This window comes from Rhinoderma darwinii, chromosome 11, assembly GCF_050947455.1.
Source record: "Rhinoderma darwinii isolate aRhiDar2 chromosome 11, aRhiDar2.hap1, whole genome shotgun sequence".
Lineage (NCBI taxonomy): Eukaryota > Metazoa > Chordata > Amphibia > Anura > Rhinodermatidae > Rhinoderma > Rhinoderma darwinii.
The window spans coordinates 79,426,701-79,498,789 of record NC_134697.1 but is presented as its reverse complement, the minus strand read 5'-3'; positions in this window follow the sequence as shown (position 1 = coordinate 79,498,789).

Below are 72,089 nucleotides of genomic sequence, written 5' to 3'. Positions count from 1 at the left end.
AAAATCTGCAGCATGTCAATATATCTTGCAATTCCATCTCAGAATTGTATCTGTCAAGTTTTAAAAATAACTGCACTAAAATCTGCATCGCATATTCCACACCTGTTTCCGCATCAAAATGTAAAATCTGCATAAAAAAACACAATATTAGGTGCAAATTTTACCTGCAGAATTATCTGTGTTTCAGATATGTATTTTCCGCACCAATTTCTGCAACATGTGCATGTAGCACATGCTGCTGATTGATCCGCACCGCAAGTCAATTTCCAAACATGTTTTCTGCAAGTTTTTTCCCTTAGCATTTGGATGAGATTTCTTAAAACGTATTAGGGTATGTTCACACTGAGTTTTTTCAGGCGTATTTCGGGGCATTTACGCCTCGATAAAAAGGCTGAAAAAAACAGAAGCAGAACGCCTCCAAACATCTGCCCATTGATTTCAATGGGAAATACGGCGTTCTGTTCTGACGGGGCGTTTTTTTACGCCTCGTTTTCAAAAACGGCACGTAAAAAGATGCCCGCGAAAACAAAGTGCGTGTCACTTCTTGGGACGTTTTTGGAGCAGTTTTTAATTTATTCTATAGAAAAACAGCTCCAAAACGGCCGTAAAAAACCCAGCGAAAATCGCGAGTGGCTTAAAAAACATCTGAAAATCAGGAGCTGTTTTCCCTTGAAAACGGCTCCGTATTTTCAGCCGTTTTTGATTTTGTGTGTGTACATACCCTTAAAGTTTCATCACATGTGCCTGTTGTCTTATTTAGGCCTCATGCACACGACCGTAGCCATGTGCACGGCTGTGATTTTCAAGTCGGACAGCCGCGGAGTGTCACATGCGGGCCGTGCACATGGCCGCGTGCATTCATTTCTATGAGCCTGGACTGCAAAACACAGCCGTAATAAGAAATGTCCGTTCTTTTTGTGGTCCAGGCTCCTGGGCCATGCACGGACCATGGAAACCACGGTCGTGTGCATGGGCCCATTGAAATGAATGGGGCGGCAATTCACCCGCAGATTTGCGGGTGAATTGCGGCCGCAAAAATACGCTCGTGTGCATGGGGCCTTATATTTATTTCTCCCCCCGCTTTTCCCACAGAAGCTATCAATTTAGGTTGAAGTTACACGCAGCAGATTTTGTTTTAGAAATGTCTGCGACTGAAAATTCACCCTTGTGCCGGGTTCCCACAAAGGGGTCACATCTGATGAAAAGTCACCACTGGGGGGCAACCTAGACACCAAGCAGCCAGAAGAGCAGGAAACCGGTTCTATGGCAGCGCCACAAGAGGGGAGTATAGGCTATATTTATTTTTTTAACCTGCGAAATATGCAGTGTAATCGCATCAAATTTCGCAAACAATGGAATTTTTTGCAGAATTTGACAGTTCCTGTTAAACTCAAGGGGGAAATTCTGCAACAAATGCGCAGCGAATATGCATTTGTTTAAAATCTCATCCACTTTACTGCTACTGTAATAAGCTGTGGATTTTTCGCCCACAAATCTGGATGGAAAATTCACACAGTATACACTTACGTGTGAACATACCCGACGGGTGCAGTCGGAGGTGGCAGATTTTGTTACTGAAATTTCTGCAACTAAAAATTTGTTTGATTCTTCAGAATGGAACTTGCAGAAATCCATGCACCTGCTATAGAAACCCCATTTAGATGAATCGAACAGATTTTTAGTCGCAGAAATTACTGCAACAAAATCTGCCAAAGCATTTACAGTAGCAGCAAAGCAGATGAGATTTAGAAAATATCATGCTCACGATGCGGGAAAAACCTGCAGCGTAAACGTTAATAAATTGATCTGCGGTGCGGAATTTAAATCTGCAGCATGTCAATTTATGCTGCGTTTTCGTTGATTTTCTGTTGCAGGTTTTCCCTATTGAATTCAATAGGGATGCAATCCCACAATAAAAAGTCAAGTGTTGCAACTTTTGTGGCGGAATTGCAGCGATTCCGCCGCAAGAATCACAACTCAGGAAAAAATAAAATCATACTTACCCAGAACTCTCTCCCCTTCCTGCAGTCCGGCCTCCTGGGATGATGTTTCATCCCATATGACTGCTGCAGCCAATCACAGGCTGCAGCGTCACATGGCCTGCAACATCATCTTAGAAGGCTGGACTAGCGCAGAAAAGAGGGAGGGGGTAAATATGAACGTTTCTTCCCCCTCCTCCAGCGCTGCATTTCCCCCCAGCAGAAATTCTGTTCGAATGGAAGGTGCTGTGGGTTATAGGTCGGATACCATGCACAGTTTTTATGTAGCGAATGCGACCCGTGGGAACCCGGGCTAAGGGATGGAACACACAGGGTGGATACGCTGCGTAAAAGTACACGGCATATCGGTCCTGGAAACAGCATGGAATTCCGCCCGAGAAACAGGACCAAATTGTGGTGCAGTTTTTCTGGCGAAAATTCTGCAGGAAAAAAACCTAAAAGTTTATACTTAACACCTGGGCGTTGTCATGGCGACGAGTCCCTTTGTTCTGAGCGCAGCCCGGCCTCCTGGGATTATGCTGTAGTCCATGTGACATCATCCCACGAGGCCGGGTTTTGCTCAGAACAGAAGTTCGAGTCGCCATGACAACGGTTAAGGGTAAGTATAAGCTTTATTTAAAAAAGTATTTTTTTCTCATTTGCGATTTTTGCGATGGAATCGTGTTTCTGCCGAAAAAGTCGCATCACATGGCTCATTGTTTTACCTTCCCATTGAATTAAATGGAGAAAACCCGCAACACAAGAGCAGCGATTCCGCAGAGTAAATTGACATATTGCAGATTACAAAAAATGAACCGCAGATCAATTTATGAACCGTTTCTTGGCTGTTTGCTTTTCTGCTGTGTGTGGATGAAATTTATTCAAATCTCATCCACACTGCTGCTATTGTACTACTCTGTGGATTTTCCACAATAAAATCCGTTGCGGAAAAATCACAGGGTATACGCGGTGTGTGTTCCTATCCTTAGGGTATGTTCCCACAGGTCGGATATGCTGCGTAAAAATACGTATCTGACCTAATATCTGCAGGGAATTCCGGCCGAAAAACCGCACCAAATTGTGATGCAAATTTATGGCCAGAATCGTCCATACTTACCACACTTGCGTGTACACAGCGACGTGTCCCTCTATTTCCCGTGCAGCCCGACCCTCTGTGATGACATTGCAGCCGCTGAAACTGCTGCGCCCGCTGATTGACCGCAGCAGTCACATGGAATGAAACGTCATCCTAGGAGGCCGGCCTGCACGGAGAACAGCTGGGAAGAAAAGGAGCCGTCACTTTGACAACGCCAGCGTGTGGGGGAGATTTGTTCAAATCTCATTCACTTTGTTGCTACTATAAATGGTGCTGAATTTCTGCGCAGAATTCCGTTCCGGAAATTCCAGAGCGTTAATTTACGCTACGTGGAAACCCAGATTTATTCTGCCTGGAGAATAGGTTGCGGTAGAGTGATTGCTATTGCTAATGACGGGCATTAAAACTTATGTAGTGGTTCAGAGCGCACAAGATTCGGTAGGTGCACGAATAGGGTCCCAACCCAATTACGTAGTAAAGAAATATTCGGCACACAAGGTGATGATTTTAGCAAATCTTTCGGTTTTATTTTATCAAAAATTGATGCCAGAGGTTTAGTGCGACGTTTCGGTCGTATATTAGACCTTCATCAGGCACTTGTACCTCCTGGTGTCTGGTTCATCCAGTCGTTGGTGCTACGTATATTAGTAGCGGTTTACCGTTTTGTTGTAGCGCTGGCTGGCCAGCACCATAACAAAGCGGTAAACCGCTACTAAAATACGCAGCACAATGACTGGATGAACCAGACACCAGGAGGTACAAGTGCCTGATGAAGGTCTAATATACGACCGAAACGTCGCACTAAACCTCTGGCATCAATTTTTGATAAAATAAAACCGATGGCCATTAAAACTTGTCAGCGGAGTCCAGTTTGGGAGGCCTGATTTTACCACTAATTTTGCTGACTAATTAATATCAAATCTGCTGTTGCTTTCTTTCAAGTTCTATATAATAAGAGATATATTTAATTCGTTTGTCACCACAATTGTCTTCTATCTGCCTACTATGTCACATTGTATAGTCGTTAAAGGCTTATTGTGAATTGTGCGTCAATCTATATTAGTCTCCCGGTTGTCCCTGGAGAGGCGGTCGCTTGTCTAAAACAGTCTTGTAATTTAGTGCAGCCTGTAAAATGCTTCAGACCAGCCAGAAGTCCAACCACCAGATTTCTGGAGAAATCAAACCAGCAAAGTGTGCTGCGTAATTTTCTAATAATGACTCTGTACTCCCTGCATTGCGATCTCTTTCTTTTCTATCATTGCTCAGGGGACTAATAATAGCACATCGTGAATGCTGCCATCACTGGAGGCTTCTTAAAAAAGATAATATTTAAATATAACACAAAAAAAGCAATGAAAGAACCAATCTCCACATTAAAGGCCCTGTTACTCCGGCCGAGACAGCTCGTTAATCGGCGCTGGTTCGAACCTGTCACAAGGGGGTATGTTTGGGGACGAGCGCTCGTTACTCCGATCGCTCGTCCCCATCCATTATTATCATGACGGCAGCGCGTCTCCCTGTTTACAAAGGGGATGTGCTGCCGACAACGATAATATTTAACTTTTTTAAAACGATACGATCAGCCGATGAAGGAGCGTTTGCTCGTTCATCTGCTGATCGTTCCCCTGTTTACACAGGCCAATTATGAACGCTTGTCTGCCCGATAATTGCCCAGTGTAAAACCCCCTTTAGGCTACATGCACCCGTTTCGTATTTTGCTTATGAAAATACGTACCAAAACCGCAGCGGTACGCAAGTAATTCGTAGATCGCAGGTTTTTTGATGAGCTTTTCAGGGGGATTTTTACGTTTTGCTGCGTAAATTGGCGCGTTTTCATGCTGCGTGTTTTGGTGCGATTTTCTTCAGCACCAGGCAGATACAATTCGCAAGCTGAAACGCAAGATAAATTGACGTGCTGCAGATTTTAATATTCGCAACGCAGGTCCATTTCCGTCCCGAAAAATACTGCAGCGTGTGCATGAGATTTCCTGGAATCTCATTGACTATGCTGGTACTGTATTGCGCTGCAGATTTGCGACACGTAAATACGCGAGGCAAAGCCGCACGTAAAATGCATTGTGTGCATTGAGCCTAAAAGGAATTAATGTGTAGAAAAAACAATGCTTAATAAATTATTGCACTCTGGTGTCTGCGGATTTCTCGAGGTTACAAAGGGTGTTAGTTTAATGGCGTCCAGTAGATGTCACCACTCACAAAACTATCACCAACAAATACAGTACATTGTACATATATGCCATACATACTGCACCATTATATTTGTATACACACAAATATAAACATCTAGAAAGATAGATAGATAGATAGATAGATAGATAGATAGATAGATAGATAGATAGATAGATAGATAGGAGAAATTTAAAGTATATTTTTTGTTTTCCCTTAAACTTATGTTTTTATATTTAATATATATTCGTATGTTAACGGTTCTATAAATGCAGATTTGAGTTACGTTTGTGACATTTTATATTATTTTGGGTTGTTTCTGTTCTTTCACTCTGCTTTTTTTGCCAATCCATTCGCCCGTTTGGCTGGAAATGACCCGCAAGGAAATGTGTTGCTGGCCACGGAGTCAAGGAAGGGTTAATTAATTTCAGGAGCAGATGGAGATATGCTATTATCAGCAAGATGCTGATGTATCAGAGGTACTTGAAGCTGCTACATCACGTACAATGAAATGCAGCACATCGTATATTACAATCAATTTATAGATTGGATTGCCAAGAACACGCACAGCTCCTGATGCTGTTCCATTGTAGGAGAGAAATCTTGGCGCCTGCTATTTCGTGATTGCTTCTCTATACGTGTTTGTTTTCCTTGGAGACGCCAAACATGTGGCTGTCTCATCTGCTTCTCCCTGTTATTCCTTAACTTCTTCCTAGCTGGATACAGGGTTTATTCAACCGCCACCAGATAATGTCTCTTTTTACCACTATTATTAGTGTCATGTTTATTAGAGTGCTTTGGAGAAATGTCTGGCGGAAAAAAGGTTAACAATTAACATTAGAACATCCCCATTTCACCATAATACTAGTGATTATATCCATCGCCAAGCTGCTTTGCTCAGTGGATACATAAACACAATTCCTCCAGAATGCAAAATTAGACACTAGGTATTACTTTATTATCTGTATGTTTACTGCATAAACCTTTAATTTTTCTGTTGTTCAGTAATGCAAAATATACTGGTCCTTTAAAACTAGTAATTACAAATTGTAAGCACTGAAATGTTAAGGAAAAAAATAAGCAACCATGAAAAATAAACATGAGTCAGTTTAGGGCCCCCTATAATTCTCCATATGCTAGATACCCTTAATCTGGCCCTTCGTTGCCGATAATTGCCCTGTGTAAACGCTCCATCTGCTGATCGTATCGATGATTAAAAAAGCACTGAAATATTATCGTTGTCGGCAGCACATCTCCCTGTGTATATAGGGAGACACACTGCAGACATTACAATAATGTATGGGGACGAGCGATCGGAGTAACGAGCGCTCGTCCCCATACGTAGCTCCTTGTGACAGGAGCAAACGAGTGCCGATCAATGAGCTGTTTTTTTGACGGATAGCACACTAACCCATTCATTTCTATAGGGCCATGCACACTTCCGTTATTAGTCGCGGATCCATGTGTCCGTTGCGCAAATTATAGAACAGGTCCTATTCATGTCCGTTTTTGCGGATCAGCCTCGGACATTCTATTCATTGGTTCGTTATAACTACGGACTGCACACGGAAGCCATTCTTTCACATAGGGTTCGTGGATCCACAGGGCCGTACCGCCTTGGCGGTATAGCAGCTGGCCAACAGGACGCAGGTCAGAGTCTATAGTTCATATAGGGTACCTGTGGCAGCTCGGACAGTAGCAAGGCAGGCTTGGCTGGGACAAGGCAGCATGTAGACGTCAGGCGTGGAGTAGCAGGACAGGTGTGGTATACAGCACAACATGGCTACAGCTCAGCACGGCACTAGATCAGGATACAGGATACAGAAACAGGGAACACTGGGAGCAGGAAACATTAGGGGGCTATTTGCAAGACAAACTTAGGATACAACAACAACGCTCAGGCATGGGAGGATGGGGCTGGAATCTTCTTTTAGCCCAGGGTGCTCTGGGAGCAATCAGCTCAATCTCCCACATGCGTGCGCTTTGGCTTCTTAAGTCTGGACTGAGCTCGCGAGCGCACCCTGGTGGTCACTGTGGAACAGGACAGCCGTATGTGCAGACATCTCTGGAGAGAAGGGCGTCGACTGATGGAAGGAGTTCGTGGTCAGCGACCACGGACGTTACACATTCGTCTAAGGTCCGTGTTTTGTGATCCGTGATTTGTGATCATATAAAGGGCCACTGCTGGAGGCCTTAAACTGACTATAATTGGTGGCGACAGTCTGTGATACAGTCATGATCCGCAGACAGTCGAATGTGAATACAGGCAGACTGAATGTTCCCCAATGTCTGCTGTCAGGTAAAAACAAGAATTATGGCCTTTTGGATTTCACCATGCCATATATTTTACAACTCCTCCCTTCTTTCTTAAAATGTACTAAAACGGAAGACAAGGTCCTCTTTAAGGGTATGTGCACACACAAAATAAAAAAACGTCTGAAAATACAGAGCTGTTTTCAAGGGAAAACAGCTCCTGATTTTCAGCAGTTTTTTAAACAAAGTCGTGTTTATCACTGCGTTTTTAGAGCTGTTTTTCTATAGAGTCTATAAAAAATATCACCAATAGCAGCTGAAGAAGTGACATGCCCTTCTTCTTCGCGGCCATTTTTAAAAAAACGTCCCGTCGGAACAGAACGCCATTTTCCCCATTCTGCTTCCAATTTTTCAGCCGTTTTTCTGGATGTTTACGGCCCCAAAAACGGCTGAACATACTCCGTGTGAACATACCCTGAGTTTAAAGAATTGTCTTTAACCCCTTCCCGACCGCAGCCATTTTCAGATTTTCATTTTTTCCCCCCTCCTTCCAAAAGCCATAACTTTTTTATTTTTCCGTCGATATAGCCCTATAAGGACTTCATTTTTGTGGGACGAGTTGTAGTTTTTCATGGCATCATTTATTGTACCATATAATGTACTAGGAAAAGTGGGAAAAAAATATTTGTGGGGTAGAAAATAAAAAAAAAACAGCGATTCCTCCATATTTTTTTTGTGCTTCCTCTTTACGGAATTCACTGGGCAATTAAAACGATTACGGCGATACAAAATTGATATAGTTTTTTCTATAAAAACTAACTGTGAAATATAAAATTCGGAGAGCCATAACTTTTTTCTTTTTTTCGTTGATTAAGCAGCATGAGGGATTATTTTTTCCCGGGAGAAGTTGTAGTTTTTAATGGTACCATTTCGGGGAACATGAAAGGTTTTGATCACTTTTTTATTCAGTTTTAACCGTGTGGGTTAAGTATTGATATATTGTAATAGTTCAGACTTTTACGGACATGGCAATACCAATTATCTTTGTTTATTTGTTTTTACAATGGTTTAGGGGAATATAGAAAAAGGTTTGTTTTTTTTTAACTTTGAGTTTTTTTTATTAAGGTTTCCTAAGGATGCAGATGCAGTTGAAACTGGGACCAGCGGCGGTCACATGGGATCGAGGAGGCCGGCCTGGATGATGTTACAGGGCCGACCTCCTGGGATGACGTTTCATCCCATGTGACCACCGCTGCAGCCAATGAAACGTCATCCCAGGAGGTCTGCTCAGCAGTTTTCCGTAGCGGACATTCCGGGCAAAAAACTGCACCACAGTTTGGTGTGGTTTTTTGCCTGAAATTCCAGATACCAGATACCGCGGCCCGTTACCAAATGATCCGCGGCCCTGCATTGGGGATCACTGGTTGGGGATCATTGCGCTAGACTACACACAGAAATCTCAATAGTCTGGTAATGAGCACGTGCAAGGGCCAGACGTCAAGGGTATGTTCACACGACCTATTTTCAGATGTAATTCGGGCGTTTTATGCCTCGAATTACACCTGAAAAGACGGCTCAAATACGTCGGCAAACATCTGCCCATTGCTTGCAATGGGTCTTACGATGTTCTGTTCAGACGAGGTGTAATTTTATGCGTCACTGTCAAAAGAAAGCGCGTAAAAAGACGCCCGCCTCAAAGAAGTGCAGGACACTACTTAGGACGTAATTGGAGCAGTTTTTCATTGACTTCATTGAAAAACAGCTCCAATTACGTCCGTAATGGACGCCGCGAAAAACGCGTGCACTTGAAAAACGCCTGAAAACAGCTCCGTAATTTCAGACGTATTTTGTTAAGACGTGTGAACATACCCTTATAGTAAGCCAAAAGGGTGAGATCAATCAACTAATCAAGGCAAGGAATCCACAGAGACAGAAATCAAAAGAAACTGGACAATAGATTCAAAACCTTGTGGCATCATACCCAAGAAAACAGGAGGCGGTGATCACTGCCAAAGGTGCTTCAACTAAGTACTGAGTAAAGGGTCTGAATACTTATGTCAATGCAATATTTCAGTTTTCCATTTTTAATAAATTTGCAAATATTTCTAAAATTCGGTTTTCACTTTGTCATTATGGGGTATTGAATGCAGAATGATGTGGAAAAACGTTTTTTTTTTTTAAATTTTAGCACAAGGCCTCAACATAACAAAATGTGCAAAATGTGAAAGGGCCTGAAGACTTTCCGAATGCATTGTATGTTGTCTTAGAATCGAATTAACCCCTTAATGACCGGGCCATTTTGCACGTTAATGACCAAGGATTATTTTTTGTTTTTTCATGGTCGCATTCCAAGAGTCGTAACTCTTTTTTTATTTCGTCGACATAGCCGTATAAGGGCTTGTTTTTTGCGGGACGAGTTGTATTTTGTAATTGTACCATTTTTAGATGCTTATAACATATTGATTAACTTTTATTAACTTTATTTTAGGAGAGAATTGAAAATAAGCAGCTATTCCAGCATTAATTTTCACGTTATAAATTTACGCCGTTTACTGTGCAGCGTAAATAACATGTTAACTTTATTCTATGGGTTGGCACGATTACGGGGATACCAAATATGTAAAGGTTTTATATGCTTTTTCTACGTTTGCACAATAAAAAGCCTTTTAGAAAAAAATTACTTGTTTTTGCATCGCCGCATTTCAAGAGCCGTCATTTTTTTATTTTTCCGTCTATGTGGCCGTATGTGGGCTTGATTTTTGCGGGACAATGTGTAGTTTTCATTAGTACAATTTTGGGGTACATGGGACTTATAGATTAACTTTTATTTTATTTTTTATGGGGGGAATGGGAGAAAAGAGAGAATTTTGCCGTTGTTTTTTGCGTTTTTTTTGGACGCCGTTCATCCGGCGGTTTAATTAATATGTTAATTTTATTGGTCAAGTTGTTATGATTGCGGGGATACCATATATGTGTATGTGTGATTTGTTTTGACCGTTTTACTAAATAAAACCACTTTTTGTGCCCAAAAAGTAGTTTTATTTGACTTTGACTGTAATTTTTTTTTTTTTTTCCACAAACTTTATTTAACTGTTTTACATTTATTTTTTTTGTCCCACCAGGGGACTTCACTATGCGATGTGACGATCGCATATATAATGCTTTGGTATACTTCGTATACCAAAGCATTATTGCCTGTCAGTGTAAGGGGGGATTCACACAAGCGTGTATTCGGTCCGTGCGGGCCGCGTGGTTTTCACGCGGCACGCATGGACCAATACAAGTCTATGGGGCAGTACAGACAGTCCGTGCTTTTTGCGCAGCGTTTGTCTGCTGCGCAAAAAGCGCGACAGGTTCAATAACTCTGCGTATTTCGCGCATCACGCACCCATTGAAGTCAATGGGTGCGTGAAAATCACGCGCACCACACGGAAGCACTTCCGTGGGACGAACGTGATTCGCGCAACAGCAGTGAAAAGGATGAATGAAAACCGAAAAGCACCACGTGCTTTTCTGTTTCCGAACATCCAAACGGAGTGTCTTTGCGATGAGCGAAGCCGGACAAGCGTACCGAACTTCACCGGGTTCGGCCAAACTCGTTTTGGCCGATCCCGGCAAAAAAATTATCGGTACGCGACGTCAGGAGATAGTCACTGTCCATGGTGCTGAAAGAGTTAAACTGTTTCAGCACCATGGACAGTGACTTACGATCCCAAAATACATTAACCTGTAAAAAAACCCGAAGTTTTAACTTACCGATTACTCCTGTCTCCTTCCTGCAGTCCGACCTCCCGGAATGACACTTCAGTTCAAGTGACAGCTCCAGCCAATCACAGGCCAAGCACAGGCTGCAGCGGTCACTTGGACTGCTGCGTCATCCAGGGAGGTGGGGCCCGTTGTCAAGAGAGGCGCGTCACCAAGGACGCGTCACCAAGGACGCGTCACCAAGGCAACGGCCGGGAAGTTCTCGGTAAGTAGGAACTTTATCTTTTTTTTTTACAGGTTTTTCGCTGTTGTGTTCGGCATTCACTGTCGAGGGTGCTGAAAGATTTAGCTCTTTCAGCACCTTGGACAGTGACGGGCGTTGACAAGCCTCATCTCTATGATGCCGGCTGCGCGAAAATCACGCAGCCGCGCATCAGACACGCATGACACACGCAGCTGTCAAATGGTTTTTGCGCTCGCAAAACGCTGCGTTGTTTGCGCGCGCAAAAACGCAACGTTCGTGTGAATCTGCCCTAAAACTGACAGGCAACCTATTAGGTCATGCCTCTGGCATCGCCTAACAGGCAGGTGCTGAAGACAGACCTGGGGGTCTTTGTTAGACCCCCGGCTGTCATGGAAACCCGACGGCGACCCGCGATTTGTTTGCGGGGGCGCCGATCGGGTGACAGAGGGAGCTCCCCCCTCTGTCAAACACATTAAATGCCGCTGTCACTATTGACAGCGGCATTTAATGGGTTAAACTGCCGGAATCGGCGCGCGCTTCGATTCCGGCAGTTGCAGCAGGAGCCAGGCTGTGTATAACAGCCGTGCTCCTGCCGCTGATCGCGTGGGTACAGTGTCAGTGCACCGCGCGATCACAGGACGGATATATCCGTCCTCCTGCGCGAACTAGCAGCTGCTGAGGACGGATATATCCGTCCTTCGGCGTTAAGGAGTTAATATGATATATTCAATATTACTCTGGTGTTTCTTGCTATATCAACTAATAAAATAATCTTTACATTTATAATGCTAAGAAATGAATAATAAACCTAGTAAAAGGTCAGAAGTCTAGACCAACCTGGTTTGTAGAGTACTGTACAAAATGAATCATGATAAATGCATAATTTCTTACAGGAAAGAAAGAGGTTAAACTCTTCAGACACAAAAATTTATTAGCAACCTCTGTTTTTTTTTTCCGAGTTGGTTTGTGGCACTGATGGGAGCCAAATATGTCACACAGTTTGCTCTTAAAGTACAGTTATGAGCTGTTTGTAGAAGAGGGTTACCCTATGTTACAGCAATATATTTTTTTTTATATACAATCTGTCTTCCTCACGTCATGGTGCTAATACTTAATGTTTCACATAGAGTACAGCAGAACTTGTGACTTGTTGGTGTGCTGAGAGCATCTATATAAACAAGACTGCACTTATTTTTAAGGTAGCAGTAGACCCCCTTGCCTGCTGGCCCCTGTGCTACTGTGCAGGTCACCTGTCGGGGAATTAGTACTTGAGCAATTCCCTAGAGTGAAAGTTGATGGAATTGCTATACGAGCAAATCCCCGAAGGAAGCTGGAGACTGTCTGGATCAAGCATACAAGTAAATCAGCTACCTCAAATCCGTCACCACTCTGTTCAGCAGAGTCTAAGGCTACTCTATGGTATACAACAGAGCCCGTCGCAAGGCAGGTTGGATTTGGCCGCATAGAACCCAGGTTGTTTTTACAGAATAAGGTGTTGGACAGGAGATGCACTTGCAGTCAATACCAGAACAGGTAACCAGAAAGCCAGAGGGGTGATCAAGCAGAGTTCAAACCAGGAGAGACTAAAAGTCAAAATTGCAAAACAGAAGAATACCAGGAGTTGCTGAGGTCGAAACCAGATGTCAGCAGAATATCCAAATCGGTGAGCAGAGAGTAAATCCAAAGACAAAGCCAAAGTCCAGTTCAAAGTGTCCAAGTAGTCAAGGTGATTCAGGATGTAACCAGGAGCTTGATCAGACACATGCATTCACGAGAAAATGACAAGCAACAATGAAAAAACTGAACAGACTCAAATACTCCACCCTTGGTCCTGATAGGTTGCAGACAGAGTAATAAGATTGGCTCTGCACCTCAAACCAGGGCCACCCAGAAGCTTGGCTAGTAATCATAACATCCTAAGGGTATGTTCACACGAGGGCGTCCGTAACGGCTGAAATTACGGGGATGTTTCAGCCTGAAAACATCCCCGTAATTTCAGCCGTAACGGCATGTGTAGGCGCTTGAACGCTGCGTCAATTACGGCCGTAATTAGCGCTGCTATTCATTGGAGTCAATGAATAACGGCTCCAATTACGGCCAAAGAAGTGACAGGTCACTTCTTTGACGCGGGCGTCTATTTACGCGCCGTCTTTTGACAGCGGCGCGTAAATATACGCCTCGTGTGAACAGACAAACGTCTGCCCATTGCTTTCAATGGGCAGATGTTTGTCAGCGCTATTGAGGCGCTATTTTCGGACGTAATTCGGGGCAAAAACGCCCGATTTACGTCCGTAAATAGGCCGTGTGAACATACCCTTAAAGTGAAAGACGTTTCCTAACATCACCCATATGTTATGTCCACCCTTGCACACATGCAGGACTTGGGTGTTTGTGTAGCATAGCCTTTCTGGTTAACAATATTCATTATTATTACATACCTATACAGTTATATCGTTTTATCAAATAGGGATGTTTAGCCTGTACTATGTTGCGCTCTATGTTTCACAAGCTGATAATTTAATGCCACTAGAAAGAGCGATGTGTTTTTCTATCAGGAGATCATTTTTCTTTCATATTCCAGGGACCAAATGTACAATTTATAAAAGAGAATGTCGTGGCTTTAAGTGTTTCTGTTTAATTTTCTAGATTTGTGCTTGCTAAGAGATAAGTTTTACATTTGCTTTTTTTGTTCTTGCTTTTCTTTGTATCACTACGCATCCCCTCTTAGCTTTGTTTCTTTGTGATATGGTCGATTGGGAAATCATGAGACATGATGCACAGCAAGACTGCTAAGAAGAGCTTAGGCAGAAGGACAGCGGAGGACACAAAATTCTAACAGGTTGTACTTACATTGTACAATTCTACAGCTCCCAAAAAGAAGATGGCTGAAAGTATTATCTAATATGAGAAATAACCCATTACCAATCAAGTTATCTAAAGGTCAGATAAAGATTTTTGGTAATGGGGCACCGCAAAATATCTTTACTGCTAGTTCTCCCTTCACATTCATCAGGATTTTAGACTGAGTTCACACAGTGCAGTTTTGGTGCATTGCTTTATTGTAGCCAAAAATGGCATTGGATTTTAAAAGAGCAGTCATTGCTTTATACCCCTCTAATGTTTAGGATCCACTCCTGGTTGTGACAAAAATTACAATTATAGTTTCTTACAAACACTTTATCTATCTATATTTATTTAGGCCTAAGCGAGTGCAGTCTCATCGTTCTTATGAAGAACCAACATTTTGCTACTACTCTTCAGAATACTCACTTACTAGTACATCAATTGTGAACTGATTATAAATAATTATAACGCAAATGGCACCAGTACCGCATGGCCAAGATAATTATTATTGTGATTAGTCCATACATGAAAGATGCTCCGTTTTTACACGTCAGAGGGTCGTCCTCCCATACAGTTGGCACAGAATGAGAAATGTCGATTTGAAGGGCCACTTTTTATTCAAAAAAAGGTTTTGCAGCGGCTGAGAAGTTTAATACAAGTATAATATAATAGTTTTATAATATAATATTTATGTGACCTTCAGCTTGTATATGGTTACAGTACTCCTTGATGAATATTATTCTTAAAATATACAATTCAAGGTATATTCAGTCATAATATTAAAACCTCCTGCCGAATATTGTGTAAGTACCTCTCGTGCTGCCAAAACAGTTGATCCGTCGAGGTATGGACTCCACAAGACCTCTGAAGGTGTCCTGTGGTATCTGGCACTAAGAGATTAGCGCAGATATTGAGATCTGGGGAATTTGGAGGCCAAGTAAACACCTTGAACTCTTTGTCATTCCTGAACAATATTAGTAGTGCGGTAGGGCGCATTATCCTGCTGAAAGAGGCCACTGCCATTAGGGAATACTGTTCCTATAAAGAGGTGTACTTATTCTGCAACAATGTTTAGGTAGGTAGTAAGTGTCAAAGTAACATCTCCATAAATGAGTGGACCTAGTAAAACTTTGCCCAGAGCATACACTGCCTCCGTCAACTTGTGTTTTGGTGCCATCTCTTTGTAAGGTCCACTTCATGTATGAGAAAACATGATCCATCAGACCAGGCCACCTTCTTCCGTTGCGCCACAGTGCAGTTCTGTTGCTCACATGCCGAATGTAGGTGCTCAGCATGGGCACTCTGACCGGCTACGCAGCCCCAAACACAGCAAGCAGCGATGCACTGTGTTTTCTAACACCTTTCTATTAACCCATTGCCTCTTTGGCCACTTTTGACCTTCGTGACAGAGCCTCATTTTTAAAATCTGATATGTTTCACTTTATTTGGTAATAACTTGGCAATGCTTTTACCTATCCAAGCAATTCTGAGATTGTTTTCTCGTGACATATTGGCCATATTTAGGCACCATGTGAGGCTTGAAGGGCTCTTGCGGTGCCAAAACAGTGGAAATCCCCAAACGTGTCCCAATTTGGGAAACTAGACCCCTTAAGGAAATTATCTAGTGGTATAGTGAGCATTTTGAACCCACAGGTTTATTGCAGAAATTATTGGAAGTAGGCCGTGAAAATTAAACTCTACATTCTTTCTAAGAAAATGTAGGTTTAGCTATTTTTTTCTCATTTTCACAAGGACTAAAGGAGAAAAAGCATGCAAAATTTGTAAAGCAATTTCTCCCGAGTAAAACAATACCCCATATGTGGTCATAAACGGCTGTCTGGACACACAGCAGGGCTTAGAAGGGAAAGAGCGCCATTTGGCTTTTGGAGCTCAAATTTAGCAGGAATGGTTTGTGGAGGCCATGTCGCATTTTCCCCATAAGGACCAAAACAGAGAAAACGGCAAAAAAAGTACCTCCATTTAGGAAACTACACCCCTTGAAGAATTCACCGAGGGGTGTAGTGAGCATTTTGACCCCATAGATTTTATTAGAATTGGGCAGTGAAAATCAAATCAGTCTTTTTTCCTTTAATAAGACGTAGCTTTAGCTAAAAAAAACTCATTTCTCAACAAATAAAGGAAAAAAAAGAACCCCAACATTTGTAAAGAAGCTTCTCTGGAGTACGGAAGTATCCCATATGTGGTCAGAAACTGCTGTTTGGGCACACAGCAAGGATCAGAAGAGAAGGAGCGGCATTTGGCTTTTGGAGCACAGATTTTGCTGGATTGGTTTCTTGACACTATGTCGCGTTTGCAAAGCCCCTAAGGAACCAGTACAGTGGAAACTCCCCAAAAGTGACTCCATTCACGAAGCTACACCCCTTGAAAAATTCACTCAGGTTTGTAGGGAGCATTTTGACCCCACAGGTGTTTCATAGATTTTATTAGAATTGGGCAGTGAAAATAAAAAAAAACCTTTTTCTTCAATAAGACGTAGCTTTAGCTCCAAATTTTTCATTTTCTCAACAAATAAAGGAAAACAGGACCCCAACATTTGTGAAGCAATTTCTCCCGAGTACGGCAATACCCCATATGTGGTCATAAACTGCTGTTTGGGCACACAGTAAGGGGTGATTCACACGAGCGTGTATTCGGTCCGTGCGGGCCGCGTGGTTTTCACGCGCCACGCACAGACCAATACAAGTCTATGGGGCAGTACAGACAGTCCGTGCTTTTTGCGCAGCGTTTGTCAGCTGCGCAAAAAGCGCGACAGGTTCAATATCTCCGCGTATTTCGCGCATCACGCACCCATTGAAGTCAATGGGTGCGTGAAAACCACGCAGGTCGCACGGAAGCACTTCCGTGCGAACCGACTGAAACAGCGCACCAGCTGTCAAAAGGATGAATGTAACCAGAAAAGCACCACGTGCTTTTCTGTTTCCAAACATCCAAATGGAGTGTCTTTGAGATGAGCGAACCCGGACAATCGAACCGAACTTCACCGGGTTCGGCCGAACTCGTTTTGGCCGAACCCGGCAAAAAATTTTCCGGTACGCGACGTTCGGAGATAGTCACTGTCCAGGGTGCTGAAAGAGTTAAACATGGACAGTGACTACCGATCCCAATAAACATGAACCTGTAAAAAAAAAAGAAGTTCTGACTTACCGATAACTCCAGACTTCTTCCTCCAGTCTGACCTCCCGGGATGACAATTCAGTCCAAGTGACAGCTCCAGCCAATCACAGGCCAAGCACAGGCTGCAGCGGTCACATGGACTGCCGCGTCATCCAGGGAGGTGGGGCCCGATGTCAAGAGAGGCGCGTCACCAAGGACGCGTCACCAAGGCAACGGCCGGGAAGTTCTCGGTAAGTACGAACTTTTTCTTTTTTTTGAACAGGTTGCTGTATATTGTGTTCGGCATTCACTATCGAGGGTGCTGAAAGAGTTACTGCCGATCAGTTAGCTCTTTCAGCACCTTGGACAGTGACGGGCGTCGACTAGCCTCATCTCTATGATGGTGGCTGCGTGAAAATCACGCAGCCGCGCATCATACACGGATGACACACGCAGCTGTCAAAAATGCAACGTCCGTCTGTATCTGCCCTAAGGCTCAGAAGGGAAGGAGAGACATTTGGCTTTTGGCGTGTAGATTTTGCTGGATTAGTTTCTGGGCGTTATGTCACATTTGCAAAGCCCCTGTGGGACCAAAACAGTAGAAACCCCTATAAGTGACCCCCATTTTGGAAACGACACCACTCAAGGTATTCACCTAGGGCCGTAGTGAGCATGTTAACCCCGCAGGTGTTCTGCAGAAATTATTGTGCACTCAATGTTGCAGAGTGATTTCTTCCATAGGTATGCCAATATATGGTGCCCAGCTTGTGCCACCATAACAAGACAGCTCTCTAATTATTATGCTGTGTTTCCCTACATGTGGCCCTAATATTATGCCTGGACATTCAACCAGGCTCAGGAGTGAAAGAGTACCATGCGAAGTTGAGGTCTAATTCTGCGGGATGAGCGGTGGTTATTATTGGTACCATTTTGGGGTACATGTGACTTTTTGATCACTTTTTATCCTTTTTTTTTGGAAGGCAAGGTGACCAAAAAACAGCAATCCTGGCATAGTTTTTTAGTTCTTTTTATATAGCGTTCATCACGCATAATAAACTACATGTTAACTTTTTTCTGTGAGTCAGTACGATTCCGGCGATATCTAATATATAGTACTTTTTTATGTTTTACAACGTTTTGCACAATAAAATTACTTTTGTAAAAATAATTTATTTTTTCGCCAAGTTGGAAGAGCCATAACGTTTTAATTTTTAGTCGACGGAGCTGTATGAGGGCATATTTTTTGCGAGACGAGCTATAGTTTTTATTGTTACCATTTTTGGATAAATGCGACTTTTTGATCACTTTTTATTTCAATTTTTGGAAGACAAAGTGACCAAAAAACAGCAATTCTGGCAGAATTTTTATTTTTTTTGTAAATGTTTTTATTTGGTTTCAGCAAATTTTAAGTATGACAACAGGAGGGAAGGGGGAAGGGGAACAGAGAAGGAGGGAAGACACAAATCAACATTGGTATTGTACATCTACATATCCAATACATAGTCGGACATCACATGCAGTAATACCAGCAGATTCGTAAGGCCCAAATATAAGCAGTACAATAGTTAAATCAGAAATATACATAGATGCGTTCAACATATGCAACCTAGAAATGAGATCTGTGAGTCATTAAGGTAGATATAAACAACGGGGAGAGAGGGAGAGGGACTTACCTTATGGAGGAAGATGCGCGAGTCACTTATAGTCAGACGAAATGCTCAATTATTAGAGTAGTATAGTGTAGGCAATTACACAACCGTTCAACAAAGGGTAATTGGTGGAGCACCAGCTACCGACTGTTAAAGATACCATGTGATATACTGGAAGCAGGTGTTAAGTTTCTGTTTTATCCTGGGTGGAAGCGTGTCAATAAAGGTTTCCCATAAGGGAAAACATTTTTTTAACTCTCGCTTCTTTGTGCAGTGTAGCCTCCACCCAGTCCATCCAGAAAATATGAGAAAGCTTTTCCAAAAACATTTTCAGGCGAAAGCCATTCCTGTAGGAGTCTCTTACGGGCTGCGCTAGAAACTATAAATAGTAATTTTTTTTTCGTTTGAAGCGCACGGAGGAGCGTCTGGCAGTATTTTTTAGTTTCTTTTTACGACGTTCACTGCGTGGGATAAATATTATAATATTTTTATAGTTCAAGTCGTTATGGTTGCAACGATACCAAATATGTATGGTTTTATTATTTTTTACAATAATAAATGACTTGATAAGGGAAAAAGGGCGATTGTGTTTTATTACTTGAAACTTTTATCGTATTTTTTAAAATGTATTATTTTTTTGTACACTTTTTTGTTACACTTTTCTTTAGTCCCACTATGGGACTTGAAGCTCCAACTGTTTGATTGAGGTTCTAATACATTGCACTACCAATGCAATGTAATAGAATGGTCAGTTGTTCACGGACAGCAAGCCGTTCAGGCTCCGCCTCGGGACGGGGCCTAATTGGCTTCTGTAATGGTAGACAGGAGGCCATTGTTAGGCTTCCTGTTGCCATAGTAGCAGTCAGCAGCCTTGCCGATTTGCTACAAACCACTAAGATGCCACGATCGCTTCATCTAAGGGGTTAATGGCAGGAATCGGAGCTAGCTCCGGTTCCTGTCGTTAAAGCGGGGTGTCTGCTGTAACATACAGCGGACACCAACTGCTGATGACGTCGGCTCAGCTTCTGAACCGGAAGCTGAGGCAGCGCCATCTTGCCGATGATACCGGAAGCCTTCTGGCCCCGCCTAAAATCACGTTGCTGGGGTGCCAGTGGCTAAAAACCCCTCACATGCTGCGATCTCTATTGAACACAGCATCTGAGGGGTTAATCGACCGGATAGGAGGCTAGCTCCGGTCCTGGCCGTTACATCAGGGTGCCAGCTGTAACATACAGCTGGCACCCTGCGGTAATGGTGCGGGCTCAGCTTCTGAGCTAGCTCCATCACTATCACGTACAGTTACGTGGGGATGCGCTAAAACTCTAGTGCCCATCACGTAACTGTACATGATTTTGTGGGAAGGGGTAAAAGGGCAGAATTAACTTCTTTTTTTTTTTAGCAATTTGTACTACAGTAGCTCTTCTGTGGGATCGGACCAGACTGGCCAACCTACTCTTCTCAAGTGCATCAATGAGCATTGGGCGTTCATGACCCTGTCACTGGTTCATCAGTTGTGCTTCCTTGGACAACTAACTTTTGGTAGGTGCCTTCCACTGCATATCAGGAACACCCACGAGACCTTCTGTTTTGTAGATTCTCTGACCCAATCGCCTACATATCACAACTTGGCACTCTTAACTACTTGACGACATGTCAAGTACATGTACGTGACAGCCGCCAAGGGGAAGTATGTAGCGTGCTCCATATTAAAGCGGGTGTCGTCTGTATGTTACAGCCGACACCTTAATGCAACTTCGATTCTGCCCATTTAACAACTCAATAGTGACAGCGGCATCTAAGCCACTAGAGTGAGTGGGCGGCCCCTACGGAGCCCAATGGCCCCCATGCGACCTGATCTTGGTCTGCCGATGCTTCACATGGTAGCCTGGGGGCCTAATGAAGGTCCACAGGTCTGCCATCTTCGTCCTGCCTGCCTGTGCAAATCACAATAAACTGCAATACATTAGTCCCCTAGGTGGACTTATAAAAAAACGAAAATACAGCTAAATAATATTTTTCTCAATGTACAAGAAACAAACACACAAAAATAAATAAAAATGATTATATATATATATATATATATATATCTATATAATTTTTTATTTATATGTATATATATATATATATATATATATATATATAGATAAACAAATAGATCCAGCAGCACCAGTATAGTGTGGGTGCAAGTCAACGGGAACAGACCAGGATCCCAAATCTATACGATACAAAAATCAGGCAGCACTCCGTTCAAATCAAGGTGAAACAAGAGGGTACTTTATTGTCCCATAGACAGCAACGTTTCAGCTCCTTCCACTGGAGCCTTTCTCAAGCAGACTCGTGGGCAGACTTTCAATTATCCTCCGTGGATGATTACTACTGAACAGGAGCAAATTATTGCAATCCGTGGGTTTGGTGTATAATTCAGTGGTAAAGACGTTCCCATTTAATTTAACCAAAACATCCAAAAATTGGATGTCGGTATATGAGTGTACCATCGTAAATTTCACCTTGTCATCAAATTTGCAATAATTTGCTCCTGTTCAATAGTAATCATCCACGGTGGATGATTGAAAGTCTGCCCACGAGTCAACTAATGAGGGTTAAGAGAATTGTTAGTGACCCTGATACTGCTGAGAAAACTTTGGATACTATGGTTAGACGTTTCCGTACCCGTGGTTATCCAAAGAAACTCTTAATGAAACACAGATCACAACTTGAAAGAGTGTGTAGGAATGATCTTCTTGTCCCTAGACAGATAAAAGCCCATAGTGATCGTATTCCTTTTATTTCCACATTCACTGACCAGAGTAGTGCTATCTCTGGTGTCATCAGACGACATTGGTCAATGTTGGGGAACTGTTTGACACAGATTCCAGAATTTAATAATTCACCTTTGTTTTCCTACCGTCGATCTAGAAATTTGAGAGATAAACTGGTTAAGGCCGATTTTGGTTCTCAGAAGGTGAATAGACAGACGTACCTTTCAAAACCTAAGCTAGGTTGCTTTCCGTGCCTGAGCTGCGTTAATTGCAGTCTCATGCTGAAAGGCTCTACTTTTATACATCCACATACTAAAAAAATCTTCGATATCCGTCATTACCTTACATGTAATTCTGATCATGTTGTATACGTTCTACAGTGTCCATGCCATTTGCTATATGTTGGTGAAACAACACTGGATTTGAAAACCAGGTTGAACCAACATCGTTACACTATTAGAAAAAAGCGTCAGGATCTACCCGTATCCAAACATTTTTTGGATATGGGTCATAATGAACAACAATTGAGATTCTTGATCCTTGATCACATTCCCCTTCTCAGACGCGGTGGTAATAGAACCAGACTATTAAAAACTAGAGAACTACAATGGATAGATAGGCTTAATACTCTAAAGCCCAATGGCCTTAATGTAGATTTTTCTCTTAGTGGATTAGTGTGAAGGATATTGGCTTTTTCCTTTGCTCGGATCCATCAATGTCATGTTTTGACGTCTTTCAGTGTTATATATACATGATATATTTTTAATGTTTATACATATTATATTTGATTTTCAGATTCTCATGTTTTGGTGGAGATCACCTCTGGATTTACAAGTCATCACGTTTCTATATTTATAAATAAAACAATTTCTCTAAAAAAACTTTTTTGCTTTAATTTGGTCTCTGGGCATCATGTGATATTTTGTGGGTTCATATGATAGCTAGTGTTTCACTTACATGGTTTGAACAGTGGACTTTTTCTTTTTCCCATTTTTATATTTTATACTTATAGTCATTTCTGTGGATAGTGTGTTCTTAATTAAAATTATTTTTGATATGTATTCACTTTTGATTATACTATGGCACATAGATGCAAATTTGCATCTTTGGTGCTGATATTTCTTGTGCTTGATATGGACATAATGATAGTATTGTGTCATTTTTTACACTTTTTCTCTATTTTACTATCCATTCTGAAGTAATTTTCCTCTCTGACTATAGGGGTCGCTGTTTACATGTTTACATTTACAAAACTCATTCTATGATATACTTTCACTTATCAGCTTATGCTCGTTTTATATACTATATATGTAAACCTTACATGCACTTTGAGGTACCATTGTTGGTTACACTCTTATATATTAGAATCTAACTTGTCACTATATATGATTGTCCCACTGTTCCCACTATAAAGATGCCCGCGTTTGCGTCCTGGATGCTGGGCGCATGCGCGGTTGTCATCTTGGAATATACTTGAGTATAGCTTGTCACCTTGTATTGTCATTCCCACAGTAAAGATGTCCGCGTCTGCGTCCTAGGTGTTGGGCGCATGCGCGGACGTCCTCTGTATATCTCTGGTGCCCGAGACTGTCTGTAACTTCTCGCGCATGCGCAGTTGCGCACTTCTGTTTTGCTAATGGCGGCGCCGTGATGAGGAGTCTCCTGGAGGTGATCTTTGTTTTTAATTATTAATTATCACGCACATATGCACTTCACAGATGTTTTCACCTAGAATTATTGGATGCATTAAGGAAACTATTGTTTTTATACTAAATACTGTAAAGCATCCATCTTAAACTATATATGATCTGTTTACACTTTTTGTACTGATGTGTGTTATTCATAATACTATCTTTTTATTGATGTATTTATATTTGTTTTTAATTTATTGATATTTAATTGGATTGCTGATTGATACTAGGATTTATACACTGCATTTTTCACTTGTTTGTTGCTTGAGAAAGCATTATTCAGCAGCATATCAATTGTATTTGCGTGAAAGCTGCTTAATTGTTGCAGGTTTTCAATCAATGGGGAGTTAAAACCCGCAACAAATAGAAGTCGTTGCATTTTTTTGTTGGCGGGTTCGCAACGATTCCACCACAAAAAACTCAACTCAAAAAGAAAGAATCTTATGACGTCAGAGGGCCGGCCTCCTGGGATAACACTTCATCCCAGCTGACCGCCGCTGCAGCCAATCACAAGCTGCAGCGGTCTCCTGTGATGAAACATTGAGCTAAGTGCTGCAGTTTTCCACAGCGGACATTCAGGGCGAAAAATTGCACCACAGTTTGGTGCGGTTTTTCGCCCAGAATTCCCTGCGGCACACAGGGCGGATACATTGCGTGCTGTTACGCAGCCTATTCGCCCCCTGTGAACTCAGCCTAACTGCGGTCTCCTTTACTCTGCAATTTCATACTGGTTACCTAGTAGTTTATAAGACAAAATGGATCCCATTGCTTTTGTCTACCTCTAACTAAGACTTTAGGATAGCCTATGGTGAGGTAATCATAGTTATATTTAGGCCGTGTTTCCACGTAGCGTAAACGCTGTGGAATTTCTGCAGCATGAGAATTCATAGCGGAAATTCTGCAGCAAGTACAGTAGCAGCAAAACGTATGAGATTTAGAAAATCTCATGCCCACTCTGAGGAAAAAAACGCAGCGTAAACGTGAATAAATTGCCCTGCGGTGCGGAATTTAAATCCGCAGCATGTTAATGTATGCTGCATTTTTGTTGCTTTTCTGTTGCGGGTTTTCCCCCATTGAATTCAATGGGGATGCAAAACCTGCAACAGAAAGCCAGTGTTGCGACATTTTCAGCGGAATCTTAGCGATTCTGCCACAAAAATAAAATAATCATACTTACCCAGAAAACTCTTCTTCTTCCTGCTGTCCGGCTTCCTGGTATGACGTTGCATCCCATGTGACCGCTGCAGCCAATCACAGGCTGCAGCATCACATGGCCTGCAACGTCATCTTAGGAGGCCGGACTATGCACAGAGAAGAGGGAGGGGGCAAGTATGAATGTTGTTTATTTTTCTACAGCACTGCTTTCCGCAGCGGAAATTCCGTTCCATCACAATGTGGAGGGTTTTTTCAGACAGAAGGGGCTGTGGGTTCCAGGTCGAATACGATGCACAGTTTTTACGCAGCGTATCCTACCCGTGGGAACCTGGCCTAAAGTATATGTTTCTGCTCTTTTGTATTCTACCCCTGCCCCTGAGAAGAGGTTCCCCCCTCTTAATGACCACTGTACCTCTATTTGGGGGCTACAAAATGTAAAAACAAAACAAAACATGTTTGATGTGTTATGAAGTAAAAGACTTTAACCCTTGTGACAACTTGTGGTAAGTTAGCTCACAGGATCGCAATCTCTGGGGTCAAGATGGTTGGCACACTTGACAATTTTCACTCCAACACAGTGGATTTGGTATGAAACTGGCTGCATCCAACTTTATTGTCTTCATACATGAAAAACAGTTTTACAAAACTGTACAAAATAAACCCCAGGCCGTCCAGCCTCTAACTAAACATACAGCTTCCCCAGCTACCAAGGTGAAAGGTCTTCTGCCCAGCATCTCACAACAAACATATGTTTTTACCAGAACTTTTGACTCCCACAAGCTGGCAATGCCAGTCTTCCCTAGACTGGGAGCCCTGTGTGAGTAGATCACACCTTTTCTTAAAGGAGTCCGCACAGCTGGCAGCTAATGAGACACCTGAGGCAGCCCAAACCCTGGACTGTCCTGAAGACGGGGTGGAACTTCTCTTCCATTCCAGCAACCCATCCCTTCTCCAGGTTTCTTACATAATAAATATGGAGAAAGGACACTTTCTCCAGTAACATTCCTTTTAATTATTACATTCTGGGCCCAAATCCTGCTTCTTAGTAGCCACACACTGCTACTATTCCCCCCCCCCCCCTCTATTCACAACCGTGGGTGGGAATCACTGGACTACAACTCCCGGGGTCAAAGTTCCTGCATTGGGGTAACATCTCACATAAACATCTTGATGTACCATCTAATTGGAGGCACTGTCGTACATCAGATATTTGACTCGTGTCTATCATTCCCTTATCAATATGTGAACTTTCCACTAGGAGAGGGATACAACACACACTCTCTGCAATATCAAAAACTTTACAACATTTCAATTCATGTTTGTGGGATACAGTTTCGTTCACCACGTCAAGTGTTACTTTACCAGAGGTTTCAACCAATTCCTCCTGCAGTGGTAAAGAGGAGTTAACATCCCGGTCATGTGACTCCGTGTGATCCACCAGATCCATTTTGTACTCTGACAACTGAATAGGATCAAGATAAACTTCAGAGACAGATGTGTATACATTACCGCTATGTTCTACACTGCGATCATATAGATCTGCAGCAAACTCCGAAACATAAAGATCAGAAATCGCAGTGGTTATGGGACTCACTTTGCTCCTTTCTGTTGAACAGACCTAAAAAAAATCACACCTTCTTGGTTTATTTAGGTCAACATTACCAGCATGGGAATAATTTACATCCTCCATATTGGTCTCTTTCTCACCTATCCTACCATGGGGCATAATCATATCATTCTACTTAATCTGCCACTGTATACGCTGAATACAGTGGCAGATTAAGTAGACCATAGGCCCTGGGCTGTTCCACAAACTTGAGCCCCCCTTCCCCACCGCCGCTCTGCCGTGTCTATAGTGAACACCACATTTTGGTGCGAGCATTGACAAATAGGTGTTATGATTCCTCTTGTTAAGGGGCTGTGTCCCTACATACTGACAGTCTGCAACCATCGCTGACAATATCATACTGTGTAGGGACACATCCTCCTGACAATGGGAATAATAACACGCATTTGTCTATTAGTCTTGGCTACACAAAGACTTTATGTGGAATACAAGGATTTCCTACAACAGACTTGTCAGGAGAGTCGACAGATCCTCTATAGATCCAGTGACTCACAAGTGACGTCTTCTCTGATAGGAGTCTTTCTGTTTTCATCTCCATCTGACACAGACCAGTATGGTGACTTCTCCTGATGAGACTGCTCCTCGCTTCTGCAGCCATTTCCAGCCTGTATAGAAACACAAAAATTCAGACACCAAGGCCCAGTACCATAAACTAAATGGGTTGTCCTGGAACACAGACTGTTTTTTTATTCTGGTGACCTATCGATGTGCCCGGACAACCCCTTTTACTCAGACTAATAAACTAGAATGCATACAGACCCCAGACTGTAATGGTACGGGGTGGGGAGACGACAGGTGAGCCCTAATCTACCCGCAACTCAGTCCCTGCCTACTTGCACGGCCCATCCTAAATGACGGCGTACAACTGGGCGACGGTCCCTACGCTCAGTAAGTGCAAAGACAGACAACACAAGACAAGGGCACACAGAAGCAAAGGGGAGTAAGGGCAGTTGCCCACGGAAAACCGTGAGCAACGGGCAGTGCTGAACGAGCCAAATCAAACCAGGAGAGTACGCAGTAGCAAAACAGAGCAGGATAGTCAGGCAAGCCAGGGTCAAAAAGTTACAGCGGTCAATCAGGTACATAGCAGAAATAGCAGAGCCAGGAAACAAGAGAATCACAGGCAAGGAACATGCTGCAAGGGAGGGTATAAATAGACCAAAGGCGGGAGCTAGAACCGTCACGCCAGGCTGTGATAGGTTCTCCCTCTCCTCAGCCTGCAAGCCTGAGTGGTAACAGATCGCGTCACTCTAGCAGACCTTGGAGCTGATGAAGGCTGATTAACCCCGGGCGTCGACACAGAACCTGTGTCAGGCAAACCCTTTACAGTATCCCCCCTTTTATGAGGGGCCACTGGACCCTTCCTAGGTGGGCCTGGCTTGTTGGGGAACAGAAGATGGAACTTCCTGAGCAATATACCGGCGTGAACATCCCGGGCAGGTACCCAAGTCCTCTACTCAGGCCCGTATCCTCTCCAATGGACCAGGTACTGGAGGGGGCCTTGGACCATCCTGCTGTCCACTATCTTGGCTACCTCAAATTCTACCCCATCAGGAGTGAGAACAGGGACCGGAGGTTTCCTCGATGCAGCCAAGGACGGGGAGCAACCTCTCAAGATGGAGGCATGGAACACGATGTGTATCTGAAAAGATGGGGGTAACTCCAGCCGGAAGGAGACAGGGTTAAGGACCTCAATGGTTTTGTACGGCCCTATATACCGGGGAGCAAATTTCTTGTACGGAACTTTAAGGCGCAAATTTTTAGAAGACAGCCACACCAGATCCCCGACCACAAATAGGGGGTTAGTTGAACGTCTTTTATCTGCCTGAGTCTTTTGGATGCTCTGGAATGCCTCAAGGTTCTTCTGAACCTGGGCCCAGACTGTGCATAGTTCCCGATGAACGACATCTACCTCGGGATTGTTGAAACCACCAGGTGTAACGGAGCAGAACCGTGGATTAAACCCAAAATTACAGAAGAAGGGGGAGACCCCCGACGAGCTACTGACCCGGTTATTAAGGGAAAATTCAGCGAGGGGAATGAAGGAAACCCAATAATTTTGTAAAGGATCTGCCAGACACAGCTTCTGTGTCGACGCCCGTGGTTAATCAGTCTGCACCTGCTCCTAAGTCTGATAGAGTGACTCGATCTGCTACTACTCAGGCTGGTAGGCTCAGGAGTGGGATAAACTATCACAGCCTGGCCAGACGGTTCTAGCTCCCAACCTCGGTCTATTTATACCTTCATTTCCTGCTTGTCTCTGCCTGTGATTCTTTCCTGTTCCCTGGCTCTGCTGCTCCTGCTTTCATTATTGACCTTGCTTCATTTTGACGTTGGCTTTACTGACTACGCTCCTGCTCTGCGTTTGGTACCTCGTACACTCCTGGTTTCACTCGGCTCGTTCACTACTCTTGTTGGTCACGGTGTTGCCGTGGGCAACTGCCCCATTTCCCTTAGCTTCTGTGTACCCTTGTCTGTTTGTCTGTCATGCACATATTGAGCGTGGGGACCGTCGCCCAGTTATATGCTGTTGCCTAGGATGGGCCGTGCAAGTAGGCAGGGACTGAGTGGCGGGTAGATTAGGGCTCACCTGTCTTCTCCCTACCCAGTCATTACACATTTTGACAGTCTGACATAAAACACCTTAAATATTGTTCTAGAGACTGATTAGTCCTCTCAGTTTGGCCATTAGTTTCAGGATGGAAGGCCGAGGAAAAGGACAGATCAATCTCCAGCTTCTTACAGAAAGCTCTGCAAAACAATGAAACAAATTGTACCCCTCTGTCGGAAACAATATTGACCGGGACCCCATGGAGACGCAGGATGTGTTTGACGAACAAGGTAGCTAACGTCTTGGCATTGGGTTGTTTCTTGAGGGGTACAAAGTGGCACATCTTACTGAAGCGGTCTACTACAACCCACACCACCGACTTGCCTTGGGATGGAGGCAGATCGGTGATAAAATCCATGGAGATATGGGTCCAGGGTCTCTGGGGAATGGGCAAAGAACATAGTAAGCCCACAGGTCGGGACCTGGGAGTCTTGGACTTAGCACAAATTTCACAAGCGGTGACGTATGCCTTTAACGTCTTTAAGCAACCCAGGCCACCAATAGGTTCTGGAAATGAGGTGCTTGATACCCAGGATGCCTGGATGGCCAGAGAGTGCGGAGTCATGATTCTCCCTGAGCAACCTTAGCCGGAATTGCAGGGTAACAAACAGCTTGTTCTCAGGAAGGTTCTCGGGAGCAGAACCTTGATCAGCCGCAATTTCGGAGGCTAAGTCTGAATCCACAGAGGATATGATTATACTTAGGGGCAAAATACAAGCGGGATCCTCCTCAGGTGGAGGGCTGTCCATGAAGCTACGTGACAGAGCATCAGCTTTGATATTTTTTGACCCTGCCCTATAGGTAACCACAAAGTTGAATCTCGTAAAAAACAATGCCCATCGAGCTTGTCTCGGGTTTAGCCTCCGGGCAGATTCTAGGAACACCAGATTCTTGTGGTCAGTAAGAACCGTTAGCTGGTGCCTGGCCCCCTCCAGGAAGTGGCGCCGCTCTTCAAATGCCCATTTAATGGCTAAGAGTTTGCGGTTGCCAATGTCATCGTTTCTCTCAGTGGAGGAGAACTTCCTGGAGAAATAGGCACAGAGACTGAGATGGGTGAGAGACCTAGTACCCTGGGACAAGACAGCACCCACTCCCACCTCGGAAGCGTCAACCTCCACGATGAATGGCTCCATTTGGTTAGGCTGAATCAGCACTGGGGCAGAGACAAAGGACCTCTTAAGGATCTCAAAAGCCTGAACCGCCTCCGGAGGCCAGTGGAGGAGATCAGCACCTTTACGAGTGAGGTCCGTAAGTGGCTTAGCGATGACCGAGAAGTTAGCAATAAATCTCCTGTAATAATTAGCAAACCCCAGGAAACACTGTAAGGCCTTCAGGGAGGCAGGGCGGACCCATTCTGCCACAGCCTGAACCTTGGCAGGGTCCATGCGGAATTCGTTAGGAGTGAGGATTTGACCCAAAAATGGTATCTCCTGCACCCCAAACACACATTTTTCGGTTTTTGCAAAGAGTTTGTTTTTCAGAAGGGCCTGGAGCACCTTCCTGACATGCTCAATGTGGGAGGACCAGTTCTTGGAAAACACAAGTATATCATCAAGGTACACTACAAGAAATACCCCCAGATAGTCTCTTAAAACCTAATTAATGAAATTCCGGAAGACCGCGGGAGCATTACACAACCCAAAGGGCATGACGAGATATTCTAAATGACCTTCGGGTGTATTAAACGCAGTCTTCCACTCATCCCCCTCTCTGATCCGGATAAGGTTATAAGCCCCCCGAAGATCGAACTTGGAGAACCATTGGGCCCGCTGAACCTGATTGAAGATATCAGGAATAAAAGGAAGGGGATATTGGTTCCTTGCAGTGATTTTATTTAAACTTCGGTAATCGATGCACGGCCTTAGACTACCATCCTTCTTCCCCACGAAGAAGAAGCCAGCACCTACCGGAGAAGTAGAGGGGCGAATGAAACCCTTGATCAGGCTTCCCTGGATATTTTCTCTCATGGCTTCACGTTCAGGACAAGAGAGATTAAATATCCTTCCTTTAGGGAACTTAGCTCCTGGTACCAAATCGATAGCGCAATCGTACCCTCTATGAGGAGGTAACTCTTCGGAGGCTTTTTTAGAAAAGACATCCGCGAAGTCCTGAATAAACTCAGGTAGAGTGATCACCTCCTCAGCGAGAGAAACCAAATTAATAGAAAAACATGACGTCATACATTCATTACCCCATTTAGTAAGATCACCAGTATTCCAGTTAAAAATGGGATTATGCGTCTGCAACCAAGGGAGGCCTAAAATCAAATCGGACGCTAACCCCTGCATCACTAACACAGAACACTGCTCCAAATGAATGGAGCCAACAATGAGTTCAAAAACAGGGGTATGCTGCATAAAATAACCATTAGCAAGTGGAGTGGAGTCAATACCCACTACCGGGACAGGTTTAATCAAATCAATTAGTGGCATAGCTAGAGACATGGCAAATTCCACAGACATAATATTAGCAGCAGACCCTGAATCCACGAAGGCACTGCCGGTGGCAGACCTTCCATCAAAAGAGACCTGAAAGGGAAGCAAGATTTTATTAGGCTTCATGTTAACGGGAAATACCTGTGCGCCCAAGCGACCTCCCCGATGGTCACTTAGCCGCGGAAGTCCTTCCGGCTGATTATTCTTGCGCCTGGGACAGGAGTTCAATTGGTGCTTGTCATCCCCACAGTAGAAGCAGAGACCATTCTTCCTGCGGAAATCTCTACGTTGTTGGGGAGACACGGAGGCCCCGAGTTGCATCTGTTCATCCGAGTTCTCTGTGGAAGAACGAAGCAGCGGAACCAATGGAGCCATCATAGGGGAGCCAGAGGTGAAGGCACCAGAACGTTCAAGTCGTCGTTCCCTGAGACATCGGTCAAGACATACCGCTAAAGCCATAGCCTGATCTAGAGAGTCAGAGGTGGGATAGCTAACTAACTGGTCTTTAAGGGCGTTCGACAGACCCAATCTAAACTGGCACCTCAAGGCAGGGTCATTCCAGCGAGAAGCTACACACCACTTCCTAAAGTCAGAACAGTACTCTTCAACGGGTCTCTTACCCTGACATAAGGTCTCCAGCTTACTCTCAGCAAAGGCAGTCTTGTCAGTCTCGTCATAGATGAGCCTGAGAGCAGAAAAAAAAAGGTAAACAGAAGAAAGTTCAGGGGCGTCAGGAGCCAAGGAGAAGGCCCATTCCTGGGGGCCGTCCTGGAGCAGGGACCTAATTATACCCACTCGAGGAGTGGGGTCTTAATCGGAAATAGAGTCTGTGTCAAGCAAACCCTAAACTAGTACAGACCCCAGACCAGACCCCCGAAACTATTACAGATCCCAGACCAGGCCCGCTAAACAAATACAGACCCTATACCTGACTCTGTAAACTAATACAGAACTCGACCCCCTAAATACAGACCCCCATAAACTAATACAGAGCCCAGACCAGACCCCCTAAATTTACAGACCCCAGACCAGACCCCTAAATACAGAGCCCAGACCTGACCCCCTAAATACAGACCCCAGACCAGATCCCCTAAATATACAGACTCCAGACCAGACCAGACTCCTTGAATACAAACGACAGACCAGACCCACTAAACTAATACAGACTCCCTAAATACAGACCCCCTAAATACAGACCCCTGCTGTATTTACAGACCCCCTAAATACAGACCATTAAACTAATACAGACCCTAGACCCCTTAAACTAATACAGACCCCAGACCAGACCACCTAAATACAGACCCCAGCCCAGACCCTCTAAATACAGACCCCAGACCAGACCCCCTAAATACAGACCTCCCTAAACACAGACCCCAGACCCCTTAAACAAATGCATGATCCCCTTATACTTACCTTGCATCTCACCTCACCTCACGGTCTTCTCTCTTGCTGCTGTTGTAGGACCTGCAGTCATCTGACCAGCAGGTCTCTAATCAGTAACAAGAAATGCAGACATAAGGTCATGTGACCTTTATGTCTGCAGGTCATTTAGAAGACATAAACAATGCCATTTTGTTGCGGTTTTTGCTGCGATTCACAGCAAAAATGCATTGTACTTGGGGCGGCCATGGGCCCCTCAGGAGCCTCGGGCCCCGGACGGCCGCCCAGAATGCCCAATGATGATCCACCGTTGGCTATATACTGCAGGTTACTGTGACGATCAGAACACTGGGGCACTTCTCTATCACACATGTCATCTTCTGCGACCATCTCCTTAACATGGGGTTGTAGACGTTTCTTTATGGAAGGTCCATAATCCATTTGCTCTGCAGTATTAGCACAAACCGTATGTTTCAGGCTATTAGACGCACCCAGGTTTTAGACAACAGAAAATAGGAAAAAAAAAAATCATCTTTTACTACTTTTACAAAGCAAAAACTATTTGTTAAAAAAAATAATTTGTTCTGTTTCACCACATTCTGAGAGCCATTTTTTGGTACATATGATTTTTTTTATCACTTTTTATTTCATTCCTTTTTTTAAATATTTTACATTGTGCTTGGGGAAAAATGGGAAAAGGTTTTTTTTTTAACTTTTAATATTTTTTTACACTCCTGAAAATGTATCTCATTTTTTTTTTTTACACATTTTATTAGTTACACTAGGGGACTTGAACCATCTGGTAAGATACACTTGTTGGTAAGATACACTGCACTACATGGATGAGTTACAGAAACAGCGTAACTCGCTGAGCTACGCTGTTTCTGTAACTCCCATAGTAGTGAATGGCAGTTACAGAAGCAGCATAGCATGCTACGCTATTTCCGTAACTACTATTAAGTTCTATGGGAGTTACAGAAACAGCGTAGCTCATCGAGTTACGCTGTTTCCGTAAATCTACCATGTACACTGTTTTCGGAGCTACCGTGTTCCGGAAACAGTGTAACTTGTGGTGCTACGCTGTTAACGTAACTCCCATTCACTTCTATGAAAATTATGGAAACAGCGTAGCTTAGGGAGCACTCAGCTGTTTCCGTAACTCCCAGCCACCTAAACAGGAAGTGGCCGGGAGACGGCGGAGAGAGTAAGCTGGAACAGGGTTTAGGGGGCCCCGTTCTAGAGATAAGTGCAGGTGCCAAAGGTGGGACCCGCATCTATCTGACTTTTATGGGAAGACCCCTATAAATGCCGCGATCGCTATTGACCGCGGCATTTAACTTGCTGTTCCTGGTCGTTAGAGCAGAGTGTCAGCTTTAAAACACAGTGGACACCTGCAGTGTATGGAGTGTGTTCACCGCATGAGCCCGCTCCAAACGTCATCCCTTCCCCGCTCCATGATGTGCCAGCACATTATGGGTCGGGAAGGGGTTAAGTAAGAAGCGGTCAGGGGGCTCGGCGCTGCCGGGTCTCTTGACTGCCGACTATAAGACACAGGGACTTTTTAGCAACATTAATTCTTGCAAAAAACTGTGTCTTACAGTCCGAAAAATACGGTAATTCTTTATCACTCTGCATTTTACTTTCACGTGACAATGTTACTTCAGTTACTGCACATAAATGTTCTGGAGTTAACCCTTTGTGTAATGATGGGGGTAGGGAAACAGACAAGTGAGCCCTAATCTACCCGCCACTCAGTCCCTGCCTACTTGCAACGACCCGCCCTAGGCGACGGGGTACAACTGGGCGACGGTCCCTACGCTCAATAAGTGCTCGACAGACAAACAGACAAGGGTACACAGAAGCAAAGGGAAATGGGGCAGTTGCCCACGGCAACACCGTGAACAACAAGAGTGGTGAACGAGCCGAGTCAAACCAGGAGTGTACGAGGTACCAAACGCAGAGCAGGAGAGTAGTCAGTAAGCCAGGGTCATATGAAGCAGGGTCAAATAGTACAGAAGCTGCAGCAGGGCTAGGAAACCAAACAGAAGAATCACAAGCAAGGAGGAACAGGAAAGGCAGGTATAAATAGACAGAGGGCGGGAGCTAGCTCCGTCTGGCCAGGCTGTGATAGGCTCTCCCACTCCTAAGCCTGCCATCCTGAGTGGTGGAAGATGGAGTCAGTCTCACAGACATAGAAGCAGGTGCAGACTGATTACCTATGGGCGTATACACAGAAGCTGTGCCTGGCAGATCCTTAACACTTTGTGTGCTGACAAGGTTTGAGCACGTGCAGTGACTTGGTTCACTACAATCTGCCGGACTCGCTCGGAGTCCTGGAACCTGAGCATCATTACATATACCCCCATTGTATGTGGTATGCAATGTATTATCAACTGCAACACCACTTTCCATAGCTTTACTCGCCTCCATCTTGAAGTCTAAAACCACACGTGTCTCATCATTTAAATGCTCAGACTGGCCAGCTAGGGAGAATTTCCCATTACACGGTTCAGGCGCTTCGGGGATAAGGTTATTAGACCAAAGAGTGGTCATCTCCACAGCAGTATTAGGCCTTATTCCCACGAACGTGTAAGGGTATGTGCACACGTAGTGACCAAAAACGTCTGAAAATCCAGAGCTGTTTTCAAGGGAAAACAGACCCTGCTTTTCAGACGTTTTTTGACCAACTCGCATTTTTCGTGGCGTTTTTCGCGCCGTTTTCGCAGAGTTTTTTACGTCCGTTTTTGGAGCTGTTTTCATTGGAGTCTATGAGAAAACAGCTCCAAAAACGTCCAAAGAAGTGTCCTGCACTTCTTTTGACGAGGCTGTATTTTTACGTGTCGTCGTTTGACAGCTGTCAAACGACGACGCGTAAATAACAGGTCGTCTGCACAGTATGTCGGCAAACCCATTCAAATGAATGGGCAGATGTTTGCCGACGTATTGTAGCCCTATTTTCAGACGTAAAACGAGGCATAATACGCCTCGTTTACGTCTGAAAATAGGTCGTGTGAACCCAGCCTAATACGTCCAAGTGATGGCCGTTAAAACAAAGGACCTATGACTCTAGTCTATGGGGGATGTGTGATAACACATCCTAGGGGGAAAAGAACAGATGCACCTCGGAAGTGAAAAACTGGCGTCCGAGGTGCGTTGCGTTCATGTGAATCCAGCCTAAGGGCCCTGCTCCTGCTTAGTGGTAGGACATGGCTTGTTTCCATTAAACCTTTTTTCCTTCACATGCAATGTCAGTGACTGAAGCATACACTGTAGTAGTGTTGCGGAAGCCATGGCTCTAAATATATTATACTCAAATATTAGACGAGTGTTTCAACCGACACTCATTCCAGGAAATGTATCCAGATCCTAATCAGGAGATTTTATATCGATATATATTGGAGAGGAATAAGACACACAGACATTGCTTGTATGCTCAAAATACTCCTCTGAGGTTTATTGCCAAAATCAATTACAATAATAACATTCAAAAGGGGTGTAGGCTTGAAGTTATCCAATCATTTACAATATTATAATAACGCTGATTCAGCCTTAAAGGGGCAGTGCACGCACAATTGCAGGAAGTCTGCAATCAGTCCAGAATGCTACTGGACTATATAAAGGGCTCTGCCCTCTTGATCATTGCCTGAGCTTTGTTGTGTACCTAAAGTTTGTCTTGCAAATGGTCTCCTAGTGTTTTCCAGTTCCCTGTGTTACCCGTTCCTGCTGCCTGTACCCTGTATCCCGTGCTACCGTGCCTCTGTGCCGTCTAGAGCTGAAGTCGAGTTGTGTCTTCCGCTGCATCTACTGTGTCACACCTCACCGGGTATCTGTCTACTGCCGGAGCCCCATCTTCAGCCTGAATCACCGCTACTGTCTACATTGCCTCAAGTACCCTTTCTGGACTATAGACTTTGTACTGTACCTGTTTGGCCAGCTGCTATCCAGCTACGCGGTACGGCCAAGTGGGTCCACACCCCGCACAGTGACATTATAATTCTTCATTATTTTCTTACGTCAATTAACACCTGGTCTACTTCTCTGGCAAGAATACAATACTATCCTTATGAGTTGTTCTCTCTCATGAGAGACCACATCAGTATCTCTTTTATTCTCATCTCACTCCCCTTTGTCTGTATCAAACTCTAAATAAGAACTCAGAACTCCACAAATTATATCTCTGTGAATTATCAAGAAGATTGCCGAATAATGCAATGTAATTTAATGCAGAAAATATAAGTAAACTGACCATCCATCACAGTAGCATCCACTGAACAAGGCTTGTTGCCATTAGTAACCTATTTTAAATCACACGTAATATCAGTGACAGAAGCATCCACTGAACAAGGTTTGAAGTCTAAGGCCTCATGCACACGAACGTGCTTTTGCGGCCACAATTCCCCCGAAAATCCACTGGAGAATTGCGGCCCCATTCATTGCTATGGGGCCATGCACACGACCGAGGTTTTCACGGTCCGTGCATGGCCCAGGAGCCCGCACCGCAAAAAGAACAGGCAAGCCTTATTACGGCCATGTTCTGCGGTCTGGGCTCATTGAAAATAACGGCCGCGGCCATGTGCACGGCCCGCGATTTGCGGGCGTCTATCGGCTGTCACTCCGTGGCCGGCCAACCCGAAAATCACAGCCGTGCACATGGCTACGGTCGTGTGAATGAGGCCTAACTCCTGTGCTTCCCCATCTCCTTGGAATGAGTGAGCGTTACATCAGTCTCTATTTCTACTGGCTAAGAATGACCTGTAGGGGGCAATATTTCTAAAGATACTGAAGTGGCATCTATTGCACCATGCACATTTTCATCACAGTCCTTATGCATGACACGGCTGTACTCAATGTTACCATCAACAATTCCAACCTCTAGGGAAATCTCCTCAGATACTCCTGTGAGGGTTACAACGGGACTTACCCCTCTCGGAGGACGGCGCAGGAGCGCGGGCTTGGAGGGCGCTGAAGAGGTGGCGGCTCAGGAGGAAGGAGCGTCTGTGGCGTCATGGCAACGGCCGCACCGCCGAGAGCCATGACGCATGCGCCCGACGGCAAGGAGGGCGAGGTCTGCACGGCGGGACAAGGAGGAGGGACTCTGCAGGAAGGGGAGAGAGGGCGCGAAAAAGCAGGGGGCGGATTCAGCAGCGGCGCGCGGAGGAAGTGTCAGAGGAGTGAGAGGAGAAGAGTGGGGTGTAATAAGAGGAGGACAGAGGAGAGGACGAGAGAACACGAGGATAGGAGATAAGGGGTCCGGACAGTGACCGGGAGAGTGAGAGCTGCCACTGGAGACCGCAGGAGGAAGGAGAAGGCAGGAGCCTGACAAAAACGTGGGCTCTCCCATCATCCTGGAAAAGGACAGAGGACCGGCCGGAGCACAAGGAGTGTGCCAACAGCCACAGGTACCGTGCCCAGACCTCAAGACCCCTGACTAAGACCTAGAGCCCCGCCAAAAGATAGGGCCCTTGTCCCAGTCAGTGACTGTTTCAAGCAGTGATGTCCATCGCTAGCTACCGCTAACCAATTCACCCTGAGCTAGGCCCAGAAGACAGGGCGGACTTGCTATCATATTAACAGCGCCAGTGTCGCGGCGTGTCCTCCAGGCTAAAACACCGCATGTAACCCTGCATGGAACTGTTATTGCTAAAACACAGCATGTAACCCTGCATGGAACGGTTATTGCTAAACCACTGCATGTAACCCTGCATGGAACTGTTATTGATGAAGCACCGCATGTAACCTTGCCTAGAACTGTTATTTATGAAGCTTGTTGGAGCAGGAGCAGACAGAAGGAACGGTCAGGTTGACGGGACTTTGTTGGACTACTCGCTGGACTTCGTGTAACTCGTAGCGTCAGCCCGCCAGTTCAGTTGCGTCCTAGGGGGTCCACCGTGCGGACCACCGACTGAGGAGAGAGAGGGTTTGTCATGAAAGGTAGCGGGTAGCTCCGCAAGGACCCGTGACGGTGCTAGTAGGTACGTTAGTCGCTGATTGCCACGACGCGACCCGTGGGCCGAGAGTGTGACTCTTACCCTAGGGTAGGCTGTCAGTAGCGGGTAGCTCCCGCCGTGACTGACAGCGGCGTATCCTTAGCCAAGCCGGCACCGTTGGGTCAGGCACAACCTCTCTCCGGGGGACTTCCAGCGGGATCGAAGTCCTCAACCTCAGGCTCCCTGTCTGCTCCATAGAAAAGAAGTTATTGTTAATTGCTCTCTGCAGTAAAAGAAGTTGCCCCAAACAGAAGGTGTGTCTTGTTCATTGTGTACCAACCGCGGTAGTTCCTCCTACACTCCTGGTTTATTACACGGGACTTCAGTGTCCAAGGACACATCCACCACCACCACCACCACCACCACCACCACCACACACACCTCACTGGCTCTATTTAACAGTTCCGTCGTTGCTGAAAAATGACTGGTTCCTTTTAACGTTTACTTTTTTTGTGGTTTCCTGTTTTGAAAAGTTCTGCAGCTCATATTTTTCAATAATGTCAAAAAAAGGTATCCAAAACAGAAATTTGTCAGGCTTATGCCAAAAGGTATATGTCTTTTGGTATATGTCTGCCCCATAGAATTCTATGTTTACCATGCAGTATGAATCCCGGTACCTTTTTTTGTCCAGACTATACTTTACTCATACTTTCCAACTTTCAAGTTTCACAAAGAGGGACAACAGCAATTTTTCCCTTTTAAGCCACGCTTCTAACCCCACCCAATCTCCACCTAAACACACCCGGTTCAGCCCACACAGTATCATGCTCCTATAGTGCCTCCCCACAGTATAATGCCCCCTTAGATCCCCCACACAGTATAACGCCACTATAGGTGCCCCCACACAGTATAATGCCAAATAGCTGCCCCCGCACAGTATAATGCCTCCATACAGTATAATGCCCACATAGATGCACCCCTACAGTATAAAGCCAACACAGATGCCTACATACAGTATAATGCCCTCACAGATTCACCCATACAGTATAATGCCTCATAGCTGTCCCCATACAGCATAATGCCCTCAGATGCTCCCATACAGCATAATGCCCCTATAGCTGCCTCCATACAGTATAATGCCCAAGCAGATGCCCCCATACAGCAAGTATAATACTCCATAGTGCCACAATGCCCTGTAGATAGTGCCACAGTGCCCACTGTAGACAGTGCCTGCATAGATGGTGTCAGGGCCCACATAGTGCCACAGTGCCCACATATAATGTGCCCGTGCCCACATATAAAGTGCTAGTGTCCACAGTGCTCATGTAGATGGTGCCCATATAGTGCCACAGTGCCCATGTAGATAGTGTCACACCCCCTTGAAGATAGCGCCACCCTGCCTGTAGACAGCGCTAACCTCCCCTGTTGATAGCTCCATTGGGCTCCCCCTAGGAGCAAAATCTCCAGCCAGAGCATCGGCTACGCTGTGGCCGGGGATTCTGCTCCAGGAAGAGCCCCAGACGTCACTGTCCATATATGGATAGGGATGCCAGGGGCTTTTCCAGGAGGGGATCCCCGGCCAGAGCATTGGCAACGCTGTGGCCGGGAATTCCGCTTCTGGAAGAGCCCCTGACATCACTGTCCTTCTATGGACAATGATGACAGGGGCTTTTCCAGGAGCGGAATCCCCGGACAGAGCGTCGGCAACGCTCTGGCTGGAGAATCCACTTCAGGAGGTTCCCCTAACGTTAATGGCCAAATTTGGACAGTGATGTTAGGGGCTTTAAGATGTCAGAATCCCCAGCCAGAGCGTTGGCAACGCTCTGGCCGGGGATTCCGCTCCAAGAGGAGCCACTGACATCACTGTCCATATATGGAAATTGATGTCAAGGGCTTCCCCAATACAGGAGTCCCCGGCCAATGAACTTGCTTCTCTTGCCCAGGACTACATAGTTGAATGCTGGAGCAGGGAGCTGACGGTTCACTGCTTCAGCATTGGATTGTTTTAACACTGGGGATAAGACATTGCTGGAAACTTATCGGGCCATCTGTGAACTGGAAAACTAGATGCATAATGTTTTTTGTTTTTTTTTAAACATGTGAACAAAGGCTTTTACACTTATCTGCTTTTTCAATTGCATCCATAGAGATGTTTTCTTTGTCATGTTGAACTAAACTGTATATAAAAAATATACTGCGAGTAGCTGAGGAATGTCCACAGATGATATAGTGAGATCCTTTGTTGCCCTACAATTTTGTCTGATGGCAATGCTAATAAACACCATTTACAAAGAATTTAGGAGCCAAGAGTGTAAAGCCGACAGAGATTTCAAATCTGCAAGGTAAACCTCAAGAGATGTTGTGGCTTGTATTGTACAGTCACCAAAGATTTATGGGTTTATATTATAAAACAATCAATGTTTCAGAGTGGAGCATTTGTAAAATCACCAGAGAATATGAGGTCTTCAGAGACCTAGGGTTCTTATTGTAGTTTGTTAAAAGTATGGGCAAACTGGAAGGCAACAAGAAACGCTCCATGAACCACCAGCAAAACATAGGGGTTAGTATCTCACTTCATGTATATCGTACTTCATAGGTTCCTTGGATGGGTTTCTTAATTACAATGGTAGCATAAATGCCAGTTAAATCACAGAACTTATTCTTTATTAAAAAATACTATCTGTTTTTGTGTTCACCTATACATTCAGTTCAAATTTATACACTCTTTATCATTGAAATTGCAACACCAAGAAGGAAAAGTTTTGGAATTGTGTAAATCACAGGATGGATATGGACATGTTAATGATATGCAAATGATAAAAAGATGGAAACAAAATATTTCAAACATCTTGATTTATTCAGTATCGAGTATGAGTGCTACACACAGAAATACACACACTTACACGCCTTGGCATTCTATCAATGAGGTTATTAATGGTTATATGAGGAATATGCCATGCTGCATGCAGTTTGGCACGCAAATCATCAAGATTGGCTGCTGGCAGCTCCCTTTGCAATGACTGACCAATGACGTCCCAGATGTGCTTGATGGGAGACAAGTCCGGAGACAATGCAGGACATGGTAGCAAGTTTAGGCCACGCAGACTGGTAACAGGAGCACAAGCAACACGTGGCCCATTGAAAAACGGTTTCTGGGACACTTTGGAGAAATGGCTTCACCACTGGTTCCACGACCAAATCAATGTAACGCCGAGCTGTTAGTGTACCTGAAATAAAGATTAGAGGGTTCCGGCTACCTTACATTACCTTACATTATGCCAAACCACACCATAATCCTGGGAGTAGCTGTGAGGTTCCCTTGTGAATGTCTCTACATGGTGTTGCCCACGTGATCTGCAAACCAAACTGCGGCTTGCTGTGCACCATGATAGCCTTTGGGAGCGGTGGCGTTTGGTCAATGGAATACCTATAGCTAGAAGTCTGGTTCGTTGCCCAATGTCGTGCAAACGCTTTCTGATGGTTTGTGCCGACACTGGTTGCCGCCCTAGGCCTGGGATGTGACGTCCAATTTCACTTGCAGTACAGAATGGATCACTTTGTGCCAATCTTCCAATCAGATGATCCGTCCGTGCAGAGATTCGCCTCTGCGCACCTCTTGCTGCCATTCCCGTTCATTGTTATTTTGCCAACCTCCGGGATACGCAAAATTGAACAGTGCTGACATCTCGGCCTAGGCACGTAAGGAAATGTGTGATAAACCAAGATCTCTCAATTCAAGGATTCTGTCCCTCTCAGTTTGCAACAAGTGGCGATAACTGGCATGTCGACAAACGGGAAGCATCACACAATTATCCCACATCACTTGATTTTTGAGGTTTCATGTGGCTAAAAAACTTGTGTCTAATCTGGCATTTTTGCATCCACCACATGCCACAGATTGGAGCTCGGTGCTTGAAAATGTGATCATTTGCAGATCTTAGTGACACCTGCTTCTTTCTCGATTTGTATAACATTACAGTTTGCCCTTCCCTGTGTTGCAATTTCAATGTTGAGGAGTGTATATACAAGATGTCTTATTATACATGTGTAAATGCAGGACAATGGCAGTTGACTTATTAAGCCAAACCAGACAATTGCATTTAAGATATCATTCTTTTATTTGAATGTGTTTTCAGAAAATAAATGAGCACCATTTATGCGTAAAGGTTTACATCAAAGATAGCTGGAATGGATAACAATAAATGAAATGTTCCCTGTGGTTCATAATATTGATAATCCGTGAACTGAGTAAAAAACGTACATGCAAAGAAGCCTTGTAAACTGTTGCCATCGAACATACACAACAGCTCTATGGGGTTGAGATCTGGTGACTGCGCTGGCCACTCCATTACAGATAGAATACCAGCTGCCTGCTTCTTCCCTGTATATTTCTTGCATAGTTTGGAGGTGTGCTTTGGGTCATTGTCCTGTTGTAGGATGAAATTGGCTCCAATCAAGCGCAGCCCACAGGGTATGGCATGGCGGTGCAAAATGGAGTGATAGCCTTCCTTATGCAAAATCCCTTTTATCTTGTACAAATCTCCCACTTTACCAGAACCAAAGCAACCCCAGACCATCACATTACCTCCACCATGCTTGACAGATGGTGTCAGGCACTCTTCCAGCATCTTTTCAGTTGTTCTGCGTCTCACAAATGTTCTTCTGTGTGATCCAAACACCTCAAATTTCGATTCGTCTGTCCATAACACTTTTTTCCAATCTTCCTCTGTCCAATGTCTGTGTGCTTTTGCCCATATTAATCTTTTCCTTTTATTAGCCAGTCTCAGATATGGCTTTTTCTTTGCCACTCTGCCCTGAAGGCCAGCATCTCGAAGTCGCCTCTTCACTGTAGACGTTGACACTGGCGTTTTGCGGGTACTATTTATTGAAGCTGCCAGTTGAGGACCTGTGAGGCGTCTATTTCTCAAACTAGAGACTCTAATGTACTTGTCTTGTTGCTCAGTTGTGCAGTGGGGCCTCCCACTTCTCTTTCTACTCTGGTTAGAGCCTGTTTGTGCTGTCCTCTGAAGGGAGTAGTACACACCGTTGTAGGAAATCTTCAGTTTCTTGGCAATTTCTCGCATGGAATAGCCTTCATTTCTAAGAACAAGAATAGACTGTCTAGTTTCACATGAAAGCTCTCTTTTTCTAGCCATTTGGAGAGTTTAATCGAACCCACAAATGTAATGCTCCAGATTCTCAACTAGCTCAAAGGAAGTTCAGTTTTATAGCTCCTCTAAACAGCAAAACTGTTTACAGCGGTGCTAACATAATTGCACAAGGGTTTTCAAGTGTTTTCTAATCATCCATTAGCCTTCTAACACAGTTAGCAAACACAATGTACCATTAGAATACCGGAGTGATGGTTGCTGGAAATGGGCCTCTATACACCTATGTAGATATTGCATTAAAAACCAGACGTTTGCAGCTAGAATAGTCATTTAGCACATTAACAATGTATAGAGTGTATTTCTGATTAATTTAATGTTATCTTTATAGAAAAAAACTGTGCTCTTCTTTCAAAAATAAGGAAATTTCTAAGTGACCCTAAACTTTTGATCGGTTGTGTATATATATATATTTGCTGAAGGCAGACCTGGGGGTCTTTGTTAGGCCCCCGGCTGCCATGGAAACCCGACGGCGACCCGCAATTTCTTTGCGGGGGCGCCGATGGGGTGACAGAGGGAGCTCCCTCCCTCTGTCAAACACATTAGATGTCGCTGTCGCTACTGACAGCGTCATTTAATGGGTTAAACTGCCGGAATCGGAGCGCGCTTCGATTCTGGCAGTTGCAGCAGGAGCCAGGCTGTGTATAACAAAAGTGTAAAAAAAGTCTCAATAAAGTCATTATTTTGAATAAAATACATTTTATTGCCCCTACACTAGATAAAAACAAAAAACCTACACATATTAGGTATCTAATAACCTGAAGAATTAATCTAATGAGTTATTTAGCATGAATCATGAACGGGATAAAAAATAAACAAGAAAAACAATGGCGAGAATCGCTTTTTCCTATATTCACGGCGTAAAAATTATTTTTTACCCCCAAACTGTGGGGAAAAATACTATTTCTCTTGCATAAAACAAGGTAGAACAGAAAAATTTAGCTGGTCATTAAGGTCTTTTCAGGCCCGGTCACTAAGGGGTTAATCCTAGTAAAAAGAGATGGAGCGTTTAGTGTACATACGCACTAACCAGACACTTTTTACGCGCTGAAGATTACGTGCATCTGCGAGACGTCATAAAACAAGATAATAATGTGGAAAACTTAGGGCGAGTAGTTATCCTGCCATCCAGTTTTACCGGTGATCCGCGTTACATGCGTGAACGTACACAAGATGCTTTCTGCTACATCCGAAAATAACATTCACAACTAATACAAAGCGGTACAAAATTTCCCAAGAACTTCTCACAGGACACGCATCTTATGATTGGCATGATATTATAGCCAGAGTTTTCCACTTAAAACTAAAGTTGATGATCGACCTGATCACAAAACAAAACGTTTTCGGTTCAGCTTTTTGTTTCATGTACAGCGTTCATGAAACGCCCATATTCTCCTGTGGCTGCAAGAAAAAAATTGTCACGATGCTGTTGATACGGTCATAAGTGCTGAATTTCCTGACCGGAACGAGGATCCGATATTGCACGAGATTGTAAAGATGCACATGGTTCATGGGCTTTAAATAGAAACTCCCCATGCATGCAGGAGGGTCATTGCTCTAAAAGATATGCTAAGATACGCTAGATATGCTAAGATACGCTTGAGTGCTATTAGAGCAAACTATGTCGGGGGAAAACGGGTATACGTTGTATCATCGACGATCACCCCTACAAGGCTGTTTCACAGCTGCAGACAGGTTAAAAGGTCAAGAAATTGTTTTGGTCAATCGATGGGTTGTACCCTATTTACCGGTGTTATCAAGAACATTTCAAGCTCACATCAACGTCAAAATATGTAACAGCGTCGAAGCCATCAAATATATATGTAAATTCACCAACAAGGGTAGTGACAAGGCCACGTTTGCGTTGAGAAATAATAATGAATACGACAAAGTCACGAGGTTCCAATCTGGCCAATATATAAGCTCTTCTGAGGCAGTGTGGCACATTTTGAGCTTCCACATTCACGGGAGACATCCGCCAGTGATGCATCTTGATGTTCACCTTGAAGGCGGGCAAAGGGTGTACTTCAACCCTGAAAATGTGGTAGAGTGGTTAGAAAACCCGAGACAAATCCCTTTCTTGGCATACTTTCAACTTTGTGAAACAGATGATTTAAAAACACTGTTATATAACAAAGTTATACTTATTATAAGCAGCAAGGTGTTTTCAAACGTAGAAGACGTGGAACAGAATTTATGATAGTCCCACACACTGAAATGGAATGGAAATCTTAGGTTTAGGTAGGTTAGTAGACAGGGGAAGCACAAGAACCTCAGTTTTTGAAAGATTCATATAGAGGCCATGATGTTAGAGACAGCAGGCAGACAATCACTGGTGTTTTGTATTAGACCAGGGGTGATATCACAGGAAGAGTTATAAATTTGGATATTATCATCGTATGATGGTACTGAAAGCTAAATCTGCTGCTAGTATGTACAATAGGGGCTGTGTAGAGAGAGAAAGGGAGTAGACATAGGACTGAACCCTAAGGAACTCCAATAGCAAGGGGAAGAGAAGAAGAAGTAGAGCCAGCAAATGGTACACTGAACGAGCGGTCAGAGAGGTAAGAGAAAAACCAAGAGAGAGCAGTATCCTTAAGGCTGGATTCACACGACCATGTTACGTCCGTAATGGACGGAACATATTTCGGCCGCAAGTCCCGGACTGAACACAGTGCAGGGAGCCGGGCTCCTAGCATCATAGTTATGTACGGCGCTAGGAATCCCTGCCTCGCTGCCGCACAACTGTCCCGTACTGTAATCATGTTTTCAGTACGGGACAGTTGTCCTGCAGTGAGTCAGGGACTCCTAGCATCGTACATAACTATGATGCTAGGAGCCCGGCTCCCTGCACTGTGTTCGGTCCGAGACTTCCGGCCGAGATACGTTCCGTCCATTACGGACGTAACATGGTCGTGTGAATCAAGCCTTAGGCCAATAGAGGGAAATTCAAAGCAATTTCTAAGGCTCTTAGACTTAAACCACACTTAAGAAGACTGGTTACCATTCCTAGAAGTGCCCAAGCAAAATAGATATTTCATTACTGTATGCATATAGCAACATATGTCACCCCTATTAGTCTCTGCCAATTAACTCAAATAAATTAACCACCAACACTTAAACTTCTTTGAAAGTGAGGTTGACCCGGGGGTCAGCCACAGCTTTATTAACACAATCGAATTTTAAAATAACATTTGACAAAAAGATAAACTCTAAATGACCTTAACAAAGGTCAATGAACAACCGATATGCCTGCCTATACCAAGGACATGTAGGTAAATCCCCTTCTACTACCGCCATAAGGTGACTCAACTACACGGCTCACCGTCCCCCAACAAAAACAGAGCCTGCTCAAACCCATTCTGCAACCCCGACAAGAAAATATCCAATCCAATGTCCGTCAGGTGCACCCCGTCTGGCAGCAACAATCCCCTGTTGTCACCTTCCAACTCCCGATGACGAACCACCACACCACCTCTAGCTCGGACGAACCGAGACACCCTGGTATTTAAGAGGCACCTTGCCCGCTCAATGGCATTCACATCCCGAGCCCCATGCCACACCAACTGAGGAGCAATCTCTGACCACACTAACACCAACCGGGGGAAAAAAGAAGCAAACCTTTCCAAATCCAACTGGAACAGCGAGATTAACTCACCCAACCTAACCGAACACAGATCATTTCCACCCAAATGCACAACCAAAACAGTTGGTACCAGCCGATGCCGGCTGATGTCGACCACTTTGGGCAGCGCCTGCAACCAGCGCAGGCCCCAGAGGCCTCTCCAGTAGACTTCGGCATTTCCAAAGCACAACGATCTTCCCCCATGGCGTATAGCAGCTCGACGCTCAGCCCAGAACACATATGCGTGCCCGAAAATCCACACCGAGGGTCTTAAACCTAAAACGAAAACTGAATTAATGCAAAAGAAGATCAGTGTGAACATAACCAGCAAAACAATCCACTTAATGAAACCTCATAAGCGGCCTCCCATCCAAATGCGCCAAAAATTTTACCCCGATCTACGCACCCCCAGGAAAGCAGACACCGCCGCCACCGGACAAGCCCCACCCGGGACTGGCCAAAGCAAAACCCAACAACCCCGTCCAAACACATCTATCTTAAAGCGATGTATACTCAAATGAAACCCCACTGAAGAAAGCACTACATCCTCAAAAAGAAGACCCCCGGCCGACCCGCCCCCATCGGAACTAGCTCCGAAATATGCAGAGCCCCGAAAAAACACAACAAAAAAGTCACCGAAAATAAAACGGATTCATAAGGGGAAGAACAAACAGACGGCAGCGCCGCTATAAGTTCCTGTAATAAAGAAAAGGACTCAGGATGACGCGACTCCCTCATGGAGGCCAATTTCTTCCAACCCTTCAATGCTTGCAAAATAAAAAAGGATTTAGTAACATCCGACCACCCCCTTAACTTACAAAAAGAAAGAAACCCGGCCAGACGCCGCTGAGCCACCACCCCCGAAACACCACGCTTGCGCGAAGCTGACAAATATTCAAGCGTCACAGTCATGCGCATCACCGGATCCTCCCCAACGCGTCTATCTCCCGCAGCTCTCAACCATTCATTCCACGCATTACCGTAAGTAGCCCAGGTAGAGGGCGCAAGGGACGACCTCTCCAACGGCACTAACTCCGATCCAGCAGCCTCCAAAAGAACTCTGGGCAGCTGGCCCCCACCTGATGCGCCTGCGGGCATAGGGAGCGAAAAACCTGCCAATGAAAACGAGATAAGGCATCAGCAACAACATTGTGAACACCTGGAATATGGCGAGCTCGAAAACGGATGTTACACTGGAAGCAACGCAACACCAAATGACGAAGCAAAGCCAAAACCAGACCTGAGGAAGAAGTAAGTTGGTTAACAGAAAAACAACACTCATATTATCAGATCAAAACACCACAGACCTGTTGGAGAGGCGCGCCCCCCACAATTCAACGGCGACAACTATGGGAAAGAGCTCCAACAACGTCAAATTTGCACAAAAACCCTTGTTCCGCCAGGAAGCAGGCCAAGCTTCGTGCACCATGCCGAAACCAGCAACGCCCCAAATCCCACCGCACCAGCCGCATCCGTAAACAACTACAAGTCCACGCTGAAAATCGTCGGCGCCCTCCAACACGTACGCCCATTGTAATCCTCCAAGAAAGAGCGCCAGACCCACAAATCCGCCCTAACCGTACTAGAAATCCGAACACGATAAGAAGGCACCGAAACACCCACTGTAGCTAAGGACAACCTCCTGGCAAACACCCGTCCCATGGGCATAATACGACACGCAAAGACCAACAAACCCAACAAAAATTGAATCAGCCTCAACTCCAACTTACGTGCAGCCAAGGCCATATCCAATGTGGTATGCAATTTCACCACCTTCTCCGCCGGGAGGCGAAAGACCATAGCTACCGAATCTATTTTAATGCCCAGAAAACACAATACCGTCACCGGTCCCTCAGTCTTCTCTTCAGAAAGGGGGACCCCGAAACTCTGAGCAAGAAATTAAAAGGACCTCAACAAAAACTGACAGTGCCCAGAGGAAACGGGCCAAACAAACAAAAAATCATCCAGGGAATGAGTCACTGACCCAGAACCAGTAAGATCCCGCACCGCCCATTCCAAAAATGAGCTAAACACCTCGAAATAATAACAAGAAATCGAACAGCCCATCGGCAAACACATGTCATAATAGAAAAGCCCCTCCAAGGCACAACCCAACAAATGAAAACAATCAGACTTGGCCATAAGGGCACCCGCCCCCGCCCGACACACCAAGTCGACTGCCCGATCAAATTAAACATAGGAGACCGTCGCCAACTCGCTGTCGATCCCGTCATTCACTGATCGCCCTTTAGGATGGGACAGATGATGAATCAGACAGAACTTTCCAGCCTCCTTCTTAGGAACCACCCCCAGGGGCGACACCCTAAGATTAGGAAAGGGCAAAACAGAAAATGGGCCGGCCATCCGGCCCAGCTCAACTTCTTTTGCCACCTTCTCCCTAATGGCATCTGGAAACTCCACAGCCGAGTTCAAATTTCGTGACATAACCGGGTCCGCCTGCGCCATAAACGGAATAAAGAAACCAAAACAAAAACCAACTCTAAGCAGGGCGGCTTCCGCCATCTTGGAATACCGGTTTAACCACGGGAGCATCACGGACACGCGTCCTCCCCTCGACCAGCACCCGCCGGGCGGGCGACCACTGCAACCCGACGGGAACACCTAACCGCTGCGTGGGAGCCTCCACACGAGGAGCAATCGTGTCGGAATTTACAAGAGGCATAAAATATACAGTGTCCCTCATTAAAGAGCCAACAGGCCCCCGCTCTACGGACACCCCAAACCCCCCCACTAACCCCGCCCCCACCGGAAGTGGAAGATGCGGGGGCGGCGGGCTGAAAGGGCTGCTGCGACATCATCAAGTGCAACCAAACATCAGTGGCTTTGGTATCCCAACCAACCTCCAGCCTCTGAGCCAGCCACCTACGAAACTCCTCATCGTACCGCCACCAAGCCGTGCCACCATGCGATTTATACGCCCTAAAAATAGTTTCCAAATAGACAAACAACTGCCCCGCACACTCAGGCCGAGCCGTACTAAACCCCCCCCAAAAATAGCAAAGGCCTGCACCCAATTATTAAAAGACCGCACGACCTTAGGCTTACCCAACATACCCCGTTCAATTCGACGCTCCTTATCAACCGTCGACGAGTCGACAGACAAAAGAGACCAAATGTCAATGTAAGCATTCTTCCCGATTTTCTCACGCACCTCCTCTGACACAAGCACCCAAGGGAGACACACTACAAAAATAGGAATCTCTCAAAGCAGGGACCGACGGAGTGGACATAGAAGTGGACGCCTCCGCCGTGGACCTCGCAACCACGGCCTGCGACGACTGTCCCACGGGCAAAGAGATGGCCCCTGCCACCAGAGATTGCACAGCAGACAATAAATCAGTGGCAGACATGTTATCAGCATTCCAAGCCCGAAGGCAGGCATACTCACCGTGTCCAGCAGCAGCCGCACCTCCTAGCGCGGACGGAACCACTTCAGCAGGCGTGGCAACTGGGACCACCGAAACCACATCTGGCATAGGGGGCGCAACCCCTGGTGCTCCAACCGAGGAACGGCAACTCCGAGTACCCCGGTCGGACGCATCGCGAAAACTCCTGCTACAGCTCCGCGCTGCCCGCCAACTACCCCGGGAGACGTCCAACGACGACGAGTCAGATCGAGACCGCCTATATCTCCGAGAGTGACGACGCCGATGCCGCCGCAACCAGACCCCTGGCGCCGACCCGATCCAGCCCTACTAGCCCCATGTCCGCCATGGGAACGCTGCGTGAGAGGTGAATCGGGCCGGAAAAAAGAGCCCGTGGCCACCGCCAAAGGCCTGGGCAGAACGGGCACCACATCAGCGGGAAGAGCCACCTGCCTCTGCGAACATCCAGAGAAAAATAGCTCCGTGCCATCTTGTGAGCCCTCATCCTCATTTTGGTAGTTGTCCTGCCAATCATCGCCAGCCCCCCCAGGCTCCCCGTCTCACCTCCTAACTCCACTGCTCTGCCCTCTGAGGCAAAGAGCAGTGGAACGCTCCCTGCTGGAGAATCAGCCGCCGCTGCTAAAATTGAGGCCGAGGCTAAGGCCTGTCCCACGGAGCCCCGACCGTCCAGTTGGCGGGGCCTAAAGCCCACCACACCTGTGGATCCCCGGGCCCCCTGCATCGGGGGAACCACGTCCCCCACAATGGCCCCGGCACCCCCACTAACGGAAGCACCGGTGCCGGAGGAGGAAAAACTGACAACGGGGGATGGGCCACATCGTGTGCGGCGTCGGCAGCCATCGACGAGAAGTCCTTGCAGAGCGCCGATGACCATACACAGGAAAGGGAGCCAAGACAGCCATCTCCTGCTGTATGGACTGCAGCCAGTCACTCTCCCCAGCAGCGATTGTGGCGCGCAGTGCCTGAAGTAGCTCCTGTCGGTCCATGGCAGAAAATCCGGAAAAGAGGCTGCCCACAAAGGTGAGTAGCCCTATATACCCCTACCCCATTACCCTAAACACACCCCTTCCCTGCCCTACCGCCCCTATCTAACTCTGACTCACCCAACAAGGGAAGGGTAGGGGGAGGGAGACTACACATACATTAACCCCTTACACGCAACAGTCCCTGGCTCAGCGGTTAAACACCTGTGAGCCTCCACAACTGGATATTTTGGATGACATCAACTCTAATTCTCCTCTGTCCATCAGCCAAACATAAATGTTACTAGAATTGATAGGGGCACTCTTTGACCAACATAGGTCTACTATGCCTGGCCTAAAGCAAATAAAGCATACCACAGTAATAAGATCATAACAATAGTTGAACTTGGTGTTGATGTTGAAAAGAATGCTTGCCTGCCTCAAGGTATTAACAGCTTGCCTACTGTCTGTGCCCAAACTCTTCTACAGGATAATGCTAAGGCTTCATTCACATCTGTAGTAGGGTTCAATTCCGACGTTCCGTCTGAGCTTTCCGTCGGAATGGAGCCCTGAAGGACAATGGTGACGGATCCGGTGCCAATGGTTTCCGTTTGTCTCCGTTGAAATCAATGGTGATGGGAACCTATGGTTTCCGTTTGTGTCTGTCAGGGCTCTGTTTCGACAGAAAGCTCAGACGGAACGTCGGAACGGAGCCCTAGCGCAGATGTGAACGAAGCGTAAGAAGTACACCAGAGAGATAAAATATCTCTTAACCATCAGGATAAGAACCAAATAATGAGCGCTTTTGAAAGTTTGCCTGCATTACCTTTTTATCTTGTGTTAGTCATAAATGCAAGCATTATCATTATGAACACTGTACATTTTCCGGTTTTCCTCATAGCTAAACTTGATTGGTTGCCATGAGTAAGAACCCTTTTTTTCTGAAAAAGTTTGAATACGTACATGAGATCCAGTGTGTTTTCTGGACCATGGCTCTTTATAATAAGTTGGTTCTTCAATACAGTTAATGAGTTGGGCTCTATTCACACAAGCATTTGCATCCACGTAATTCTTCGAAGCATTTCTGTTAACGTCCTCGTTGATTTCAATTGGATATTTTTGATGACAAATGCCACCAGTAAGCTTCGGTATCCACAAGAAAATGAGGAAAAACAGAGAACGCCTGTGCATTCCTCATACTACACCTCCTGGCAGTACTTGTAATGACGGGGTAGTGAGACAGACAGGTGAGCCCTAATCTACCCGCCACTCAGTCCCTGCCTACTTGCAATGGCCCATCCTAGGCGACGGCTTACAGCTGGGCGACAGTCCCTACACTCAATAAGTGCACGACAGACAAACAGACAAGGGTACACAGTAGTTAGGGAAATGGGGCAGCACCGTGAGCAACGAGAGTAGTGAACGAGCCGAGTCAAACCAGGAGTGTACGAGGTACCAAACGCAGAGCAGGAGAGTAGTGAACGAGCCGAGTCAAACCAGGAGTGTACGAGGTACCAAACGCAGAGCAGGAGAATTGTCAGTAAAGCCAGGGTCAAAATGAAGCAGAGGACAAAATGTTCAAGCAGCAGCAGCAGAGCCAGGACACAGACAGAATCACAGGCAAAGGAGGAGCAGGAAATGCAGGTATAAATAGACAGAGGGTGGGAGCTAGCTCAGTCTGGCCAGGCTGTGATAGGCTCTCCCACTCCTCAGCCTCCCAGCCTGACTGGTAGAAGATCGTGTCACTCTCTCAGACTTAGGAGCAGGTGCAGACTGATTACCCAAGGGCGTCGACACAGAAGCTTGTCTGGCAGATCCTTTACAGTACGGATCCTCCAACTACACATCCTTGCAGTGCTGATCCCCGATTTTCTTTGCCGCTTCCTGACCGCTATGATGGAGACGCGAGGACCTGCCGTGGATTTTTGAACCAGTGCTAGATCCACTTTAGCCTGTATGCATTCTCGTCTGATGGCGCAAGGGTCACTTTCATCGTCTCTCTCATCACTGGCAGGGTCCTTGCATGGGCGAACCCTATCTGGGAGAGACAAGGACCTGAGAAACGTGACTTCCAGGGGTTCCTACGGACATTTTGAACGGTGTTTGAGGAACCTGGATGAGTCTCGTCTGCAGCCGCCTCCTTGCTGAACCTACGCCAGGGAGACACTTCCGTGGATGAGTACGCCATCCACTTCCGCACCCTGGCGGGAGAACTGTTGTGGAACAATGAGGCCCTGGTGGCTACATTCTTGCAGGGACGGTCTCCTAGGATTAAGGACGAGCTTGCCGCCCGAGATCTACTGTCTACCCTGGATGACCTCATCCTTCTGGCTGCCCGGATTGATATAAGAATCCGAGAACGGTTCCAAGAAGCTCGTCGAGAGGGAGGACTCCCTAATCCGGTTCCTTAGATGCTGGTCCTCCAAAGGAGTCTGTGAGGATGGACCAGTTTAAGCTGTCTACCCAGGAGAGACAATGCAGATGCACCTCGGGACTCAGATCCTAGGGTTGGTGGGAGAGACAATCCTGGGTAAAGAAGGACTTTCGTATAAATTGTCGATTCCCGTGACCATAGTGTCTGGCGAGAAAACGCATCGGGTCTCTGCGTATCTGAACTCTGGATCCACTGCTAATTTCATTCGTAAAAACCTGGTGGATCTTCTCCAATTGCCCACAACCCCTCTGGAGAGGCCATTGATGGTTGCATCTGTGAATGGACTTCCTCTGCCAGACCCAATTGTAGCTGTGACCAAGCCGTTGAGGCTCCTAGTAGGAGCCCTCCATTCCGAGCTCCTCTTGTTCTTTGTCCTGGCTAAAGCTGTCAATCCTGTGCTGCTGGGTCTGCCCTGGCTCCGACTACATGCCCCAGTCCTGGACTGGAATTCTGGAGAGGTTCTCCAGTGGGGTCCCGAGTGTCTCAACCGTTGCCTGGTACAGATTCGTTCGGCTCAGCCTCCTCTGCCTCAGTCCTTGGAAGGATTGCCTTGTCATTATTCTGCATTTTCGGATGTCTTCTCCCTCCGGTCCAGACCTCTATGATGGATTTCTCCCGGTCACGACCCATTTCTGCAGTTTTCCACTCAGATGTCTTCAGCTTCTCACTTTTAAGACATTTCTGCACCTAAAAACGAAAATAAAATTCTCAACACCTCTAAATATAATAAAGGCCATACACTGCACCACTAACTATAATAGCGCCATACACTGTGTCCCTGATTATACTAGTACCATACACTCTCCGTGCCCCCTGTAAATAGTGCACCATAGCCCCCTGTAGATAGTGACCCCCCATAGACCCTCTGTAGATAGTGCCCTACAGAGAAGCCCCTGTAGATAGTGCCCCACATACAGCCATCTGTAGATAGTGCCCACATATGGACTTCAGAGCTGCAAGACAATAGTGCTAACCACTGAGCCACCGTGCTTCATTACATATAGCTTCCCTTATAGATAGTACTCCACATATAGCCCACCTCTGTAGATAGTGCCTCACATATAGCCCCCCTGTAGATCATGCCCGACAGGTAACCCCCCCCCGTATATAGTGTCCCACATATAGCCCACCTCTATAGATAGGGCCCTACAAATAGCTCCCCCTGTATATAGTACCCCACATCCCCACATATAGACCAACCCCTCCTGTAGATAGAGCCCCCACTGTAGATAATGCCACTCATAGTTTTAGTAGAAAAAAATTACATACTCACCCTGATCCCGTTCCCACGCCATCGGGTGGCAATGCAGATCTGCTCCCTTCTGAGCAGGTCTATTGGAGCTAAACGACGCAAGCGGCACGTCGTTCAAAGGCGCTGATTGGCAGAGCAGAATGACTTGCCCATCAATCAGCGCCTTTCATGCTCGGATGCTAGCGTCGTTGAAAGGCACCGATTGGCGGGGCAAGTCATATTGCCCTGCCAATCAGTGTCATTGTAAGGCACTGAATGGTTGGGCACGGAACGTGCTCGGCCATTCAGCGCTAATGCATGTATTTGTACCTGCGTGCTATAGACACTGGTACAATTACTGCAAGAGGGGATGGCTGTCGCTAACACCAGGGCCCCCTCCGGTGCTAGCGACGCCCCCGGGCATGAGATGGCCTGTGCCGCCTGGCCCATAAATATTAGAGCCCCAGCAGAGTGGGCCCCTTAGTAGCATCGCTACCGCTATAGCAGCTATAATGGCTGCTAGCGGCACCACCGGGCATATTGGGGGGGGCGTGTCGGCGGGCGGCACGGGCCCCCTAAAGCTGCAGGCCTCGTAGCAGCCACTACGGCCGCTACAGCGGTAGTTACGCCACTGACCACCACCATTTACATGTAACCCCCCAGCATAATGGGTTAGTTTCTCATCATCAAGACGTGCTGTCCACTTCCCCATTTTTCATAGCCCCTACAACCCCAGAAAGGAGTCGTCCCCCCATCCAACAATCCACAACTATTCCCTATTACAAATAGATTTTTATTTTTTTCAGCTTTTAAGGTTTTTATACTAGCATTTAAATTGTCCAGAACAAACTTTACAATCAGGGGAACCCTGCCCGTGAAACATTAGCATACATACCCCCTTGTGGTAATGGGTGTCATCCAGTGGCATAACTATCATTCGTACCCACAATTGCAACCCACCGCCTCCTTTTGTAACAACAAGTGATAAACTCATTCTTAGCATAGAAACAGAAAATGTTGCCATGAACATAGCTCCTACTTACCATACTGAACTCGAACCCTCCAGGCCAGTTCGCTCGCAATTCCCCTAGCAACAAAGGACGCTAACCCGTGCCATCACTTCGCTCCACACACCAAACTTAGCGATTCCCATAGCAACCAAGTACGTGGACCCACCATCCCCTTCCGCCCCTCCGACAGGTCAAAACGGCTTTCATATAAGATTGAGCGATCCACATAGCAACCAGGGGAGGCTAACACACTGTTTGTCTGCCTAATTTTTCAAGCTGAAGGCGGCTGACACAGCAATACGTTATGTCTCCCCAACAAGATGTCACTAGCGCATTACAATTGAACATCTTCACACATGGCCTTGGCGAGATGAAAGACTGTAACAATGTAATAACGGGGTAGGGAGACAGACCGGTGAGCCCTAATCTACCCGCCACTCAGTCCCTGCCTACTTGCATTACCCGTCCTAGGCGACGGCGTACAACTGGGCGACGGTCCCTACGCTCAATATTTGCACAACAGACAAACAGACAAGGGTACACAGAAGCTAAGGGAAATGGGGCAGTTGCCCACGGCAACACCGTGAGCAACAAGAGTAGTGAACTAGCCGAGTCAAAACAGTAGTGTACGAGGTACCAAACGCATAGCAGGAGCGTAGTCAGTAAAGCCAGGGTCAATATGAAGCAGAGGTCAATAGTAATAGTTGGAACAGCAGAGTCAGGAAACAAGAGAGAATCACAAGCAAAGACAAGAAGCAAATGAAGGTATACATAGACCGAGGGCAGGAGCTAGAACCGTCTGGCCACGCTGTGATAGGTTCTCCCACTCCTCAGCCTACCAGCCTGAGTGGAAGCAGATCGAGTCACTCTATCAGACCTAGGAGCAGATGTAGACTGATTAACCACGGGCGTCGACACAGAAGCTGTGTCTGGCAGATCCTTTACAGTACCCCCCTTTTATGAGGGGCCACTGAACCCTTCCTAGGTGGACCTGGCTTATTGGGGAACCAAAGATGGAACCTCCTGAGCAATACCCCAGCGTGAACATCCCGGGCGGGTACCCAAGTCCTCTCCTCAGGCCCGTATCCTCTCCAATGGACCAGGTACTGGAGGGAGCCTTGGACCATCCTGCTGTCCACAATCTTGGCTACCTCGAATTCTACCCCTTCAGGGGTGAGAACAGGGACCGGAGGTTTCCTCGAGGTAACCAAGGACGGGGAGCAGCGTTTCAGGAGGGAGGCATGAAACACATCGTCTATTTGAAAAGACGGGGGTAACTCCAGCCGGAAGGGGACAGGGTTAAGGACCTCAATGACCTTGTACGGCCCTTTAAACCGGGGAGCAAATTTTTTGGACGGAACCTTAAGGAGCTAATTTTTTGAAGACAGCCACACCAGATCCCCAACCACAAACAAAGGGTTAGCAGAAGGTCTTCTATCTGCCTGAGATTTTGTATGCTCTGGGACGCCTCTACGTTCTTCTCAACCTGGGCCCATACTGTGCACAGTTCCCGATGAACGACATCTACCTCGGGATTGTTGGAACCACCAGGTGAAACGGAGGAGAACCATGGATTAAACCCAAAATTACAGAAAAAGAGGGAGACTCCTGAAGAGTTACTGACCCGGTTATTAAGGGAAAATTCGGCGAGGGGAATGAAGGAGACCCAATCATATTGACAGTCAGAAATAAAACACCTTAAATATTGTTCTAGGGACTGATTAGTCCTCTCAGTTTGGCCATTAGTTTGAGGATGGAAGGCCGAGGAGAAGGACAGATCAATCTCCAACTTTTTACAGAAAGCTCTGCAAAACAATGAAACAAATTGTACCCCTCTGTCAGAAATAATATTGACAGGAACCCCATGGTGACACAGGATGTGTTTGACAAACAAGGTGGCTAACGTCTTGGCATTGGGTAGTTTCTTGAGGGGCACAAAGTGGCACATCTTACTGAAGCGGTCTACTACAACCCACACCACCGACTTGCCTTGAGATGGAGGCAGATTGGTGATAAAATCCATGGAGATATGGGTCCAAGGTCTCTGGGGAATGGGCAAAGAACATAGTAAGCCCGTTGGTCGGGACCTGGGAGTCTTGGACCTAGCACAAATTTCACAAGCGGCGACGTAGGCCTTAACGTCTTTAGGCAAACCAAACCACCAATAGTTTCTAGAAATGAGGTGCTTGGTACCGAGGATGCCTGGATGGCCAGATAGTGCAGAGTCATGATTTTCCCTGAGTACCCTTAGCCGGAATTGCAGGGTAACAAACAGCTTGTTCTCAGGAAGGTTCCCGGGAGCTGAACCTTGATCAGCCGCAATTTCGGAGACTAAGTCAGAATCAACAGAGGATAATATTATACCTGGGGGCAGAACACAAGCAGGATCTTCCTCCGAAGGACGGCTGGCCATGAAGCTACGCGACAGTGCATCAGTTTTAATATTTTTAGACCCAGCCCTATAGGTGACCACAAAGTTAAATCTAGTAAAAAACAATGCCCATCGAGCTTGTCTCAGGTTTAGCCTCCGGGCAGATTCTAGGAAGACCAGATTCTTGTGGTCGGTAAGGACCGTTACCTGGTGCCTAGCCCCCTACAAGAAGTGGCGCCACTCCTCAAATGCCCATTTAATGGCTAAGAGTTCGCGGTTGCCCACGTCATAGTTACTCTCACTGGTCGAGAACTTCCTGGAGAAGTAGGCACAGGGACAGAGATGGGTGAGGGACCTGGTACCCTGTGATAAGACAGCACCCACTCCCACCTCGGAGGCGTCAACCTCCACGATGAATGGCTCCATTTGGTTAGGCTGGGATCAGCACTGGGGCAGAGATAAAGCACTTCTTAAGGATCTCAAATGCCTGGACCGCCTCCAGAGGTCAGTGGAGGAGATCAGCACCTTTGCGAGTAAGATCAGTAAGAGGCTTAGCGATGACCGAGAAGTAAGCAATAAATCTCCTGTAATAATTAGCAAACCCCATCAAGCACTGTAACGCCTTCAGGGAGGCAGGTTGGACCAATTCAGTCACAGCCTGAACCTTGGCAGGGTCCATGCGGAATTCATTAGGAGTGAGGATTTGACCCAAAAATGGTATCTCCTACACCCCAAACACACATTTTTCGGAATTCGCAAAGAGCTTGTTTTCCCGAAGGGCCTGGAGCACCTTCCTGACATGCTCAATGTGGGAGTACCAGTCCTTGGAAAACACAAGTATGTCATTAAGGTACACTACAAGAAATGCCCCCAGGTAGTCTCTTAAAATCTCATTTATGAAATTCTGGAAGACTGCGGGAGCATTACACAACCCAAAGGGCATGACGAGGTATTCGAAATGACCTTCGGGCGTGTTAAACGCAGTCTTCCACTCATCCCCTTCCCTGATTCGGATAAGGTTATAAGCCCCCCCGAAGATCAAACTTAGAGAACCAATGGGCCCCCTGTACCTGATTGAAGAGATCAGGAATCACAGGAAGGGGATATTGGTTCCTTACAGTGACCTTATACAAGCTCTGGTAATCGATGCATGGCCTAAGACCACCATCCTTCTTCCCTATGAAGAAGAAGGCAGCACCTACCGGAGAAGTAGAGGGGCGAATGTAACCCTTGGCCAGGCTTTCCTGGATATATTCTCTCATGGCCTCACGTTCGGGATGAGAGAGATTAAATATCCTACCCTTAGGGAGCTTAGCTCCTGGTACCAAATCGATTGCGCAATCGTATTTTCTATGAGGAGGTAACACTTCGGAGGTCTTTTTAGAAAAAACATCAGCGAAGTCCTGAATAAACTCAGGTGGAGAGAAATAAAATGAACAGAAAAACAGGACGTTATGCATTCATTACCCCATTTAGTAAGATCCCCAGTACTCCAGTTAAATGTGGGATTATGAATCTGCAACCAGGGAAGTCCTAAAACCAAATTGGACGATAATCCCTGCATGACCAGTACAGAACACTGCTCCAAATGAATGGAGCCAACAATGAGTTCAAAAACAATGGTATGCTGCGTAAAATAACCATTAGCAAGTGGGGTGGAGTCGATACCCACTACCGGGACAGGTTTAGGCAAATCAATCAATGGCATAGCTAGAGACATAGCAAATTACACAGACATAATATTAGCAGAAGACCCTGAATCCACGAAGGCACTGCCGGTGGCAGACCTTCCCTCAAAAGAGACCTGAAAGGGAAACAAGATCTTATTAGGTTTCATATTTACGGGAAATACCTGTGCGCCCTAACAACCTCCCCGATGGTCACTTAGGCACGGTAGTTTTCCGGCTGCTTTTTCTTACACCTAGGACAGTTGTTCACTTGATGCTTGTCATCCCCACAGTAGAAGCAGAGACCATTTTTCCTGCGGAGCTCTCTACATTGTTGGAGAGATTCGGAGGCCCCGAGTTGCATTGGTTCATCCGAGTTTTCCGTGGAAGAACGAAGCAACGGAACCTCGGGAGCCATCATGGAGGAGCCAGAGGAGAAGGCACAAAAACGTTCAAGTCGTCGTTCCCTGAGACGTCGGTCAAGATGTACCGCTAAAGCCATAACCTGATCTAGAGAGTCAGAAGAGGGATAGCTAACTAACAGGTGTTTTAGGGCGTTCGACAGACCCAATCTAAACTGGCACCTCAAGGCAGGGTCATTCCAGCGAGAAGCTACACACCACTTCCTAAAGTCAGAACAGTACTCTTCAACGGGTCTCTTACCCTGACGTAAGGTCACCAGCTGACTCTCGGCAAAGGCAGTCTTGTCAGTCTCGTCATAGATGAGCCCGAGAGTGGAAAAAAAAAGGTCAACAGAGGAAAGTTCAGGGGCATCAGGAGCCAAGGAGAAGGCCCATTCTTGGGGGCCGTCCTGGAGCCGGGAGACAATATTACCCACTCGCTGGCTCTCAGAACCTGAGGAGTGGGGCCTTAGACGGAAATGGAGTCTACAACTCTCCCGAAAGGAGAAAAAGTCTTCTGGTCCCTGAGAACCGGTCAGGCAACTTGAGATGGGGTTCAAGAGGTGAGGTGGAGGGCACTAACTGGTTAGCATCACGCTGGTCGCACCTCTGAGTCAGGGCTTTAACCTGTAGGGAGAGACCCTGCATTTGCTGAGCCAGGGTCTCAAGGGGGTCCATAGTAGTAGGAACCAGGGTAGAAAAGGTATATGGGCCTGTGATTATGTAATGACGGGGTAAGGAGACAGACAGGTGAGCCCTAATCTACCCGCCACTCAGTCCCTGCCTACTTGCACGACCCGTCCTAGGCGATGGCGTACAACTGGGCAATGGTCCCTACGCTCAATATGTGTACGACAGACAAACAGACAAGGGTACACAGAAGCTAAAGGAAATGGGGCAGTTGCCCACGGCAACACCGTGAGCAACAAGAGTAATGAATGAGCCAAACCAGGAGTGTACGAGGTACCAAACGCAGAGCAGAAGCATAGTCAGTAAAGCCAGGGTCAATATGAAGCAGAGGTCAATAGTAATAGCTGGAACAGCAGAGCCAGGAAACAAGAGAGAATCACAGGCAAAGACAAGAAGCAAATGAAGGTATACAAAGACCGAGGGCGGGAGCTAGAACCATCTGGCCACGCTGTGATAGGTTCTCCCACTCCTCAGCCTACCAGCCTGAGTGGAAGCAGATCGAGTCACTCTATCAGACCTAGGAGCAGATGCAGACTGATTAACGACGGGCGTCGACACAGAAGCGGTGTCTGGCAGATCCTTTACAAACAACTTCACTACTCAGCCGAACTGTTACACTGATCTTATTTACACTTTTTGTGACAGTTGCAAGCTGCATAGATGTATCTAAATGCATAATTTTATTGTTAATTCTTTTAACTATTGACCCCAATGATGTTTTCTCTTCTTTGGCAGTCTTTTTGAGCTATTTAAATCCTGCTGGGCTCTACTGGCAACATGTTTTAGCCTGATGAGCAGATCGGCTCAATCTCGTAATGCGTAGCTGTTGTACAAATAAACATATATTGTTCTTCAATTCCTCGTCTACTATCCTACTTTGGTCTGACTTCCTGAACCTCACTATTGACTTAAAAAAAAAAAAAAAAAAACACCGAAAAAGGCCATACTTACAAATGGACAAAACCAGGTCAGAAACGCTGAAGAAGGAGAGTGAGCAGGTGCTTTAAATAATAATAGCCCCTCCCACTAGTCTTGAGGGGAGTGGTGTGTGGTGCATGGGATGTGTAGTAAGAAATAATAAATGTATAGTGTATGTGCAAGTGTAATAATATAAGTGAAATATAGGGGGCAGTAATGAGTAAAGTGCCTCAAAAATAAATGATTAATGGGGTGCAAGTGTGTGAAACATGGAGGGATAGTGTGTAAGTCATGAGGCACAATGTGTATAGCCAGGTAGAAGCCTATTTGTGACGCCTTGATAATTCATAGAGCGGGCTACCCTGCTTGCTAAGCCAAACAACAACACACTATGCTCTCCCAGCATCAAAGACCCGGCTGTGTCCAAAAGAAGCAAATATAAGTAATAATGAAAAATACCTGGGGTATTAGTGGTCATTTTGGCCAAAAGGACGCAAGCTCGCAATCCACGACAAGGATCCCCAGACTTGCGAGTCCCTAACTCCCTAACTGGAACGAAAAGCTCCTGATGCACAGACAAAACAGATAAAAACAAGAGGACATATATACAAAAACACCGAAAAAGGCCATACTTACAAATGGACACAACCAGCTCACTATTGACTTGGTTTCACAAGTGACAGCGCTGGAACACTAATCCGTTTTTTTCTCACCCACTTTCTCACCAGAAGGCTTTAGTCAGCATTTATTATTTTCCATTGTCTTTGGTGAATAGAATAGCGTAGTCCTTATGCTAACAGACATATAGATCCAATCAAAGTCTATAGGATAAAGTAGACAGCAAGTACAAGCTGAAATATAAGATAATAGGCACATTATATTGAAAAGGTGTGCTTGTTATCAATACATAATTTGAGAGGTCTATCTGTAATCTGCTCATTGACCGTATTCGTTTGTGGTACTGATTCGCTTTAGATGTAGTTAAAGCAGAGGCGTAGCTAGGTTCTCCAGCACCCGGGGCAAAGATTCAGTTTGGCGCCCCCCAGCCTCTTTACCGACATCTCCTTCCCCCTCGCCGTGTTTGTTTTCTCTACCAATCAATGACGTGTCATTTCTTTTTCGCATAAAAACATTTGTACATTTTACAAGCAATATAGTTCTATACACAACACCAAAACCAAGCTCAGTACATATATACAGCACCAGAACCAAGCTCAGTACATAAATACAACTCCAGCACAAATAAAGCTCAATTTAGTGCAACCCCTGCCGTATAGGAATGTACGGCGTAAAACTACAGCTCCCAGCATGGCCCGAATAATGGTAAGGATATGCGGTTTCACAAAAAATAAATCATATCATAATCATACCACCCATCATCTCGCTGCAGATCATACAGTGACTATAGTGCTGATTAGAGGCAGAATGAACATTTACATTAAGTGACTCACCGGTGACGTCTCAGATTCTAGTTCTTTTTCTCCATTCGGTCCAGACCTCTATGATGACTTCTCCCGGTCACAGACCATTTCTGCAGTTTGCCGCTCAGAGGTCTTCAGCTTCTCACTTTTCCAACATTTCTACACCTGTAAATAAAGATAAAGTTCTCATTATACCACACACTATGCCCCTAAATATAATAGCGCTATACACTGCACCTCTTATTATAATAGCATCATACACTGTGTCTCACACACACCGTGCCCCCTATAGTGCCTGCCATAGAGCCCCCTGTAGATAGTGCCCCCATATAGCCCACCCCTGTATATAGTGTCCCACAAATAGCTCCCTCTATAGTGCTCCACAGATAACCCACCCCTGTATATAGCCCCCCTGTAGATATAACCCACCCCTGTATATAGTGCTCCACATATAGTCCACCCCTGTATATAGTGCTCCACATATAGTCCACCCCTGTATATAGTGCTCCATAGATAGCCCACCCCAGTATATAGCCCCCCTGTAAATAAAGCCCCCCTTGTAGATAAAGCCCTGCATAAAGCCCCCCTGTAGATAATGCCCCCCCTGTAGAAAAAGCCCCCTGTAGATAAAGCCACCCCTGTAGATAAAGCCACCCCCATAGATAAAGACCCCTGTAGATAAAGGCCCCCCATAGATAAAGCCCCCTGTAGATAAAGCCACACACTTTTTTATTAAAATAAAATAACAAACTATTCAAACTCACCTTAATCCCGTTCCCTCGCCGCCCGGCAGCAATGGAGACCTGCTCTCTTCTGCGCAGGTCTCCTGGGGTTGAATGAAGCGTCTATGAAAGGCGCTGATTGGCTGGGCAGAATGACTTTCCCTGTCAGTCAGCGCCTTTCAACGACGGAAGCGTGATACGCCTCCACTCGTAGAAAAGCGCTGAATGGCCGGGCACGGAACGTACCCGGCCATTCATTGCTTCTAATTGTACCTGTGTCCTATAGACGCAGGTACAATTACAGTGCAGGAGGGGGTGGCGCTGGCCCGAGGGAACATGCCCCGCCTGCCCCGCTAGCTACGCCCCTGGTTATAGGGAACCCGTCACCAGGATTTCACCCATTAAACCAGCAATACCTGGTGGTAATGGGTGAAAAATCATTTTGATGTAACCTATAATAAAGTCGGTTCTGTACCTTTAGTATTCCATTTTTTAGTGTTAGTGCCGTGTGCTAATGAGCATAAGATTCATATCTTCATTCGAAAAGAGTCATATCTTCATTCCCCAAGCCTTTCCGAGTTAACCCCGCCTCCTTACTTTTGATTGACAGCTCCTCGTCTCCCCCCCCAGTACACTCGAAATCCCGCGTTTGCGCATCGATGTCCTATTCTGGTGCATGCGCACAACGGGACACCATAGTGGCGCATGCGCAGTAACTAGATTTGAGGCCTGGATGAAGCAGGGAAGGGTATCAGACTGGTATATGACGGGCTCATACGAGATTTCGGCATTCAGGGCAGGCCAGTTTTCAGCATGGGCCTGTATAACGAACGAGACTGCCGGATTATTACATAAAGGGCGCTAAATGTTTGCAATCCATTATTTAGGGTTGAAGGAGGAGTTTAGCGTTTAGGGGATAATGCCTATGAACTTTTGACAGCAGCGGCCTGTGAGGGGTTAGTAGAATTTAATAGGTGAAATGCTGTTGACAGGTTCCCTTTAAGGTTTTACAATCCAATGTTTCGGCTAAAAATGTATTGTGTTGTAGCTCTCACAAAAGCATTTAAGGACAATGTGATGCAATTTATGAATTCAGTGTTTTCGTGTTAGTTATATAATGGATTATGAATGAAATGTTATTGTTATGGACTGATGTCACTACTCTGTGGACATGTTTCAGTACAGAATGTACATCATCCTTTGTCTGCAGCCTTTAGCTGTGTTATTATAAATCTCTCAGTTGGACAATACTGCCTCTCTTTCTCTCACCACAAGCGCCGATGAACACTTTTCTCTGTCACACCTAAACAATCACACAATTTTTCTTCCCTTAGAAACATATATCTAAAGATATGGATCAGTTGCTGACCTCCCTGGTGGAAATCTATGTTGTGTCCACTTTTCAGTCCTGTTTTTAGAAGCTCATCAGAATGAGCTATTGATTGGGAGAACAGATATCATGTAACTGGGCTCTGTAGAAAAATCAGTTTTATTGTGTAAAATGGACCACGATTTACTAGAAATTCAAGCCGAATTCTCCTCGCTGTTCTTCTATTAGTTTTTCTCCTATGTGGTATTTGCTAAATAAACAGTAGCAAATGGGGAAAAAAATAAATAAAAAAACACCCTCTTAGGCTTCATGCACACGACCGTAGCCATGTGCAACTGCCGTGATTTTCGAGTCAGCCGGTCGCAGAGTGTCAGCCGCGAGCCACCCGCAAATCGTGGGACGTGCACACGGCCGCGTGCAATATTTTCTATGAGCCTGGACTGCAAAACACGGTCGTAATAAGATACTGTATGTCTGTTCTTTTTTCGGTCCAGGCTCCTGGGCCCTGCACGGACCGTGGAAACCACTGTCGTTTGCATGGACCCATTGAAATGAATGGGGCCACAATTCACCCGTGGATTTTCAGGGGAATTGCGGCCGCAAAAGCACGTTCTTGTGCATGGGGCCTTAGGCTTCGTTCACATCTGTGTTGGGAGTCTGTTCATGGGTTCCGTCTGACCTTTCCGTCAGGGGAACCCATGAACGGAATCCAAACTGAAACTAATGGAAACCATAGGTTTCTGTTTGCATCACCATTGATTTCAACGGTGATGGATTCGGTGCAAATGGTTTCCATTTGTCACCGTTGTTTAAGGGTTCTGTTGTTTTGATGGAATCAATAGTGTAGTCGACTACGGTTGATGTGAACGAAGCCTTACAGGGATGTATTATAATACATGTTGAACTAACTGTATAGTCCGTGGTTTCAGACCACAGACTCCTATCATCCTGCAGACGTCTTCCTCCCCAGAGATGCCACATGCGGCCGTCCTGTCCTGCAGTGACCACTAGGGTGTACGCTCGAGCTCATTACCGACCTTAATGGGACAGAGCACACATGTTTTAGATTGACTGATTGCTCCCATGATCACGCCTGGACTATAAGAAGAGCCCTCCCCCTCCTTCATTGCCTGAGCGTTGTTGTGTTTACCCGTGTTAGTCTCTGCAAATGGTCCCTTAGTGTTTTCCAGTTCCCAGTGTTCCCGTTCCTGCTACCTGTATCCTATATCCCATGCTACCTTGTTCCTGTGCCGTAGAAAGTTGGAGTCATGTTGTGTCGTACGACTGCTGTATTTCAGCGCGCCTGGTGTCTGCCTGCTGCCAAGGTCCCATCCGAGCCTGCCATCGCTACTGAATTGCCACAGGTACCCTTATTTGAACTGTTGCCTTTGCACCCTGTTTGGCCTGCTGCTATCCCACTACGGTGGTACGGCCCAGTGGGTCCACACACCCATCGTGACACTACTAAAGCTCATTTGTAAAATGTGGGTGTCAGAAAAAGAAAGGCTGTGATTGCAGGCTTTGCTGCTTTAGACACCATAACTACCTCCAAAAAATTGCATCTATATCTTCAGCAAGGCTATGCCTCCATTTACAAACTTCACTGGTGTACATGTCATAGAAACCAGACACAGAATTGCTATTGAGCCAATCAGAGGGGAAACTTTTTGCCAAAAGTGCTATTTCAAAATTGCCATTACGGGGCAAAGACACAATTGCCCACCCTTCTTTGCAGAGTAGTTTTAATTCAACTATATTCAAGGGTTTGAGCATTAACTGCCGTTTATTAAATCAATGTTTTTTGGGGTTTTTAAGCTGTTTCGTAATTGACTTTTTTTTTAAATTTTCTTTTACTTCTTACGATACAGCTTCTATGTATCCTGTATACATAGAAGCTGTATTTTTCTCTCTCAGACGATTCGGTCAGTTCAGCTGAACTGATGGCGCAACTGAAAGCTGCTTTATTTAAACTAGCATGTTTGCCGATACTGTTTGAAGTTCATATCGGGTCCACCGTCCGGAAAGGGGATTTGACAATAACCTGATTTAGTTATTAGAGTATTAGAGCACTGCAATAAACAAACAGAACAATTAATACAACTGTTCTATAATACAATTATAAATGCAAAAACATAAGTGCAACGTTCAGGGATATATATAAATAAACACGCAGAAGAGGAACCTGCAATAGAGCACGTGTTTTTAAAACCTGTGGCCCTAAAAAATTAACTTAATTAAATAATAACAATTCTTCTATATAGTATGCATTGTTAGTGTAGGTCATTAAGGGGGCTCTACCTAGGTGAAGCCTTAATGTAAATATTTTCTAACATATTGAAGAAACCCACCCAGTGCATATGAATCTGGTATCCTATTTGTCATGTCCGTGGCTGCGGGCTGTCAGCTCCAATCTCCACCTGACAGTCGCAGCCACGAGTCGGCAAGCACTGGCCCCAGCCTCCTCCTCAGGACACGCCAGCACTCTCTTCCACTCACCTCAGCCGGATCCCGTAGGGTGCGTGCGCACGCTCGTGCCCGCTCTTAAAGGGGCAGCGCGCACACCGGACTTTGATGTACATCAGGCCGTGAGTATCCTGGACTATAAGAGGGGTCCAGCCCCCTGCTTTGATGCCTGAGCGTTGTTGTTGTTGTTTCCTAAGTTTGCCTATGTGATGGCCTCCTAGTGTGTTCCTGTTCCTTGCATTCCGTACTATCCTGGTCGAGTACTGTGCTGAGCCCAAGTCTTGCCTTGCTGTATAACATGCCTGTCCTGCTTCACCACGCCTGACGTCTGCCTGCTACCTAGTTCCAGCCGAGCCTGTCTTGCTACTGTCCGAGCTGCCACAGGTACCCTATACGAACTATAGACATTGACCTTCACCCTGTTGGCCAGCTGCCATACCGTCAAGGCGGTACGGCCCAGTGGGTCCACAGACCCTTCGTGCCACTATTACTTTAGGTTAAAGGGGTTTTCCCATGAGAGACATTTATGACATATCCACAGGATATGTTATAAATGTCAGATAGATGCATGTCCCACCTCCACCTAAACCCCGTTCTGCCGCTCGGTATTGCGACTGAATCAGGTGAATTCCGACCATGAAAAACTGAGCTATTCTGTTTCCGTAAGTCCCATAGAACTGAATGGTAGTTACAGAAACAATGTAGCTCGCATGCTACGCTGCTTCCATAACTGCCATTCACTACTATGGGAGTTGCGGAAACAACGTAGCTCAGCGAGCTACGCTGTTTTCGTAACTGCTGACCATATAACCAGTAAGTGGTCGGGAGGCAGCGACATCAGACAAAGTTAGAACTGAGTTTAGGGGCCCCGTTCTAGAGATAGTTGCGGGTCCCAGAGGTGGGACCCGCATCTATCTGACATTTTTGACATATCCTGTGGATATGTCCTAAATTTCTCTCATTGGAAAACCCCTTTAATCGTGTACATTGACCTTAACTGAGACAAGTGAGGCCTGCAAGTTCTTTAGATGTTTGTCTGGTTACTTTTGTGACCTCCTGGATAAATCGTCAATGCGCTCCTGGTGAAATTTTGGTAGGTCGGCCACTCCTGGGAAGGTTACCACTGTTACAAGTTTTCTCTTCTTGTGGATAATGGTTTTCACTGTGGTTCGCTGGAGTCCCAGAGCCTTAGCAATGGATTTATAATCCTTTCCAGACTGGTATTTGAATCTCTTTAGAAAGCGGAATCATGTGCTTCCTTCACAATGCCAGACGGATTCTATTTAACTGATAGTTAGATTCAACAGGTCTGGCAGTAATAATGCCTGGGTGTGGCTAGTGAAATTGAACCCAATTCTCAGTTGAAGTTTGTTAACAGGTTCATTTAGTAGCTAAAGGGCAATTACTTTTTCACATAGGGCCAGTTAGGGCTAAACATAATTTTTCCTTCAATAAATGAAATCATAATTTAAAAACAGCATTTTGCACTTACTTACTATCTTTGTCTAACATTAATACTAGTTTGATGATCTAAAACATTCAAGTGTGACAAATATACAGAAATACTAGGAATTCACTGCACTGTATTTGGCATCCTTATACTGTGGAGAATTAGCAGAATTTTCAGATTTTCTGGGGTAAATTGTAACAACTACATCAGAGAACAAGATGAAAAAACCAAGGACATTTTTTTATTATTATTATTGTCTATTTTCCTATATATAATGCCAACAGATATTATAGATAATTGTATCATTTTAATGCTATAAGAAAAGCCAATATGTCCCACAAAATAATTTAAAACAAAACAAAACATCATGGTTGAATATGAAATAAGAAAAAATATTCACCTTTGGAATTAATTATTCCAAAACACATAAATGAGTTGCACAGTGGAAAAAGGTGAGGGATCAACGGCGCTCCTCCGAGACTATGCATGGAGTGGAATAGTATTGGTTGCCGGCTGCCACCCACTGCGGTCCCTCGGTGCTAATGCCTTAGCACCGGGGACAAGGTATGTGGAAGAAAGAAGAACAGAAAAAGAGCAGTATATTATCGGGCATCGGCACCAGGCTGACGAAGGGACCAGTCCGGTCCAGAAACGCGTCGTCATTTGAATTAAAAATCTCCTTGATCAAACTCACCTGGCCTCGTTCCTTGTCCTCCTGAGCCTGACGCCGATGCCCGATACTGTACTGCTCTTTTTCTGTTCTTTTTTCTTCCACTAAACACATAAATGACCCTCGGTGCTGAAAGGATTAAAATTGTTCTCTGCTTAAAAAGTGAGAATACCAAATAAAACACTTTCTTTGATACAAAATTTATTATCTGGGTCTAATAAGAACCATATGTAGCTGCGGAGCTATAGCGGGTGCAAGGGTAGCAGTGACACCCATGCCCTGGAGCCTGAGGGGGCACAAAAGCCCCTCAGCTGCATAGAAAGACACCAGTATAATAAATGTTGTATGGTAGGTGGGGTCTGTCACGATCACAGGGTATGTGGACCTACTAGGCCGCTCCGCCGTAGTGGAGAGGCAGCTGGCCAGGTCAGAGTCTATACAAAAGTCTATAGCAGTTCGTAACACACGGGTACCTGAACTAGTTTGTATCCGCTTTTCGCTTCATGCGATCGACTGCCAGCAAAATAAAGGACTGGATAAAGTCTCTGGCAAGGAGAGAGGATATACCCGTCCACGGGGCAAAGAAGCTTTTGTAAACAGTTCAATGGGACAGTCATAATTCCGATGTGGTGGCAACGTCTCAGCCTCTCGCTTGCTGAAGACATCCGCAAAACTGGCATACTGGATCGGAGATTGACTGAGGCAGAGGGAGCATAACAGGACGAACTTGTGACAGGCAATGGCTATGGCATCTGTGACCCCATTGAAGAATTTCTGTGGAACTCCATTCAAGAACCGGGGCGTGTAGGCGAAGCCATGGCAGACCCAGCAGGATAGGATTGATAGCCTTAGGTAGTACAAGCAAGGCTATCTGCTCCGAGTGAAGAGCTCCGAGCCATGGTGTCAACGGCTCTGTGATGAACATAATCGGATCGGGCAAAGGTAGACCATTCACAGAGGCAACAGCCAGGGGTCTCTCCAGAAGAACTGTGGGTAGATGTAAACAATCCACTAGATCCTGCTGGATGAAATTAGCAGCTGCTCCAGAGTCAAGATAGGCAGAGGAGGGATGTGACATCTCTCTGGAGATGATGGCCACAGGAATCGATAATTTGGAAGAGGTTTTAACGTTTGGAGACGTCCCACCTAGAGTTGCCTCTCCAACCAACTCTAGGTGCTGGAGTTTCCCGGTTTCTGTGGGCATTGGCGCACAAAATAACCCTTAAGGCCACAATACATACATAGTCCAGAGGAGCGTCTGCGCTGCTTCTCTTGTTCGGACAACCGGACTCTGTCTACCTGCATGGGTTCTTCAGGTAGCGCACTAGGGGAAGGCAATAGTGGTCTCCGGACCGAGGGTGCTGGTCTGTGACCCCGGCTCTCCTGTCGAACCTCTTGAGTGCACTCCCGGATTCTCATGTCAACCCGAGTCGCTAACAGGATGAGGGCATCCAAGGTAGAAGGAAGGTTGCGGGCCACCAGTTCGTCCTTGATGT